At 35.6% G+C, this 72,089-nt stretch overlaps 4 protein-coding genes and 1 pseudogene across 4 annotated transcripts in view; all 5 read left to right on the plus strand.

Moving 5' to 3' along the window:
- The window catches only part of snw1 (SNW domain containing 1), a 7,927-nt gene extending 394 nt beyond the window's left edge, over positions 1 to 7,533 (plus strand). Inside the window, exons 2-14 of the mRNA XM_051138819.1 lie at positions 214 to 367; positions 1,216 to 1,377; positions 1,481 to 1,576; positions 1,812 to 1,918; positions 2,283 to 2,387; positions 2,474 to 2,543; positions 2,691 to 2,756; positions 2,864 to 2,980; positions 3,356 to 3,497; positions 4,477 to 4,579; positions 4,968 to 5,085; positions 6,731 to 6,894; positions 7,102 to 7,533. Of these exons, the coding sequence (XP_050994776.1) occupies positions 214 to 367; positions 1,216 to 1,377; positions 1,481 to 1,576; positions 1,812 to 1,918; positions 2,283 to 2,387; positions 2,474 to 2,543; positions 2,691 to 2,756; positions 2,864 to 2,980; positions 3,356 to 3,497; positions 4,477 to 4,579; positions 4,968 to 5,085; positions 6,731 to 6,894; positions 7,102 to 7,294 (1,597 nt within the window). The 3' untranslated portion in view covers positions 7,295 to 7,533. The remainder of the gene's footprint in view (positions 1 to 213; positions 368 to 1,215; positions 1,378 to 1,480; positions 1,577 to 1,811; positions 1,919 to 2,282; positions 2,388 to 2,473; positions 2,544 to 2,690; positions 2,757 to 2,863; positions 2,981 to 3,355; positions 3,498 to 4,476; positions 4,580 to 4,967; positions 5,086 to 6,730; positions 6,895 to 7,101) is intronic.
- An 11,939-nt stretch (positions 7,534 to 19,472) lies between these two features.
- Positions 19,473 to 37,260, plus strand: sptlc2b (serine palmitoyltransferase, long chain base subunit 2b). The gene is made up of 12 exons (XM_051138817.1): positions 19,473 to 19,710; positions 22,514 to 22,705; positions 23,743 to 23,897; positions 24,593 to 24,741; positions 25,163 to 25,287; positions 26,290 to 26,383; positions 26,775 to 26,880; positions 27,280 to 27,499; positions 28,664 to 28,790; positions 33,829 to 33,964; positions 34,155 to 34,284; positions 34,758 to 37,260. The coding sequence occupies exons 1-12, from the start codon at positions 19,564 to 19,566 to the stop codon at positions 34,872 to 34,874; spliced, it is 1,698 nt and encodes a 565-aa protein (XP_050994774.1). The 5' UTR covers positions 19,473 to 19,563; the 3' UTR covers positions 34,875 to 37,260.
- A 1,995-nt stretch (positions 37,261 to 39,255) lies between these two features.
- Positions 39,256 to 51,461, plus strand: ism2b (isthmin 2b). The gene is made up of 6 exons (XM_051138825.1): positions 39,256 to 39,868; positions 42,708 to 42,890; positions 43,392 to 43,692; positions 48,940 to 49,077; positions 49,177 to 49,245; positions 49,564 to 51,461. Exons 1-6 carry the CDS (start codon positions 39,743 to 39,745, stop codon positions 50,079 to 50,081), a joined length of 1,335 nt encoding a protein of 444 aa, XP_050994782.1. The 5' UTR covers positions 39,256 to 39,742; the 3' UTR covers positions 50,082 to 51,461.
- Positions 51,462 to 57,171: 5,710 nt separating this feature from the next.
- LOC127183027 (cholesterol 24-hydroxylase-like) lies at positions 57,172 to 67,419 on the plus strand. The gene is made up of 15 exons (XM_051138820.1): positions 57,172 to 57,391; positions 57,526 to 57,603; positions 59,711 to 59,792; positions 59,875 to 59,948; positions 62,239 to 62,325; positions 62,405 to 62,543; positions 62,638 to 62,751; positions 62,854 to 63,010; positions 63,577 to 63,648; positions 63,721 to 63,793; positions 63,878 to 63,962; positions 64,061 to 64,171; positions 66,047 to 66,135; positions 66,575 to 66,641; positions 66,818 to 67,419. The coding sequence occupies exons 1-15, from the start codon at positions 57,258 to 57,260 to the stop codon at positions 66,956 to 66,958; spliced, it is 1,503 nt and encodes a 500-aa protein (XP_050994777.1). The 5' UTR covers positions 57,172 to 57,257; the 3' UTR covers positions 66,959 to 67,419.
- A 1,220-nt stretch (positions 67,420 to 68,639) lies between these two features.
- The window catches only part of LOC127183028 (cholesterol 24-hydroxylase-like), a 54,293-nt pseudogene continuing 50,843 nt past the window's right edge, over positions 68,640 to 72,089 (plus strand).

Genomic DNA, 72,089 nt, shown 5'->3' on the forward strand with positions numbered 1-72,089 from the left:
GTCGACATTCCTAGATGTAAAGGTACCTCTTGTACGTTAAAGAGACGTTTGTTGTAGCCTTTGAAATTTAATTTCACTCTGACTGAAATACACGGTGTTTACGATTTCCACATCATACACCTATATGTGTATGGATGTAAGTTCACATCAAATATATAGGTATCATCCGATGATTTACTATGGTTTCTTTTTTTTACACTTGCTTTTTTGTAGTTTTCTCCCTGCACCCACCCAGCTGACCCAGGACCAACTGGAGGCAGAGGAGAGGTCGCGTGTTCAGAGGTCCCAGTCCACTGCTTTGGTCTCCACCCGTAGAGAACCTCCTCCTTACGGCTTTAGAAAATCATGGGTTCCTCGAGCACTAGAGGTACTGCAACAGGAGATATGTATAATACATTAAACATACATGCCATGTGCTACCCGAATACCTGCTTCTGATTGGCTGGAAGGTGTGCATTCAAACCATTGAATGCACAGGTAGTGCCAGTCAGTTTAATCACATTCTGTACTTATGCAATGTCCTCATTGAAGCACACAGAGATCGTAAACGTACAGAAGTTTGTTGTCAACCCTGCCCTGTGATTTTTATTAGTAAAATACTGCTCGTTTCTCAACAACATTGTTATTTTTGAAGTATTTAAACGTGCAGTTTGGAGAAGTGCTGCACAGATGCAAGTAATTAACAGACAGCCAGTCTCTCTCTCTGACTCATTTAGATTGATTTAAATAAATGTAATCTTACTGCACTTCATCTTTGTGTTTGAGAAATGCAAAATTCTATATCTACTAAACTAAATAAGTGACTAGTATTGCATCTGGTGATTCTTGTGCATTCAAATGCACTCCTAGCTGGGGATTATCCTTAATATATACATTTTAAATGTGAGTGCTTTTTAAAAAATTAAACATGAACACAACTGAGCGAAAAAACAGTGTCCTCTTTGCATTCCCATTGTCCGTGGCTTATTGTTGTTTATTTAAGTTTCCTGTCCTGTTCATTTTTAAATATTAGAAACTAATGACTACAACATAATTTTACATCTAAGGCCAATCTGAAGCTGATAATCTACCACAGTGGTAGGGTAGATAAGGCTAAATTATCTGCCACTGTGAAAAAGCACCTGGATTTGGTTGGTGGCAGCTGTTGGTTTTCTACTCTGATTAAATCATACTGTAAATTGCTTTACTAATCTTATGTTCAATTTTGTTTTAAAGGACTTTGGAGATGGAGGAGCTTTTCCAGAGATCCATGTGGCCCAGTATCCTCTAGAAATGGGTAGGAAGAAAAGAACCTCCAATGCTCTGGCAGTGCAAGTGGATGCAGAGGGCAAGATCAAATATGACGCCATTGCTAGACAAGGTCAAAACAAAGACAAGGTGCCTCATCTTCTTGTGTTGCTGATTTGTTCATATTTTCAGTGGTTCATGGCTGAAGAGGATGTGATGTTGTTCTTTATTTTATTTTATTATTTTGCAACAGGTCGTGTTCAGTAAATACACAGACATGCTTCCTAAGGAAGTGCTAAACGAAGATGATCCTGAGCTGCAGAAACCCGATGAAGAGGCAGTTAAAGAGGTGAGGTTACCGAAAAAACAAAACATATATTAAAATAGTGGTTTCCACTGCTTTCCAGCAGTGTCTGCCAGATCCTGGTATGAAATAATTTACTTTAATACAGCGGGTTTTCCTTACTGATGTTAAAACATCATTGGTACTGTTGTTTTAAATCGGGGTTAATGAAGTAATAATCCTCATGAATTTCTCAAGTCAAACCAGCATGATACAATTGTCTTCTTTCCTCTTGCTGTAGCTTACAGAAAAGACCAGAACAGCTCTGGAGAAACAGGTCTCGCAGAAAATTGCAGCAGCCATGCCTGTACGTGCTGCGGACAAACAGGCCCCAGCACAATATATCAGGTAAGAGAAGTTCCATTGACGAATGGTCTTAAAATTTGGAGTATAAATAAACAGTATGATGCTGAATAATAGAATTATTTAAACTGGTCCCTTGATTTAAAAAAAAAAAAAAAAGTGGAGCTTTTGCATGAATTATTCAGTTGTCTGCATTACTATAACGATTTTTGCTTCAAAAATACACTGAACACGGAATCAGTTATTTTCTGTGGTAATTAACATTATGCCACACATACTGTCGACAGAGCTTGTATTGGAATTTTTTTTAAGCCAGTCTGAGATTTTCTGTGCAGTTGTCTTTGCTTTGCAACATGTTGATAGCATTTTGAAATTGAGTGTTCATATTTTTTTTTTTTTTTTTTTTAAGGTACACGCCTTCACAGCAAGGACTTGCATTTAACTCCGGAGCAAAACAGAGAGTCATCCGTATGGTGGAAATGCAGAAGGATCCAATGGAACCTCCGCGATTCAAGTATGTCGTCTTATTCTGAAATTTCAGTTACAGTGAGTGTGATCTGTGTGGGAAACCCACAACTGAATGTTTGTGTTTTCTAACAGAATCAATAAGAAAATTCCACGTGGACCTCCATCCCCTCCTGCTCCAGTCATGCACTCTCCAAGCAGAAAGGTAGGAGTTTGGCTTCCACCGACTATTGATCCCAACATCGATCGACTTTGTTTACAGAATCCACAGAAACCTGTCTGGAGGAAATATTTCTGAAAACATCTCAACTAACCTCAAAGTGTCCTTGTTTTTTCCTCTTTTTTTTCTTAGATGACAGTGAAAGAACAGCAGGAGTGGAAGATTCCACCTTGTATATCCAACTGGAAGAACGCAAAGGTATCACTGAGCCTCCATCAATTATTCATGTTTTTATTCTTGGATAAAAATATTGACAATGGATAGAACCGTGTTGCTTTCTCACATCTATCATTGTTGCTTCTCAGGGTTATACCATTCCACTAGACAAGCGATTGGCCGCTGACGGACGAGGACTTCAAACCGTCCACATCAATGAGAACTTTGCCAAACTGGCTGAGGCTTTGTACATTGCGGACAGAAAGGTAGACCACATTCGCTCAACGCTGTAAATCCCACATTGCTAAGTTTACTGACTTTTAAGAAGTTAAGAAATGTTCAGGACTCTGTCAACATTACAGAACAATTTCTCAGACCAAAATTATGTATGGTGCAGTACATGTCTCCGGGGGATATCTATAAAAGAATAGTCACATGGCTTCTTGGTGATAAATTTGGAGAGTAATTAGTTTACAATTCTAGCTGCTTCCTGGTGGAAATGCTCACTTTTTACAGTGCAAACAGTTCTCAATGAATAACAAATTTAAATAAAAAATTAGTTCTTTCTATGACTAACTCTGGTTTGTTTTACTGATATGTGTGCACGACTGATACTGATGTTGGTTGTGTGATGTGTACAGGCCAGAGAGGCTGTGGAGATGAGAGCTCAAGTGGAAAAGAAGATGGCCCAGAAGGAGAAAGAAAAGAAAGAGGAGAAGCTCAGAGAGCTGGCTAAAATGGCAAGGGACAGGAGAGCTGGTATCAAAGCCCACGGTGACAAAGGTAGAAAAAAAAAAAAGATTTTTTTTTTTTTTTTAGTTTTAATTGAAACCTTAGGCAATTTGTTATCAGACTGGATACAGAGTTATATAAATTTGATTTTAAAGTTTAAGTAGCATGAAATGTAATTAATTTAATATGAACAATCCTTTTACATGTTACCATATACAGTGTATGGGATATTTTCTGAAATAGTTGAGGTCAAAAGTTTACATACATCTTGCAGAATCTGCTAAATGTTATTTTACCAAAATAAGAGGGATCATACAAAATTCTTTTTTTTTATTTAGAACTGATCTAAATAAGATATTTCACATAAAATATGTTTTTATATAGTCCACAAGAGAAAATAATAGTTGAATTTATAAACACAAAAATACTGAAAAACTAAAGAATTTGTGGGAGCTGAAGGATTTTTCTGAAAAACAGCAGGCATTTTATCTGTTCAGGACGAACAAGGGACTCACGAACAGCTATCACTAAACAAAAAACACACAACTGTGGATCATTCAGGTAACAAAACATTAAGAATCAAGCGTATGTAAAATGTTGAACAGGGTTGTTATAACAAATTCAACTATTTTCTCTTGTGGACTATATGTAAAGATCTTTTATGTGAAATGTTTTATGCAGGTCAGTACTAAATAAAAATAACATGCATTTTGTATGATCCCTTTTGTTTTGGTAAAATAATTAACATTTTGCAGATTCTGCAAGGTGTATGTAAACTTTTGACCCCAACTGTATGCATAACAATCAATGAAATGGTTGTTGCTGCCTGCATTTCTACATTTAAAATTCATAATATTTTATATTTATTATATATTATTAACATGTTATTAATAGATTTTCTAATTCAGAAATTGAAAAGTAAGAGAATTTGGTTATGACCCTGGTTTTGACTGACCCTCGTGTCAAGTCATCAGTGTGCTGTCACATCTATTGGTGAAATCACCATCTGTGTCTTTGATTTTTCTCTCAGGTGGTGAGGACACAGAAGTCAGGGAGCGTGACGAGATCCGTCACGAGAGGAGGAAAGAAAGGCAGCATGACAGGAACATCTCCAGAGCCGCCCCTGATAAGAGGTACATGCATTTTTTACACATTTGCCCTGAATCATTCATGGTAGAACCGGTGCACACATTCCACTCTAACCAACATGATTTAGCATTATTTTCTGTCCTCTAATCTCACACAAGTCCCGCAGGTGTTTATTTTTACATCAGGCACCTTTTAGTGAAACAAACTGACACATCCTCTATTCAGACCAAGCTTGTTGTACTACTTTAAATGCATTTAATCTGTACTTGTAATCACTTGAATTATTCATGCTTTTTCCTCAAAATATGTTCATGTGAGAATTCCCAGAACTCCCAGTTTGAGACTTGTGTAATGTAGCGTGATGAGTGTGCCTGTATGTTTGAGGTGTTAATGTAAGTTTAACTGATGTCAGCGTGATTTTGGTCTGTCCAGGTCAAAGTTACAAAGAGATCAGGACAGGGACATTAGTGAACTCATTGCCCTGGGCCAGCCGAACCCCCGTACCTCCAGTGAGGCTCAGTATGATCAGAGACTCTTCAACCAAAGCAAGGTAATCAACCCCCAAGCTTTGCTGATCATTAAGATGGGATGGTGCTTTTTGCCTTTTTGTTTAAATTATTTAGGTGTGCAATTAAACATATGAAATAAAACTGTACTTTTAATTAGGGGTGTGCAATATGACTATTTTTGATCGTGGGCGATAAAAATGTCTCGTGCTATTGTCAACAGCAGTTCTGGCACCTCCGTCTCAATATATTGTACAACGTGACATACGTTCACATCAGTGTTACCTTAGCAGTAGAGTTACACTCAAAAGAAGACTGCACTTATTCACAATCACAAAAGTATGTAATTTGCTTAAGTCTTGCCGGGTAAATATTTCAAATGTGTGCTGTTCTGACATGCACTTTTCCAGTGAGCATACACCACACTAAAAGCCTGTCAAATACCGCCTAATTACTGAACTAAGTTATGTATCCCATCTGATTGTGCTAATACTGTCAAAACACACATGGTTTACATATAAACACAGATGTTTATGTCTAAAGAGAAAGTAAACATTTGAGAGAAAAACAGATGAGTTCCTGTATATTAGATGCGTGTGGCTCTTAAAACGACAGTACTAAACATGCTGCTGCTTGTCATTAAATGGGTAGTTCACCCAAAATTATATTTCTGTCATTATTTCCTCACTTACATGTTGTCCCAAACCTGCATATATTTTTTCTTATGCTAAACATAAAATAAGATATTTTGAAGAATATGGCTAACCAAACAGTGGATGGTCCCCATTGAATTTGATAATAAAAAATTCAACTGAAAAAATAAACTTATTCAAGTTTAAAACTGCTGACTGCTCTTCACTTCTTACATTTAATTCAATTTCTTGAATACTACTGCTATATTCCTACTTAAAAATAAAGCACTGTTTGTTTTATTTGTATTATGTTTATTTGTTATGTGAATCTTTGTTCTTATTTTGTAATATTTTTATCTTCCCTCACTTTGGTCTAAATATCTTCCATTATTTTTATTTTATACTTTGTTACCTTGAAAGGCTTTGTTTTTTTTTTTGTTTGTTTTTTTTTTTGTTGTTGTTGTTGTTTTTTTAAGTGAAATTAATTTGGCCTAGACAACTTGCAAAATAGTAAATCCAACATGCCAAAGAATTGTGATTAAAATTGTGAATCGCAATATTTCTGAAAAAAATCATATGATATTTTTGTCATCTCGCCCACCCCCTACTTTTAGTGGTTTTGTTTGCCTTACTGTGCACGATTTATCTTTGTTTAATCTATTAACTTTCATCAATTTCAGAACTTTATCTGTTGATGAAACTAAGACCTTGGGAGTCAGGAACAGTCAGGAGCCCTTTTATGTCATCTAATCAAATATTGAAATCCTAGAGAAGTTCTGCTCAACATCATTCAATCTTGGTTTCAGTCTGTTGCCAATTAGTGGTCTAAATGGAAATAGAAATAAAACTGTGGTCAAGAGATAATCAAAACAAGATTTTTAGACCGTATGAAGTTGAGTACATATGCATTTTTCCAATTATTCAAAATATTTTGACTGTAAAATTTAAAAAATCCAAGTCCAGGAATTGCAAATGACTGCTAGATGAATATTTTATAACTGTAAGTTTGGTGTATTTTCTATAGGTATGAAACGTACTTTTTCTTTGTGTTTTTCAGGGAATGGACAGTGGTTTTGCTGGTGGAGAAGATGAGGTGTATAATGTTTATGATCAGCCCTTCAGAAGTGGCAGAGACATGGCACAGAATATTTACAGGCCCAGTAAGAATGCAGATAAGGAGATGTATGGAGACAACCTGGACACACTCATGCAAAGCAACAGGTATAGAGACACCTGGACTGATTTTTTGTTTTTTGTTTTTTTTTCTTTCCATGCATAAAAAAAAAACATCAGATCAGAAACATTTTAAAGGTTTAAATGCAATTTTGATAAGCACTCTAGATAGGCCATATTTGTCTCTTTTGTTTGTTTATTGAATTACTTTAAGCTCTGGTGCACACAATTTAACCATCTCCCTTTTCTCTCCAGGTTTGTTCCTGATAGGGAGTTCTCAGGTGCTGACCACGGCCCCCGACGGGATGGCCCTGTGCAGTTTGAGGAGGATCCTTTCGGTTTGGACAAGTTCTTGGAAGAAGCCAAACAGCACGGAGGCTCCAAAAGGGCGTCCACTAGTGGGCGCTCCAAAGACTACGATCATGAGAAGAAACGCAGGAAGGAGTGAGACAGTTCCTCTGTCCACAGCTGCAGGGTCAAATCCCCCCCTCCCCCTAGTTTTTTGTAGCTGTGAAGTGAATGACGAAATATTAGTAATATGGTATATCATCCTTTTTATAATTTTTTTTTTTATCATCTTAAATCTCAATGTCTTTTTTTTCCAGTCATGTTTTCTGTAATTCAGAAGTGTGGACTTAAACATGTTGTACTGCAAAGCCACCCAAATAAATTTCTTGTAGAGTATTACATTGAATGTGAAAGATCATTTATGGCGGGTGTGACATTTGTCCAAAGTAATCTCTTAACAGTGCTCCAACTACTTAGGTGCAAGGTGAAATTCATTTTAAATGACTCTCTCCATTAGTCTTATAAATCCGGTTCACAGCAGTTTCATCTGCTGAGTCTGCTGTTCACACCCTAGAGCAAATTAAGCCTCTCGACCAACGTGTTCTCCTGGAGTTTGTTCAAGGGAGGAAAGATTAATATTGTTTAGTTAGATTTGGAGCTTTGTAGAGAATGTACAGCTTACATTTTATGCAAAAATGAATCTGTTAGTTGGTCCTCTATTAATAAATGGGTTGAATAATTTTCTGTCCACTAGGATGTTTTAAATGTAAAAAAAAAAAAAAAAAATGCAAAGGATATAATACCTACCTTAATTTCTTATATACATTCTTGCTAGTAAATTTAACAAATAATTAGAAAGTATCAGCAAGTTATGCATGGAATTTAGTTACACTCTTAAAAAATAAAGGTTCTTTATTGGCATCAACAGTTCCATGAAAAACCTTGAATGTCCATGGAAACTTTTAATACATAAAAAGGTTCTTTAGATTTTTAAAATGTTCTTCAAAATGGTTCTTTTAAGAACTGTTTATTGAAAGGTTCTTTGGGGAACCAAAATGGATCCTCTATGGCATCACTGCAAAAACACCCTTTTGGAACCTTTATTTTCAAAGGAGAAGTCCAGTTCCAGAACAACAGTTTACAAATAATTTACTCACCCCCTTGTCATCCAAGATGTTCATGTCTTTTTTTTCAGTCATAAAGAAATTGTTTTTTGAGGAATCGTTTACAACTGCATTTGGGATCATTTGAAGCCGCATTTAAACTGCATTTTGGAAGTTCAAAATCGGGGCACCATATCAGTCCATTATATGGAGAAAAATGCTGAAGTGTTTTCCTCCAAAAACATAATTTCTTTACGACAGAAGAAAGAAAGACATGAACATCTTGGATGACAAGGGGTTGAGTACATTATGAATCATTGTTTTGGAAGTGCACTTCTCCTTTAAGAGTGTAGTTGACTGCTATAGCTACAAATACTTATCCAGCCTTTTATCTAAATGGTTAAAAATGATCAAAATTCACTTAAAGGTTGAATAAGACCATGACTGCATAGTTTAAAGAAGATTCCAGATTCCATTTACAACTTTCAAGTAGTAAAACTGCATAATTTCTCTTCATAATACTGAACAATTTCATTATAGGCAGTAACAATATCATCTGCCATTGTGAACAGTGCTATATATCTATGCCAATGATGCAAAAAACGAAAAGTCATGAGGCCAGTCTAACTCAAAGAAGTCATTCTGAAAGATCATCTTTACTTGTGTTACACATTGTAAATATAGAAGTTGCTAATATGATTTAGGTTTCCTAATTGAAACATTTCTATGCGTGAGTAATTTCAAGATGTTTTAAATGGCTAGAGTTGTATGATATTTTTTTCTTACGTTTGAATTATTTCTTGAAAAGTGAGCCTAATTTACATTATGATTAAATGTCCCCAATGAATTTAAGGGGCCAATAAATAACAGCAACTTTTCTGCTCCAAAAACTGTTCTGGGATTTATGTGTTGCTTAAAGAAAATGTCAGTCCCATATATTACCTTTGATTGCTATTAATATATCACTGAAAATTTGCAACCACCAGGTCCACAGTTTAAAAAAAGAGAGGAAGAGAGAGAGTGCAGGTTTTTTTTATTGCACATGTTTTTATATCTACCAATAAGAGCTCAGGTTAACACCTTTTACAAAGACTTTCTTTGTGTGCAGATTCTGTAAATATAGTAATATAATTTCTTTTTTCTTGCTATTTTGTTTGGGGGGGGGGTAACTGAAAAGTTTCTTTTCTACTGCAATTGTCTGTTTATAAACTTATTAAAATTCAGTGGAAAAACAGATATGCTTAAATGGGTGCTATTATGCTTTATCACTTTTTGAACTTTAGGCAGTGTGTGGTGTGTATCTTTGGGCATAAAAAAGATCTACAACGTACAAATCTCAAAGTCCACTCCAAAAGGAGAGGTTTTGTTTTTTAAAAAAATTCCTTTTCAAGAACTACAACGAACAACTCCTTTGGACTACAGCATTTGTTTTCCGCATGCAATGATGTCACAATGCGGTCTATTAGAATATCATTAAAAAAAATCCCGCCCACTGCGTGGCAGTACGGAAATACTGTCTAAGCTAACCACTCACAACACATTTTGTTTTTTGGAAGGCGGGCCTTCATTAAACCCAGAACTAATCGAGCCATTTGTGGCAGGCTGGGAGAAATGTATTGTAATAATGTAAATTATGTTAAAAATAATGCATTTTTCAAACCACCAAGCATGAAAGTATGTTCTAGGACAAAAACAAAATCAAGACTTTGTAACAGAGCATAATAGGACCCCTTTAATACATCAAGGCAGAATCTATATGTCTTTTACAGCCCCTCACTCATTATCAAAATATCCTCATTTTGTTACTCATTTCAATTCAGCATTGTCCAGGTTTTCAGGTGTGTTTAATTCTTCAGGACAGGCAGATAATGAGTCCTCACTCTTCTTGTGTTTGTATTTCTAAATGCATAGAGCAAGAAAAATGAGTTCCTCATTAATGACAGCCCAAGGAAATTGGTTCTTTTGCAAGCTTTTGTATGGTTTGAAGAACAAACAAGCAGCACATTGTTTTGTGTCATAATGGAAACTTTGGCAAGCAGACAAAAGCTAAGATTGATAGGTTCTTATCTGCTGTCCATGGAGAAACAACCAGCAATATTCCAGGCTGGTTGTTTCAGTCCATTGAGCAAAAAGCTTTTTGTTCTTTTAGAGCAGAGACCAAAACAGCATTCAAATAGCATTCAGCTACACGTCTGGAGCTCCAGAGCGCTTCAGAAAAGAAAGTAATGGTTGTGTCAGTCAAACAGAGCCCTGTTTAAAATTAACCAGTAAATAGCCATTTATGTGTTTACGAAAGAGTCTTTACTTCCTGTTTATTGGTGATTCTATGGGCACTTTTTAACCCTGTGGACTTTAAAATTAAATTCCTTTAAAACACACTTGTCCAATGTTTAAGAATGGATATACGTCCTGAGCAAATGTCATTTCCACCAAATATACTGCATAAAGGCATCATTTCAAAACCTTGGACCTTGCAAAATTTGAGACATTTATACAAATTTTCTGTAAACCTGCTTTAAAACAATAACAGTAACACTTTACAATAAGGTTCCATTAATGTTAACTAACATGAACAATACATTTATTAAAGCATTTATTCATCTTTGTTCATGTTACTTAATGAAAATAGTCATTTATTGTTAGTTCATGTTGCATTAACTAATGTTAACAACTACAACTTTTGATTTTAATAATGCATTAGTAAACGTAATTAAGGCTAACTAAGATTAATAAATGCTGTAAAAGTATTCATTCTCAGTTCTTAGTAACTAATGTTAACTAATGAACCTTATTGTAAAGTGTTACCAAAACATCTATTGTGAAAATCTAAATATAATTATCTTGATTTCACAAATCCTTAGTCATTTTGTAAAAAGTACACTGCACTGGAAATTATTTTTGAGACATTTTTGGAATAAAATCTTACAAAAGCTAAGTTAGTTAGTATTTTATGTATCATGAATACACACAATTAAATTATATACACTTTTTGCAGTTGGTTGGTTGAGGTGGAAATGACACCACAGCTTTGGGACTGTTACGTATAGATTGATATAAATAACTTTCACTTAAATATTGAAATCGTTTTGGGGTTTTTTTTTTTTTTTTCCACTGTTTGTTAGGATTATTATAATGTAGCAATTCAAATGTTAACCATTTAACAATTACTATATATTATGTTTTTCATACTTGAGATTAAATGTCTCAGTCTAAGAAGGATAAAACATATCTAAACCCTAAGGGTAAAACAAATCTGTATATATAAATTGAAAATAATAATTAATTTATTCATTAATTAAGGTTTTGATATGACATTTTTATGAAGGCAAAAAAATGTTTTTAATAAACTATGAAACATGTTAGGACCCAAAGTAGACAAAACAGCCTTGTATGCAATGTATAAAAACTGTTTGAGAGATCCAATATAAATACCACCATAAATTCCCAAACACTACATTAGTGATGTCTACCAATATTGTGACAACTTCAGGATGAAGGATAGTGTAACATTTGTCACAACACTGCTTGTTATTTTATTTAGTGTCTGAAAAAAATCCATGTCTCAGAAAGAATTACAGTATATTTTCTTTTTTTTTTTTTTTTTTAGCTTTAAATCAGAGCCTGTTCTCTTGGTTTAGGCTGTAAAAACATGCAAATGTAAGATGAAACCATTAATCTTTGCATTGATAAAGAAGGGAATTCAGACTGCAAATAGACTGATATGGACAAAATCAGTTGGTACACGCTGCTTTTATTGTTGGCTTATTGCATCATTTGTCATGGTGTCTGTGTGCCGGGTGTTCAGCCATGATGAACGCAATGCTGTATAAAAATATGCTTTCACAGAAATTTATGTTCACTGAGCTCTTTCCTAGAAAGGAGTAGGTGGGTTGACCAAATATTCTCATTAGGAAATCTTACAAAAGGAAACAAAAGGAAACAATCACATCTGATTAAAAATCTTAAATGCCTCAAAATGATTCATTGAGGGGCATTAATGCAAGCTTGACAGAAGTGTATTGAGAGCACATAGCTGCAGGGGATCCATGTGAACATCCTTCTGTAAGATCTGTGGTTGAAACAAGCTCAAGATATTTTGACATTTTATTCTACAACATAAATTACATCAATAATACCACTTATGTGTTTTTTTAAATGACTTCTGCTTGTCTTGAAAAACATGGATGCTAACAAATGGCTAAACTGGACTAGAGGTTGTCAGGAAATCATCCTGCCATACAGGTAACTCATCTACTCACTAGACCAGTTTTCACACTCTTGCAAACTATAAACTTAAACTTTCAATGATAATGTTTTTAAGAGTTGCCAGAATCTTAAAGGAGAAGTCCAATTCCAGAACAAAAATTTACAGATAATGTACTCACCCCCTTGTCATCCAAGATGTTCATGTCTTTCTTTCTTCAGTCATAAAGAAATTGTGTTTTTTAAGGAAAACATTTCAGCATTTTTCTTCATATAATGGACTTCTATGGTGCCTCGAGTTTGAGCTTCCAAAATGCAGTTTAAATGCGGCTTCAAACAATCCCAAATGTGGTTGTAAACGATCCCAGCCGAGAAAGAAGGGTCTCATCTAGCATAATGATAAAATAATACAATTTATATATGTTTTAATGCCAAACGCTTGTCTTGTCTTACTCTGCCTGGGCTGTTTTTGTTCCAGTTCATGACAGTTAGGGTATGTCGAAAAACTCCCATCTCATGTTCTCCCTCAACTTCAAAATCGTCCTATATCACTGTTTTACCTTTTTTGTTAAAGAATGTTTGATCTTCTTTGCATGTTCACTTTGCAAAGACTGGGTCGGTACTTCTGCAGCTGTCACGTATCGTGCGAGGAAGGGGCGAACAAAGACGAAGGTCAAAGAATAAGTCTTTATTATATTCCACAGGTAATTCCAAAACAGGTAAATCCACAGGAGGCGGGTAGATACACGCATACATTGACGAAACCGGACCCCAACCACAGAAAAGAATGCAACTTATAAAGACACGCGATAATGATGAACTTAATTAAGGCACGGGTGAAACAAGGTAAACTAATGATGATTAAACGAAGACAGGAAACAGGTGCAACCAAATATGGGCACGAGAGGGAGAAAACAACATAAACAGTCCACAGGGGTGTGACAGCAGCGATGTAGGATCATTTTGAAATTATTTTTAAAGTTGAGGGAGAAAATACGGTTTTTCGACATACGCTAACTGTCCTGAGTCAGAATACACAGATTTCTGGCAGAGCAAGACAAAACTCTGTGTTCAAATCCTTTTTTTTTTTTTTCAAATCCTATTTTTTACGAAATAGTTCTGGAAGTGGACTTTTCCTTTAATGGTGGTGATGTTGCAGTCATGCAACTGTGGTTTAGTTTGTTTATAGGCTATGTCTGCTTTTTTGCTTTTGGTGATGGTAGTTTGTGTTCATTTTTGAAGATTTTTATAATGAACAAAACATCTAATAGTCATAAAATGTCGTTGGAGAAATAGTTTCTTTTCTGCATTAATCCAAGTGGCAGTGGGAAAATCCTATTTGTTTTATTGTTGAGGGAACCAGGGTGATGCTAATTTCTGGGTTGACCTACAAAAATACATCACTGTAGCACTCTATTGGCACATAATTTGTACAAGCAGAACCATGTATTAAAACAGTAGCGGGCCTAGAATTGATCCCTGGGGAACAACCCAACTTAAAAATTGATTTGTGGATTTGTTTCTATAAAAATAAGCAAACTTCTTTCTTCATTCAGATCAAATGAACATGAATGTCTGAACATGAGCAGAAGAGAGGACATTACTGGCTCATAAAATCAACTGAAAGGAAATGCTATACTGGTACTATTAGAACTATTCAAAGAAATAAATTAAAGCTTATATAGCTACTTGAAAGTACATAGAACTGTAGCTAAGGGGCAATGTCTGCATTTATTTATTAGGATTTAGACACAAGTCTCTTGAGGATTGGGGTGAAGCAGTAGTTCTGCTACAACAGTGCTGGAGGCAAAGATATCTGTTAATCACAAGGGATATTATCGTATACTACACAGACAGACAAATTTTAAAAGGGGGGTGGGGTGTGTAGATGTTTGGTTGAGTAGATGATTTAATATCATTTTTAATTAAACAGGATGGGTGGGTAGGAGTAAACACATAAAAGGGAGATTCAAATTATAGGATGGACAAATTCAATATTAAATTAAAAGTGAAAGTGAACTGAAGAAATTATATATAGCCTTTCACAGTCAGAACAAGTTAGCAATGGGAATATGCTAGTCAGAAAGCAGGAAAGGGTAAAATTTAAAATGTAAGAATTGTCTCTATTGCCCGGCTGCACAGGATGCTTAACTGGAACTGGTATGATTGAAAGAAATGATAGTATAGTTAATTACATAATTAATTATAGGCTAATTACGCCCGATGTATGTAAACTGGTTTATTTATTTATTTATTTAGAATAGACAAATTTAAGTTATTCAAATTCAATGTAATCAAAGCAATTAACACACAAAAAAAATTTAAACAGATTTTACAATACATTCTATTTTTTCTTTATAATTAAAATGGCATTCGGTGAAGTGTTCTTCCACGACCGGGTTGTAAACTGGAAGTCTATGAAAAAATATACTTCTTTCAAATGAATAAAAACTGCATAAAAGCTACTCTTAAAGCAGTTTCATTACTTTAATTCATTCATATTTTATTTCTGCTTCCGCTTACAGTTTTGTTTGATAACTTGGAAATTGAACTGCAATACATTCATTAATTTCTGAATGGCACACAACCCTGAAGGACACAAGACAAGCTTTCTTGTAAAACTGCTTGTCGCGTTTATAGCCTGGAGCTCTGCTGTGTTTCAAGGAAAGGAATGAGAGGGTATTGGGAGGGTAGTCTTACAGAAGGCGTGTAAAGATTTAGAAACAGTTCAGTTATATAAGGAGAAAATCTCATCACGACAGGGAAGGTCAAAAAAAGGAAGAGATAAAAGATAGACAAGTTAGCATAATGTTAATCTGTGGAGACAACTAAAAGTCAGTTAATTGATTTCTTCAAAATGTGTAAACAACACTCACTGATTCTTGAGACATGTGACAAAACATGTCCAGCATTTGTAACTGCTATTAGGCTTAAAAATGAAAATATTTTCAATTATAAATGTTAAGAGGGATTCATAACAGAGTATATTTAACACAATTATCCCCTTCAATTTAATTTATTTCATGATTATATCAAATCTATGACTAATTGTCTTCTCACTACATGTAAAACAGTGTATCCAAAGAGAAGGGTTCAATCATTCATATGCTATAAAATGGATTTTTTTTTTTTTAATGATGAAAAGAGCTTGTTTTAGCAAAAGCATCACTTACTAATATCTCATATCAAAGCAAGTTTGTTTTTCAAGGACATATGCGTGTTTCACAAGGTTAAGTTGTGTCCCCACTTTTTGTCAGCAACGTAAGACATGCATTAAAACGTAATAACATCAGGGAATATCGGGGCACCTGTCAATCTAATGGACCCCCTTGCCACATTCCACCTCTGCAGAGTACATGTTTTATAGTATTAGAATATTTTAATATTTCCTGCGTCACAACCATGATATGTCAACACCATCTTCCAATTTCTGAGGACGTTATTTGAAATGTTTGGATCTTTTGGTTCTTCTGAAACAGGTTCTATTGGCATCTAGCATCAACAGAGAAAACAAAATGGCTACTATATGAATTCCATTTATTTTGTGACAGAAATGCCAAATTTGTCAACACCATCAGATGTCATCACTGTGAGATTTTCTGTCTGACGATGGTGACAGGCCAATGACATTGACATGAGTTCAACATGAAGTCATTATTTTTTGTGGTTTTCAAGTAATCTTTAATTATATTAAAAATAAATAGTGTTTAATTTTTCTATTAATGTATAAATATTAAATATACAGCATATATTGCTTTTGATAGTCATCACTTCTAGCAGAGTTAGGGTTGAGGGAACATAAGGCTGAGGGAACACAAAAACAATAGATAAAACATGTTTATACATAATACAGTTTGTATTCTGATCATATGTGTTCTGATCATTTTTAGATCACTAAGGTGTTTAAATGTGAATATTAAGATCCTGGTGAAACTGAGATGAGGTGCAATGTAAATGGATAGAGGTAACAACTAATCATTTTATTTGTTCATATAACTGTTTTTAAAAGTTACCTTGTTACCACTGCAGATGCACAGCAGACACTGTTCTGCGATGACAGAAAATAGATAATTTGTGTTTGCAAGATTATAAAAAACTTCGGTGTGATTCATGCTCACTGTTTGTTGTGTTTGTTTTAATAATTGATTGATTCAATGCATTTGATAGTTAAAATGACTACAAATTCAGGTTTGCATCACACCCGTTAAATGTGTCAGCTCTGTCATGTCTGTGTTCCCTCCGTCAGATGAATATTTTGATCATATTTGATTATGACATTAAATATTTGTTTAGGAATTGTTGGTCACGTGAAAATGTAATGTGTCTGCTAACATGAGAATGTGTTTTGAAAGGTTAAAAACATCTTGATAGCTTCATTGCAGTATAAGTGTTGGCATGGTAAAAAGCACATTTTGATTTAAAAAAAAAAAGTTTGGAGGTTGAATCGAAGCATAGCTCAGTAGCTTAGTAAGATTCAAAAAAGTAGTTTCATTTGTCTGAGTACAAGGTTTTAATTTTTCAATATTGCAGCCTGTTTTGCCCCACTACTCAAGAATCAGTGCACTGCCAAAAAATGTCATAATATTAAGAAAAAATGGAAAAAGTTGTACAGAAGAACAAAAAATGTAATTTGCATGCAAGAATGAAAAGTAGAGGTTTATGATACTAGAGATAATCTACTGTATATAATACAAGAATCCTCAGGTCTGAGAAAACCTACATAATGAAATTGCACATAAACAGCTGATGGTGGGTTGGGAACATATCTTTACTTTACAGGTAGAGCACTGCTGTACAACATGCACTATACTACACCTACAGGCAATGGGCCTGCATCATAATGATGCCAAATTCTCATCATACAATCTGTGAATATGACAGTGATGAAAAACAAGGTGGAGGTTCCTTAAGTAATTTTTCGTTAGATAAAGTACACATTAACATAATGGCATAAACTAGTTGACTTTGTGCTGTTGGAATATGTCCCTTGGAACATTTCCTTCACTTTACTGCCTATAGTTTTTAAAATAGTTTTTAGTTTTTAAACCTATTTCTTATCAGTGAATCAGCCAAGGTAATGTGTGTTTATGTAAAAGGAAACAAACCCTACTAAGCCTTCTGATATAGCTTTAGAAGCATCACCCTGGAATTATTATGATTAACTATTATTTGGATGCTATACAAAAGTATGTGACAGTATTTAAGAATATATTGAGGTATTTCTAGTTTTAGAGTGTCAATAAGGTAAAAAATGTATTTATAGTCATAAAAGCCAAAATCCCACTGTTTTTGGAGTGAGAACTGATGTGTTATATAAGCTAATATCTAACATAAAATTAATAACGCATGAGAAGTATCTACTTTATAACACATCAAAGTTTTTTCTTTAATTTTTGAGAAATACAATTTTGTCAACAACTACAAACCAGCGTTTGGTGTCAAAGCTAGACTGAGGAGGTCTATATTACATGAAGAAAGCTGTTAGCATTCCCATTCATCTCAATGGAAACTTCTCTGCTGATGTAAGATGTGTGTGACGTAAAACGTATCTGATCTTTCCCTCAGTTCTGGACATACTTGTTTATGAGCCATGCCACCTAAGTCATAAAGGTGTGTATGACTAATCAGCGAACAGGAAATTGTCATATCAGTGCTGATTGGTTGATGGCACCTTATGGTCCATAAGAATACAAAGTCCCAAGCCCTTTAATTGCAGCTGTCGTGAGTAATTACAACAAAGGCAGCAGATACACTTTAGATACACAATACCCATCCATAAATGGCACTGGAGAGAGTTGTCCTTAAAAGGTGTAGTTATGGCTATGGTTTTCACCAGAAAGAGCTAAAAGGGCCATCGTAACCCCATGAGCCATCCTCTACAGACAGCATAAAGTGTATTTAGTTAGTTAGTTAGTTAGTGCTGGCTAATATGGCAGTCATCTTGGATTTATACTGGATGCAGAAATATGAAATAATTTCCTTTGCAGAAGCCATTGTAGAAACATTGTAGAAATTACCGTCAGCATAAATAGATATTTGTGAGCACTGTTTGCTCATATTACACATTTGAGCTAAAAAAAAATAAAATAAAAAAATCACTATAGTTTCCATGCTCACGGCATCTTAGACACTAGTATTTTAATGATTCATAAAAGACATATTACTGTCTGACCATCTGAGATTTCAGTATGAATATAAAAGTTATGTTTTGGGTAGTATCACAGCACAGTGAATGTATTTTAGCATTCTTTGTTGTTTGGTTGTGAAACTCAGAAACTGTGATGGGTGACGTCAGACTTAATAAGCAATTAGCAATGTTCAGTTGGTTATGTGATCTTAATATAGCCCCCATTAGACAACCCATTCCATGTAAAATAACACAGGTTTTATTAAATGAAGATAAATGATGATAACGGGTCACTCTTAAATCTGACACTATCAATTCTGACATGTTTGTACTTTTTAGACTTTAACCTACAGGAGTGATTGATCTTATTTTATTTTTATTAAGGTTTATTGCTAGAATCTAACGAATTCACACAAATCCAGGTTTTAAACTTTAATCAGACATGTCCCAAATTGTGTTAAGGTTAAATAAAGGAACATACAATGTTTAGGTTCACCTCCCGAGGATCATTTTCCCAAGGTAAAGGCCCTTCTTTTACTGAAAGAACTATTTAGTTTCTTAAATTTGTATTTAGCACATGCGCTTATTTTTGCCTTTGACATGAAAAACGTTTTTTCTCACAACAGATCTCACAAATGTTTACATTTAGGTGGATATTTCCCGTATATGTCACAGTTTCCATGACTCTGGGGCTTATCTAGCATCCAATAATAAAAAGCGTTATGTGTGACGTACAGACAGAAGGTTGGGTGGTTTACGCCCTAAAGGGTTACTATAGGTTAATGACGTCAGTTGGTGATAAATATGTATGATTAAACCACGCCCACACGACGTTGCTCATTGGCTCATTGGCTGTGAGTTCGTGTGGAAGGCGAGGTCTTTCCTGTAATCTAGGAGTGGGCGTAGTTTTGTCATTCGACGGTTTGGGAGGATACGGAAAATCTAGTGAGATTACACAAGTGAAGCCGGAGACTCAGCACACATCACTGGCCTGCAATGACGCAAAACTCCGCTAGTAAGCTTCTGAATGGGGATTCCTTACACCGGACAAAACAAGACAAGAAAGCGGGTAGAAATGGGTTCGTGAAGAACCACTGCTTGTTCCAGCAGCAGCAGAAGCGATACCGCCGCCCGGCGGAGAAGGTGAGGCCGCCTCCTGCGCTACATACACCCGGAAACACGCTCCAGTGTACACACAGGGGCCGCCGCATATGCAGTTACTAGGAGTTAAATTAGAATATTAATATTTCTGTTTCATATCGGTATTATATTGCACTTACGAGTGTGATGTAGGAAAGGAACGTTCATCTGGTTTATATTCGTGTGTTGGGAGGGGGTGCTTGGGTGTGTATCATGGTTTCAGTTTTCTGTTAAGTTTTCATGTGTTCAAACATTTAACCGTTATATATAGCATCTTCGACATACAATTTAAATTTACGAAATGCTATTAAATGGTTTTTAATTTAAAAAAAAAAAATTCTTATAGACTTTATTTATTAAAAATGTCCTTGTCTTTGATAGTTTTACCCTTTAGTTGAAATGTTTTTATTACTTGCTTGCTTAGTTATTTATTTTACACAGCAGCAATTAAATTATAATGGCAAAAATATGAATAATATACCATTTTAGTTCATCAGATACATAAAATGATGCTAATTAAAAATGCAACATTTAACACCGCTTCTGGGGAACATTTCTCTTGTTGGACTTTTGAACCAAGCATTACAGTTACTGAAATATAGCCCTTGTGGCAACAAGCCCATGGTCTCCTCATTAAAATGCCTGAAGCCCCTTCAGTTGTGACCAAATGTGCTATAGCAAATTTACCATAACCCAAAGTGCCTTATTGCTTTTACTTAACAGCTAGTGTACTAAAACATTAATAAAATAAAACTAAACAATTAAGGACAGAATATTGTTCATTTTTAAGCAAATTCATTAGTTGTCATCCTTCAGCTAAAAGAAACAGCCCCTGGCCCAAACTGAAGTTAGTGTTTGTTTTCTATGGGTGTTGTGAACATATGGTGAACTGCTGTTTCTTGTCATGGCTACTACTGTATTGTGAATTTGGAGCTCTATGACCAATCAGCATCCATAACTACTGCTTTATAAGACAAGTCATTAGTTAATGTTTATTAAGGTACAAGTAGTTGGATGTGTACTGAAATGTTGAATTAATATCTCCAGGTCTTCCAGTATTTTCACATTATATATTATATAATATTTCATGATTTAATAATGAAAGTTGATATTATATAATGCCCACTTTTATTGCTCAATGAAAAGCATGAGCTACCCATTGCATTGAGATGAATGGTTATAGGATCAAATGAATTGTTTGCGCTTAGTGTTTGGTTGTGTCTGTTTGTATTGACACAAGCATGGAAAATAACAGTGTAGTGTTCTGTCATGTAACTGGAGAGTAGTGCTTTGTTCTTTGCAACCTGAGGATGTTTGCCTAGAGCACTTCTGAGCTCCATGGGAGCAACAACTTTTCCAAGAGCATTGTTGTCAAGCTAGTTTTTCTTGTTCTAGGTCCTTAATATCAAAATGGACCTAATGGGTCAGGTGTGCAGTATTTTTTTTTCCAAAGCTTACAGTAAACGTAACGTCGCTAAATGTGCAAGCACGCACGCAAACCATGTAAGTCAGGTCTTGTCAGTATGTTGGTTATTTATATAAAATATAGCATTAAATATATATTACATTTCAGTAGCGACAATTTGTTAAAAAGCTAATAAGATTATTTTACATAGATCAGGTCTAACAGTCTGTTTCAGTGAATCGATTCACTGAACGATTTGTTTGTGTAATAGCTCAAAAATGGGATTTCTCATTTATTAAATTCTAAATATTGCTGTTAATTAAAATTTATTTATTTATTTTTTTGGCTGTTCATATTTTTAAAAAATGTGGCCATTTTTAGATTTAAATATACATATTTAAAAGATCAGATTCTGTGTAGTTTGTGGTGTTTACACTGTTATAAAAATAAAAAGAAAGAAAGAAAGAAACAGGCCACACTTTTGCCTATATTCTGAATGTAGCCTATGTCTAAGGGAAAATGACTCTTAAGACTTTTCAAAAGAAGTACACAAATATAGGAATATATCATCAAAAAAACTTCTCCAGCTCTACTCTAAGTAGTTTCAGTAGATTGAGTTAACATTTCCAATCCTTATTAAAAGAAGGTCTGTCTGCCTTGTTGCGGAAAGGAACATTGACTGAACAAATATAAGACTTTCCTGTATTTAGCAATGCAGGTTTTTCCGCAAAGGCTTTGGCATTCAGCTCTGTCACAAACTGAGTTAACCCTGACTTAACTGAGCTTTACGTAAGAAGGCTGATTCAGGGATCTGAAACAGTGGGAACAAACCATTCCATACCGGAAAGGCAGGTTATAGAGTGGATGAAGTTAAGAAAAGCATGAGTTTGATCACATGCTGTTGTAAAGGAGTGTGAGTATAAAAGTTAACTATGGTTCATTTGCTTGGCCGGAGTGATAAATCAAGTTCTTCTGCTCTTCTAGTCATCTCTGGTGTCTGTAACCTCATGTTTAAAGCTGTAAGCAGTTTCAGTCTCAACTACAGTTTTTATTTTCATGGAGATTGTGAGAATGGGTGGCTACCAATTTATTGTTATCCAATGACTAAAAAGTTAAGGGTGTTGTTAGATGGTTGCTTACTAACCAAACTTAAAAGAGCCCATCCCTAAATTTCAGCATTATTCTGGTCTCTATGTTTATTCTTTCAGTGCTCCACCTGTACTGATCTGTCTTTAATCTATTGTGGACATAAATCTACTGTAATCTGATTTTATAATACTAGCTGTACATTAATGCTGTTTTATGCTGTTCATGTTTACTTGGTTTTGATTATGAGGTGCATTTTGTAATGTTTAGATGTCCATTTTCAATGTAGATTCACTTCACATTATTCCCCCACAGAACCATCATGCTTCATCCACTTCACTTTATAAAAAGCCATTTGTGGAGTCGTTTGAGGAGACACCGCTGCTGGTGGCTGTCCTCACTTACATGGGCTATGGCATCCTTACCATTTTTGGCTATCTTCGAGATTTCCTGAGGGACTGGAAGTTTGAGAAGTGTCATCTGGCCAGAGAGAGAGAAGAACAGAAGGTACGGTTACACATTTGTAGTTATATGTACATATAACCCCTAAGACAGAATAACTAAATTTACACTAAATAACTGTTTACAAGTTTAAATATGATTCATAAGGCTACGCATTGTCACCTGGATGGTCAGCAAGCATTTACTACTGTTTTGTGTTTAAAGAAGCTTCACAGTAATAAAAAATACCAGAACCGGTGATACAAACTTAATTAGATATGAGACAAATTAAAATTCTGCTGCAAACCAGCTCTAAAAAGACAATAGTTTTATGTTATTATTCAGTTCCAGTCGGTTCAGTGTAGCTTCACTTCAATTCATTAACTGTGTACAGTCCATCAATTATAAATTCAGTTCAGCTATAAGTAGCTGTACAGAAGCCAATTGTGTTTTATTGTTAAAAGTGCTATATAAATAAAGTTGACTTGACTTATTTAGCTCAAGTCAGTTCAGTGTTGATTCAATTCAGTTCAATAACAGTGATGTTGCAAAATTTGTGAAATCAGTAAGTTGATTTAGCTGTAAAGCATTTTTTACAGAAGCTGATAGTGCCATCATCTAGCTTAAGCCAGTTTTTTTCTCATCCGATACAGTCTGTGCAGTCAAATTGATAATGCAGTGTTATTGAATATTAAGTGTCTTTTAAACCCCAACTAACCTAGCCAAAGGCAGTGGTAAGGAATCCAAACTCTATCTAATAATTATAATTAGAATACTTTTTCTTTATAATGCGCTTTTCTAAAAACCAAAGCGCTACAAACAATAGCAAATAAAAACTAATAAAATACAGAAGTGCAAAAAAAATACAATACAGAAAGACAGAGAAACAATTTAAAAAAGATGAAGATGATGATGATGATAGAAATGGAGAAAAAAAAAAACCTTGGGAGGAACCAGGCTCAGTCAGGGAGCCAGTTCTCCTTTGGCAAAATAAGCGAAGACAAAGTGATTTATGATTCCAGGCTGTATCACAAGTCATATCTGTGGCTTAATATTATTTAAAATTGTTGTGTAAAATGTTAATGTTAATTCTCTGTTTCCAGGATTTTGTTCCACTGTACCAGGACTTTGAGAACTTCTACACCAGGAATCTGTACATGAGGATCAGAGACAACTGGAATAGGCCCATATGCAGCGTCCCTGGAGCCAAGATGGACCTTGTGGAGCGGGTCACACCTGACTACAACTGGACCTTTGAGTAAGTGTTAGATTATGCAGACACACCAGGATGTTGGATCTAGCTCACAAGATCCCATCAAAAGATGTCTGTTTTGACTGCTATCCAAACTAATCAACAGATTGCTGCTTCACAACATCGCCCTGTGACTTAAAAAAACATTGAGATTGAGACATTGGCATATTACTTAATTGTGAAGGCAACGCAGAAACCCACATAAGATTTTATCGTTTTTGTTTTGTTTTTTTTTAACAGTATGTTAATATTTTATTTTTTTAAATTATAATATGGCTGCTGAAAACAGAAACAGAAAGTTATTTTAGATAAATTAATAGTTCACAATATTGATGTTTGTACTCTATTTTTGATTAAATAAATGCAGCCTTGGTGCAAATAAGAGACTTCTTTTCAAAAACTTTAAAAAATATTAACTATTCCAAGCTTTTGACCAGTAATGTAGAAAGTTAATGATAAAATTAACCAAATGATAAAAGACAATGATAAAATGACAATAAGAAAGTACAGCACTGATGTGTTACCACATACACACAAACACATTTCTATTTTCATGATCCTTCACTAGTCTTCAGGCTTGGACTCTGTTGTACACATACATATGTTCTCTGTTTTAAAAGTAGTGTGTGTCATTTTTATTTTAGTATTATTTTCTATACGTTCAGGTCATTTCATGTATTTTCCTGTTTTTTTTCCTGCAGACACACAGGGAATGTTCTGAAAGATGTTATTAATATGGGCTCATATAACTACCTCGGCTTTGCTGAGAATACCGGCACATGCGCTGATGCTGCCTCTGAGTGCACTGTGAAATATGGCGTGGGGGTGAGCAGCACCAGGCAAGAGATAGGTAATGAATACTTACTCTCTCAGGCTTTACCGCCACTACTTCTCTGGTATAATAGGGGCCAAATAATGACATGACACTTTTTGGGTAGATTTTAATAGATTTTTAAAGGACTTGGTCTTCATAAGTCCTCTTATAATATTAATCAAAATTTTGACCTTGTCATGATAATTTTTCACCCTCTCTCTGACACAGAATACGTATTCATATATTCAGTTTTTGTTGAGTCATTCATCCCACTGGGTGAGGATTCGCTTTTATGGTGGAAAAGAAATGAGCAGCGCTATGAAAGAACTCTTCTTATCTAACCTTTTATCATTGGAGTCTGACATTTTTATAATGGCAAAACAAAAAGAAGGAACAGTTCTATTATTAGACAAATCTATTGTTAAACATATCATTGAGATATTTGTTCTCTCTGCAGGAAATCTTGACAAGCATGAGGAGCTGGAGAAGCTGGTGGCCAGGTTTTTAGGGGTTGAGTCATCCATGGTGTTTGGAATGGGCTTTGCTACAAATTCCATGAATATTCCTGCACTCACGGGAAAAGTAAGGGTTTTACTATAAACAAACATTAAGTAAAATGGAATGCTACGAATTTTCTTTTTAAATCAAGGCCTTGTAGAGTGGGAAAGAAAATTGTGGATCAGAAGGTTTGTTTTTGTTCTTTATTGAAATACTTTCAGTGATCATATCTGTTCCTTCACAGATTGCTTTGGCTCACACAGGAAATTTGTCATAACTGAGTCATATATCACGTTATTGCAAGACATTAGGCTTACAATGTGTACACACATTTCTGGTTTCATTCACAACAGATTTGATTACTTTTGGGGAATTCCAACTTGTCCCCCGACATACAAAATTAAATATCCCCACCTGGAAATCCTGGTCAATTCAGGGAAAGAGATGCTTTTATGGCCTTCAAAGGTCCACACTGATATTGAATCTAATGTTAAAAATGTAATTTAATAATAGAAATAAAGTAGATTTTGAAAAATGTAAAACATAGAAACTTTATGATGTAAAAAAAAGATTTAACTAAAGGGTTTCTAAATGTAAATAAAGGAATGTAAATAAAAATTTGAAAGGGCTTGTTGCTCACTGAAAACTGTAATTTCAAAAGGAGCATTTACTGAAACTGAGCAATTTTTTTTCTGAATTTCTGGAATTCTTTTTTAGAATTCCAGTACATTAACACATGAATGATACTGTTTACGTGTTGATGCTTATTTTGTGTGCAGAAACTTGAATGATCTTGTCACAGTATGGTCATGAGGAAGTATGAATACCATTATTCAAAAACCCCATAAGAAATAATGGTACGATTAAATATGTCAGACCTTGTTCTCTTACTGTTTGTGTGTAGCACCTACAATTCTGCATATCCTTCTGTTTTTGGAAACACTGGGATATATTTTAAATATCTGTTTATTTACATTTGAAATGTGGCTTTGTATCTTATCAACTCTTTAGCCAACATGTTTAGAATTATTTTATGTACTTTTTTTTGCTTTTGATTAAATTAATGCATGTGTGCGTTTCACTTAGGGCTGTCTGATTTTAAGTGATGAGCTCAATCATGCATCTCTGGTCCTGGGTGCCCGTCTCTCTGGCTCTACCATCCGTGTATTCAAACACAACAGTAAGTTTATGCTATTTATTCATTTATTTTTATTTTTTTGGCCTACACTGAAAACACAAATTCTGGACAAAAAAAACAATCACAACCAGTTAGACAATATTTGATGTTTAGTATTTAGGATTGTGGACCAAAATGAGTTCACATTGTATGGCTCAGACATAGAAATTCCCTTATACCAAACGCTTTTCTTTGCAGAATAAATTAATCTTGTGTGATCAGTGCACCTGTATTGGCTTTTTGCCACAAAAAATCTAATATAAGTGAACCTCAGAGAAAAAAATGCAATAAAAAAATCGTATGCCATAGTTTTTATAACCTGCTCATTAACATCCGCAATAACAAATATTAAGATGCCTGCTCATAAATTCTACTTTCTAACCATTACTCTCAGATATGCAAAGTCTAGAGAAGTTGCTCCGGGATGCTATTGTGCATGGCCAACCTAGAACCCACCGGCCCTGGAAGAAGATCCTTATCGTCGTTGAGGGAATTTACAGGTATAGCAGAAATGTTTTTCTGTCTTCACTCTCTATAGTCAATCTTTTCTAGACTTCAACAGAAACCTGATGTGTTTTGTGCAAAGCATATACAAATAGAGGTTGGTTTGCATAGCTTACTTTTTTTTTTTTTTTTAGTTTGAATGAAGGTCATTTTATTCTTTATGTCAGGGCATAAAGAGGCCAGCAGTATTAATAATTATATAATATTTTATATTTACTACATGTGCATTCATTATAATGCCAGAGGAGGACAGGATTAAATGTTTTTTTATTATTATTATTATTATTATTATTAAAGTTTTAAATAAAAGGATTTTTTTTTTTTTTTAAAGAAAAGCACTATCTAGTCTTCAATGGGAATGCATTAATAGTACACCTGCATTCTTCTTCTTTTAGCATGGAGGGCTCAATAGTGCGACTTCCTGAGGTCATTGCCCTAAAGAAAAAATACAAAGCCTTCCTGTATCTGGATGAGGCCCACAGTATTGGGGCACTAGGACCAAGAGGCAGAGGTGTGGTGGACTATTTTGGCCTGGATCCATCTGACGTTGACATCATGATGGGCACTTTCACCAAGAGCTTTGGTGCTGCTGGAGGATACATTGGAGGAAAGAAGGTTTGTGGCCAATTTCACTGTCGATGTTGTTTCACTTTAGATTACTAGACACTCAGGAATCACACACCAGCATATTATTTCAGCAGCAAACTCTCTTTCCCCAGATTCCAATTGTTAATAATAAGACAGAGCAACTCTCCTCAAAATGTGCTTCTCACTTATATATTACATATGCTTGTAAATCAGGAATGCAGTTTACATTTAGCTCAAGTTGCAATTCTTGCGTAATGATTAGGGGTGTAACGATACATGTATACCATACCGTCACGCTACGGGCATCCCGGTTCGGTGCATGAGGCCCTACAACGAATACAGGCAATTCACCCTCAATCCAGAAGGGGGCACCCGCAGTAATGCAACGGTGTTTGCTAACCGACAGCAGAAGAACAGGGAATGCCAGGAGTTGCGCTCTTGAAAACAAAGGCCACTAGACAGTGACCATGTGCTGATTCTGAACGCGTCTCTCACTCACAAAGGAGTATATTTTAAAGGCCTGCGCACTCAGCTGTTTGAGAAATGGAGCTTTGTGCTCTTGTATCCTACCTCTCTCATTTGGCACAAATCCAAATATTCCATAATATTTTCATATTTATAATGTATCCAAATGCTAAACTATTATTTATTGTGTTAATTATAGGCTTTGTACTTCAGTCGCGTTCTAATGGTGACACAGTGAGGCGGGTGTGCTGATGTTTGGTTCACTGTGTTTTATTTTGATAAAGTACCAACTGCGCTGTCAAGTTAGTAATGCTAGAAACATGGAACTGATATGTTTTGGGTTTGTGTGTGCCGGCGCGATTACTGAAACTGTCCTCATGCCAGCAAAATCAACTTAAACAAAAACCAAATAGTCGCTTTCTGCCATTTGAGTTTCCTTTCTGTCACAAAACTGAACTGAAACTCAGAAAATATAGGCTACGTTACGTGTCGCACTGTTTTTTCCCCCCTTGTCTATCAGTTAACTAAATTAAATATATGTCAAGTATTTATTCCTTGTATGTATATATGTACTGTATTTTTTAGCGCATATATGACACTATAATTTGATATAATATTTAGTATTTTCACATGTAGGTTGAAATTTTTTTAATTTGTACTACTGTCTGTTTAAAATAAATGAAAAGAAATGTAATGATTTTTTTTTTGTTTTTGTTTTTTTTGTAGGAGCTGATTGATTACCTCCGCTTACATTCTCACAGTGCAGTTTATGCTACCTCAATGTCCCCACCCATCACCCAGCAGATTATCACTTCTATGAAGTCCATTATGGGAGAAGATGGCACCACATTAGGTGAGTTTACTTGGGTATAATAATCTTTGTGTGACTTTTATTTAAACTGATATTTGTACAATAATACCTAATACAGAAGAAATATAATAATATTGTATTTGTACATTTAAAAAATGTGGAATGTAAAAAAGAGCCACAAGATGGCAGCATTAACTAATAGAATACTGTTTAGAAATGGAGAGCTTTGGTTGTTATTTATAATATTGCAGATGTCGTTGCATAATGTAAACTGTACTTTGACTTCCATGCTGTTCCCCTGTGTACTTGCTTGTGTGATTTAGTGTATATTACACAAAACTTTGACCTGGCGTGCAGTTGGATACGTGAGAAAAACATAGAATGCAGTGGATATGTTGCATATTGATTTCGGAACGCAGCGGAATCTGACATCAAGCTTGTATAGCTATTAGCTGTAGGCATTTGCTTCAATCCACTTAAATTGCTAGAAGTGCAAGAATATTTCCAGTGTTGAAAATTGTTAATTATCAGCAGAAACACAATCTTTTTGAGTTTGTTTAGGAAAAGTAAACTCAATGACTCAGCGATTGGTTACACATGGTAACTCCATCTCTGCTGACAGTTTGAGGCATCAAACCCAGTTTCACCCCTGATTGATTTAGCAGGGCGTTCGTTTGGAAAACCACATCTATACTCCAAACACGTGCACACATTGCATCTGGAACTCTTCATGCACTTGTGAGGCTTTAGCATGAGAGAAAGAAGGCCGTACATTACTCTGTTGGGTAATGGATGCTAACTGACCTTGAAGACTAGATTCTCAGATGTATAGGAGAGGACTTATGTAATATTTATGATATGGAAGTTTGAAGAAGCCTCTCACCTTCAGCTGATTTCTGTAGCTTAACTTTTAGATCATAGCACTAGCAACAGCAAAAGTCATAGGTTCAGTTCCCAGGGAACTCACATACAGATAAAATGTGTTAGTTTGAATCAAAGAACTCATGTCTGATACCTAGGTTGGATGCCATATTGAATTTAACACACTGAACAGTCAATATGTTGTTTAACAACAATACAATCCAATACAGCCTTGTTTTCATTTGTATCAAAAATGAAAAAAGCCGCTACCCTAAAGTCAATTACTGCTCTTAGCAGCATGAAAAGAACAACTTTTATTCAAATTGTGAATTGATTATAAACAAAAAGCAAGCAAATTGTGCTTAATAGCTGTCAGTCACTGTCCTAGTGACCCTAGTTGCAACCCTAGAGGATCTTCCTAGTACATGCACAGTGTAGTAAAACCGTAGCAAACCTGTTCATCATATCACTGCACAGCAACTACAGAGAGCAACTATGAAAGTCGGCATGAAACAGTACTTGTAATTGTGATTTCTGGCCTCTTCTGACACGTCAGAGTAAAACAGCTGTTAGATCGAGAAAAAACGATGTAGGGCAGGACTTACCCATCAGGCACTGATTGTGAGCTGGGGCCCAAACTCACACTTCATTCATCTTTATTTATTTATATAGTGCTTCATACGATACAGATTGTTTCAAGGAAAAAATGATTCAAACAGAATTCGATTCTGCTGTTAAGCAGGTCCGAAAAGACAATACTAAACAGTCATTATTCATACACTCTTTTTATTTAATGTAGAAAACATTGCAGAATCACAAAAGTTTAAAATGAACTAAGGGCAATGTCTAAAGGACCACAAATCTGATCCAACTTGCAATTTTCAAGATTATTAGATGATTTCGGGAATGGAACAAACAAAACTTAATTAACTCGCCAAAAGAAAAAAGGGTCCAACAGTGTGGTAGGCTTTAAAGCTTGACAGTCAAAATATCAGATGGCAACAAATTCTCAGCAGAATGATTTGGCTGTTTTTTGGGCTGTCGTTTATTTATCTGTCATAAGGTCAATTGCTGTGATTGTTTGATCTGAGTGACAAGTTACTGCAGGGCAGGGACTGGAAATGTAAATGCAACTTTATTACCCATCCCTCATCAGAGAAAAACTGGTGTTATAAGGGGCCAGGCAAATTAACATTTTTGATTAATTTAATATCAGTATTATATACAATAAGTAAAGAAGTTACAGTTTACATGTCAGGGACTATATGTGACCCTGGACCACAAATCCAGTCTTAAGTCGCTGGGGTATATTTGTAGCCAAAAATACATTGTGTGGGTCAAAATTATTGATTTTTATTTTATGCCAAAAATCATTAGGAAATTATGTAAAGATAATTTTCCATGAAGATATTTTGTAAATTTCCTACTGTAAATATATCAAAACTTAATTTTTGATTAGTAATATGCATTGCAAAGAACTTAATTTGGACAACTTTAAAGGTGATTTTCTCAATATTTAGATTTTTTTTGCACTCTCAAATTCCATATATTCAAATAGTTGTATCTCGACCAAATATTGTCCTATACTAACAAACCATACATCAGTGGAAAGCCTATTTATTCAGCTTTCAGATGATGTATTAATCTTAATTTTGAAAAATTGACCCTTATGACTGGTTTTGTGGTCCAGGGTCACATATTATCTAGTGGAAGATCACTTAATTAATCTGCTAATAGACGACATGTTTGATACAGTTTAGAGCAGTTGTGCCGTTTTGGTTTTGTACTAAGACGAGGCACGTTTCTGATACTTGCAGGCAACACAATCCGTTTTATGATGTTTAGTTTAACCCTCTGGTATTGTTCATTTGGGAGTCACACTTGTTCACAGTCCAAAGTGACTAAACACCTGAAAATTATCCTTCTTTTATTTTCAGTAAAATCAATGTGATATATTTTTGTTCCATAATATTTTTTTCTTTTTTATTTTGTATTTTGAGAGAATTTCACGGTACTAATTAATATTTATGCAATAATTATGATAAATTTTTCCCCACTGACAATAATAAAAAAACATTTCTAAGATTTTTCTATTACTTACCGTATATTACAATTATGGCAGTATTTCATGTGAAAATAGAGGCAATGCCTTTAAAGTCAAATTTTTAAAGTCAGATTGGTGCCATCTGGTGGAAGTGGAAAAAATAGAATGGTTTAGCCACTAGATTCTTATATAGCTCAATACAAAATGCTAATAAATGTGTAGTTGTTTTTAGACGTAAAGATTTGTTTTTAAGTTAGATAGATATTTAGACATTCTCAAAGACAAGTTTTTGTAAAGGTTTAGATTTTTTTGGTTTGAAATTTCAGTTTTTGCATTAATTTTACTACAGTCAAACGTGAACACAGAGAAAGACACATAATACCAAAATGTTACACATAATATCAAAATTTTACAAAAATGAACAGGAAGGCTTTATCAAAGCTACAACCATTACAACCATTTCACTTTTTTCAGTCCACAATTTTTTTTTTGTGGTCACATAGTGACCATAAAAGTCATCGAGTTTCCGATGAAGTAGTGATATTTTAATATTTTTAAATTTTAGAACGCTTTTTTTTCAGTCTAAAATGACCAAACAATACCAGAGGGTTAAGCTTAATTTATGAAGCACCAGACTAAGTTGCATTTCCTCATAGCTGTTGTAGGTTGGGTTAGACTGTTTTCTCTTCAAGACATTACCAATATTCTCAATCCTGAATATTGTGAGGAAAGAGCTTTCCTTTCTAAGGAGCCCCTCACTATGAATGGAATGTCAAACAAGTGAAAACTAATACTGGAGAGTATATCTCTACCTCTCCCCAAAGGATCATTCTGCACTGTTCAAAGTGGATTTGAATTCCTTTGGCTTCAGATAAAACAGCCTCCCGATTTTCATTTGCCATGTGCTGGCGTGGAACTTGTGGAGATGTTTGCAATTTAGCTTTTCGCCATTCCTGTTGGATATAAAGAACATACGATTGACACAACAAAATGACAAAAACCCTACTTTGGTTTATGTGGGCTTTAAACATTCATGTTAACTATTTGGTTAGACCATTGGTGTTCAGGGTGTTTTTACAGTGTTGACATGTAGGTTCAGGTGTGCTCTTAACAAGCAAAACAATTTGAGATATGATTAATGTCCACACCACAAACAGTGTGGGATGAGTTACACACCGAAACTATGAGGAATTGTAAGCATTAAAGGATTACTCCACTTCAAGAATTAAAATTTCCTGATAATGTACTCACCCCTATGTCATCTAAGATATTCATGTCTTTCTTTCTTCAGTTGCAAAGGTTTGTTGTTTTTTATTTGTTTGTTTTTAGAAAAACATTCCAGGATTTTCTCCATATAGTGGACTTCAATGGTGCTTAACAGATTGAAGGTTAAAAATGCAGTTTCAGTGCAGCTTCAAAGGGCTCTAAACAATCCTAGCCAAGGAATAAGGGTGTGATCTAGAAAAACGATATATGTTTATATATGGTTTAACCTCAAATGCTTGTATTGTCTAGCTCTGCGATGCACATGCCTACTCTGTGCACTCCGGTTCAAGACAGTTAGGGTATATCAAACTCCTTTTCTCCTCCAACTTCAAAATTGTATCACTTCACTGTTTTCCCTTTTTTTTTTTTTGGTAAAGGTTTGACCTTCTTCACGTGTTCACTTTGTACACACTAGGTTGGTACTTGCATGTGGCAACAGAGCCCACATGCACATTGTAGAGCTAGACAAGATGAGCATTTGAGGTTAAAAAGTATATAAATAGTATTTTTTTTTTTTTTTTTTTTTTTTTTTTAGAAAATAACCGATCGCTTCGCTAGATAAGACCCTTATTCCTCGGCTGGGATTGTGTAGAGCTCTGTGAAGCTGCACTGAAACTGCATTTTTAACCTTCAATTCGTTGAGCACCATTAAAGTCCACTATATGGGAAAAATCCTGGAATGTTTTCCTCAAAAAACGTAATTTCTTTGCGACTAAAGAAAGAAAGACATGAACATCTTGAATGACATGGGGGAGAGTAAATGATCAGGAAATGTTTATTTTGGAAGTGAAGTAATCCTGTAAACCAAGCAAGCACCATTAATGAATAAACGGCGAGGGCACAATATCTTGGAAAGGGTCAGAAGCTGGTTTGCAAGGATGACAATGATTTGTATTTTCTTTTATGCAGGTCAGGAAAGACTCTGTCAGCTGTCAGAAAACACAACCTACTTTCGCAGGAGATTACATGAGATGGGCTTTATCATCTATGGGAACAATGACTCCCCTGTTGTACCCTTGATGCTCTACATGCCAGCTAAAATCGGGTCAGTCTCACTTTTTGTTTAACTGAATTGTGGCTATTGTATTTGATGATATGCTAGTGAAAGGATGAAATATGGATTTCTTTTTTCTCAGATGAATAAAAGAAATCAGCTTGATTCTGATTTTGCAGGAAGCAATTTCATGTTTTGCCCTTTTTTATGATTTAATTTATTTTGTATACTTGCTGTTTAGAGCATTTGGGCGGGAGATGGTGAAGAGGAACATTGGGACAGTGGTGGTTGGGTTCCCCGCCACACCCATCATTGAGTCCCGAGCACGTTTTTGTGTTTCTGCCGCCCACACCAGAGAGATGCTCGACACAGTGAGTATCACATGAACACTTGTAAAAAATGACAAAATGTTTTTTTTAATTTTGAATTTGGGGTTAGATAGTAGTAGTTTTATGAAAACAAAATAGCTTTTACAAAATAGCTTCTTATGTTTTTTACTTTTTCATCTTCCAAACTAGTTCTAAACTTTACCTGTTAGCTCTCGTAGGTACTTTTAGGCAAGATCTGTCCCTACTTAACCTCACAGCTAAAGTTTTCAAACCACATGAAGCGGCAGAGAACAAAAAATCATTGTTCCTGCGCTTCAGTCATTTCTCTATAAATCTCTGACTCACCTCGCAGTCAACTAGAGTATGTAAACATTAAAGGAGTAATTTTCTCCAAAAATAAACATCCTGTCATCATTTAGCAATTACTCAGCATCATGTTTTACCAAGCCCACCATATTATTCCTCAACCTAACATTTATTTAAGTGTTAATAATGTTTCTTCTTGACTCTCTCAGGCTTTAAACGCCATCAGTGAAGTTGGAGATCTACTTCAGCTGAAATATTCAAGAAAAAAACGACATGGGAGTGAAGCAACTGACTGTTTTTCATATCTGGAGAGCCACCAGGACTAGCACTTTCTCATGATGGACTGACTGTGTCTTTGTTCCACCCCAGAGTTATTTATGTGTAACTTAAGCATCATTTTCATGTTGATTCATTTCAGTGGACGCTTCATTGAAGCCCACCGACTGACCAAATTTCAAGTCTTACCTCTGGGTTCGGTAAACAATATTTATTTCATCGTGCAATATCAACTGTAGTAAACACTTCATATCACTGTGTTCAGCTTCAGAAATGACACAGGATAAAAGTTAAGTGTCAGGGCTAATTTATCCAACCTTCTACAGAGTCTAAAACAAATTACAGTACGCAAAATTATTTTCTGTTATTTTATACAAATATTATCAGTGTTTTTGTCTTGTTTTCCATTAAAAAATCTTAAATAAGATTAATTTACTCAGGGCTAAGGTTAGATAACAGTCTTTTTACTCAGTTTGCACAAGCTTTTAATAAAGTAAAATTCTTACAAAATATAGTAAGATTTATGCTTTAAAAAAAACAATACACCAATGGAGGACAATAAACTTGAAGACATATATTGTCTGAGAAGTCTTATTATATTATAGTTTTACTTTCAAACTTGTCAAACTTTAAATAAAATTGAAGGATATTTAGATTTTTATTAGAAAACAAGACCGAAATCCTGATTTTAAAAATTATTTATTTCAGTGTACATGAAGACAGTAACCCACACACTGGTATCTTTATGTGCACTTCTACAGCAATTCTCATCTTTTAATAAGAAATAAGCTTGAAAAAAAAAATAAATAAATAAATAAATATATATATATATATATATATATATATATATATATATATAAATATAAATATATATATATAAAGAGAAATCTACTTATGAAGGAGAAAATTTATTATAGTTAAACAGTAAATAAGAATGTGACTTCATATCCATATAAATGTATCTATAAAAATATTGGCGCATATTTATTAATGCACATCGCAGTGTGTCTGCATTTACCTTATCACATACTAGCTTTAGTGGGTCCGCAAATCTTCAAATATCAGATTTTTAATCTTTTCACAGTGCAAATATCACTACATAAGTAAATTAGTAATGTCTTAGTGAACTTGTACAGAGGAATACTGACAACATTCTCTGTTTTATTTCATCAGAGCTTATGGAAATGTATGATGTTTTCTGTATTTTAATTTCTGTTGTGGTACTTTCCATGAATAGGGTACAGTTTTGTTTTGTTTTGTTTTTTTTAAGCAAGCACTAGAGGAACAACGCCCGTATTTCTTGCAAAGAGACATTTCAGGACAGTTTTTTACTCAAATTACAATTGCATTACCCAAGATATTTTTTTTCTTCTTCTTCTGTGTATTTTAGAGTTTATTTAATATTTATTGCAAGAAAATAACATAAAACAAATAACACTTGGGTGTTAAATTGTATGTAGACATGTTTTACAAAACCTAAAAAAAATAGAACATGATAAAACTAAATATAATATAGAGTTTGATATCCCTAGGTTCATAATAAACATTTTCATTTTCGAATTGCCTTAGCACTGAGCAGCTGTTTAAAAATGCATTTTTTAAGAGTTTCGGGACATAATATGTACTCTATTTGTGGAAGGTGCCTTTATGTCTTACTTGAATATCGGTTGATGTGCTGACGGTTTGCATATTTCACAACTAAGTACACTTAAGTGTATGATGTTCTAGCCAGGGCATTTCACAAAGGCAGAAATCTTTCATTGAGCCAACAGAAGGAGACTGATATTGTTCATTCAGCGTTTCATTCTTCATATCTGCTGTTAATAGACAGCAGTGAAAAATGTTTGTGTTGTCTTTTGTATTGTTATATAGTTGCTTTTGATTTGCTCTTTTTAAGTTAAATTGTTTTTAAGAGCTTGTGTTCTTCTAACAAAAGTGCTAATACGGGTCACTGATATGGTATGAAGAGCTCTTGTCTGTATGTATGTATGATGATGTGGCTTATGGATGCCTGTCGGATGTACTTTATTTTTTCACCTTAATGTTTTTGTTTTCCATTCCCTTTTGTGTTCTTAAGTCTTGTTCTTAATCGGAAAGGCAGCTCTGAATATGCCTCTGAATGGAGACATATGTAAATGGGACTATATGACCTTAGAGCTACTAATGACTGTTAAGAGATGCAGATATGACGTCGGCTCATGGGCTTTAAGCAGCCTGTATAAATGCAAGTAATGCCACCGAGCTGCATTTGACTGTGATACCAAAGGGCATTCCACAATTTTTGTTTGTTTTTGTCTTATACATTTTGAGTTGCAATTGTCATCAGATATACATGCTATCAGTTTTGTCACATTTCTCCATGCAAGAAACTGAAAATCATTGAATGTCACTGATCATTTGTTTCTGAAGATAATTAAATAACTTATCTTGAACATTTTTTCTCCAGAATCCAGGTCATTGTAATCAACAGATCTCAGAATAAGCAGAGCAATATTTACTTGTATTGTTTTTATATACAAAGACCAATCCTTTGCTCAGTATTCATATACAGACTGTATAATAAACATTTATGTAAGATGTAATGTATATGCAGTGAAAAGTTTAAAGTTAAATTTCAATCATTTCATTATTGAAGACAAATGAGACAATAGAGACAGAGAGACATGCGTTGTAATCTGAAAACCACACCCACTGGGGGGAAAAACAATTCAACCCATTAACTTTGTATTGCAGGAAGCTGCCTCTTTTTTATTTCGGACTTATAACAAAAAAACAGAACGATGTCTAAAAGCTGCTATGTGACAAGGTGTACAGTAAACAAGCTAAAAAAAATGCTGAAACTACATTTTTATAAGTTGTCGACCCAAAAAAAAAACGACCGTTTAAGGACACAAAAGTAGACTGCAACATGTCTCTGAGAACTACACTCACTGGAGGGAAACGTAATCGAAGACAGAAACCATTCATTATTTTTACCATGTCAATGGATTATTTCACCACCCTATGTGAACCTGAGAGGAGGAGATATATTGAGAAACAAAATTTTATTGGTCTATGTCAGTTTTCTTTACCTTCCTTTTGTTGGAGAAATGATCCAACTGAATGGCCTAACGTGAAATACCCTGACATCTACTGTCTGTGTCCTTAAAAGCTTGTTTTGTTTTTCTGGGGGGGGGGGGTCGACAGCTATTAAAAACGTAGTTCTGGGTTTTTTAGCTTGTTTACTGTACAGCTTGTCACACAGCAACTTTTAGGCATTGTTCTGTTTTTAGTTATGAGTCATAAATGACAAGGAGGCAGGTTCCTGCAATAAAAAGTCAATGGAGAGGGTTGGACCCCAATTCATTAGCTGAATTTCTATAATCAAACTGGCAAGTCATTTCGACTTCATTTATATTGAACAGCTTATAAAAATCTGATATTTTAGAAAATAAAATTTAAATGTAATTATTTTAATGAGTTAAAGTAATAGAAAAAATAGTACCATGACTTATTGATTATATAATTTTGACACAGTGTGTGAAGAATGACATTAAAATTAAACTAGAAAAGCTAGAAAGCTGCCTGAATGTTTCATATGCACTAGAAAAGAAATGTACTCTTTTCTAGCAAATGGCTTTGCATCTGATTATTTCACTGATTTTAAATAAATTTATTAGTGCTGGGCAACGATTAATCAATTAATCGCATCCAAAATAAACCTTTTTGGGCACATAATATATATGTGTGTACTGTGTATATAAATACACGCACACATGTATATATTTAAGAAAAATATGTTTATATACTATGTTTATATATAATATTAATTCTAATATAAATATATATATATATATACATGTAAATACTTTCAAAATACATACTGTATGTGTGTGTCTTTATACATACATAATAAATATACACACACATAGAATTAAAAAAAATATTTTGGATGCGATTAATCGCGATTATGTGTGTGTGTGTGTGTGTGTGTGCAGATGTATTTAAAATAAAAAAGCAAAATACTGCGTGGAAAATGTATTTAAATACAAATATATTTAAATACAGTATTTTGTACTTTGAAAATACTGATCTTAGATGTATTTAAATACAAAATACATTAGATTTTGTTTTTTTCAAATGATTTAGAATACACAATAGTCTTTTGTATTTCAAATACGTATTTTAAATACACGTATTTGAAATACTGCCCATCCCTGTATGTATGCAAATTCTACTTTAATTAGGCTATTTGTTATGTTGTCCTATATCCTCTTTGCTAACTTGATTCAAGTTCATTTCAGACTTAAAACAGTTAAAAAGGCTCTCTAAATGAACTTCTGAATGGAGCACAAACACTCGCCTGAGCGGAAATAAGTCCTTGCACACACCTGTCAGATACATAAGCATCACTAGCTGTGGAAAATGCTTCTCCTCCCATGCTTAGAGATCAGACCATCCTGCGCTCTCAGCTTTACTTCTCAAGTCAAGTGTGTATCTTTCGTTTCCTTATGGTAGCTGAGATAAATCCTATCACCATAGTAACGTGTCACCAATGATTCGGCGACATCCTGTAGGAGAGAAGAGAAAGTTTTGTAAAAGTTGAATAAGGCTGCGTTGGTGCGGACTGAGGAGCAGCGCGCAAGTGAGACCTGCGGTAGCTACTTAAACTGATCAGTCCACATGGACAGACACAGTGCAGCAAGACGTTCCCAGTCACATTTACTGTATTTGTGAATAGAATGAACGGGTGAGGACTGTCTGTACTAAATTTCTAAAATGTTCATACCTGTGCGAGTTTTAAGGAAGTTTGGATGAAGATGAAGAACAGCGCACTAAAGATCTTCGCCAGGGAGGAAACCCACAGAGCTTCCTAAACAACTACTGCACATTTAATATTTTAGCGGTATTTAAGTGGACAGATACGCAACTGTGCAAAATGCTTACAGCGCGTAGAAGTTTATGGGTACTTTTACCTGTGCTGCTGCTGGCTGTTTGGATAGAACGAGCGATCAGCTTCCCGGTGAGGCATCACAAGACATCCAGACACAGCGACTCGACAGAGGTGAGTACAAGTAGATCAAAATCCTTTTCATTTTTTTCTTCAGACATTTTATGTCACAGAGATTGATTAAAAAAAAACATAATTTCATCATTTATTTGTATTACTTTTCAAATGCTTTATGGGTCAGTTTGAGTTTAAATAGTCTTCCCCCTAAGCCCTTATGTAATTTTTGAGAGATCCACTCTCCACTTCACAGATCCACCAGAGCGGCTTCTAGTGGAAATTATAAAATTCTATTTTGTAAAACATCTTTTGCTCAGACTGCCCACTCACGGAAATTTTCAAATTCATAACCTGATTATTTAAAATCTGCTGCAAGTTTTAATATATATATATATATATATATATATATATATATATATATATATATATATATATATATTATATATAATTAGCTATAGCTATAATCACTATGATACATGCATTGGACAGATGTTGTTCCAGTTTGATCTATCTTTATTGTATTTGTCTCTATATAAATAAAACATTAAATAAAATAAATGATATTTTTTTTTATTTTGGAGCCAGACCCAGATTTCAGGCTTTAAATAGCATGTAATGTTAAGTAACATAAAATAACATGATGTGTAAATATCGTTTTGAACTGAGTACTGTTATTGTGCGTAATTTCCAAACAATCTCTACTAGAATGTGTGAATATGTTATTTTGTGTATGTGGCTCTATAACTATAGCATGACAAATGCGCTCAGGCCACTTTAATTGAAAAATGTTTAAAAAATGATTTACACTACACATTTCTAAATGCAATACATCATGTGAGATTGATTCAGAAAAACATTTGTGAAACTGACTGTTGTCTAGCTAAAGAAACTGTTATGCATCATGGAACACTGCCATTATTCTGGAAGACCCTAAAGCACAAACCAACTGAACAGTGCAAGTTCATTTCAAGTCTTTGAGCATTAATAATGTATATTGTGTGACTTCAGCTAAATGAATACAACTTAATATATGCTGAGGATTTAACTATGCCTTTAGAAAAATAAGAGTATGAGGTAAACTGGTTGACAGTGTTACATTTATTACTTCTAATAATAATGATCATGAAGTGTATTCGAATTTAATGCTGATATTCATATAACCATTTTTCATATAACCAATAATCACTTTACTCCACAAACTGTTAAAAGGGTTGACAATTTAAAATGTGCCTTGTGTACATTAATGAGTCTTAATAATGAACTGTTTACATTAATGAGTGCTCATTAGCCATGATCCGTTGTATAAACGTGGCAGATGTCATGAATACTTTGGTTGGAATAACAGGAACTTTACTCATAACCACCCTACAGATGAGAGCTGCATCTTGCTTTATTAAAACAAATCTTAAGTGGTTTTGAGGTAGTGACACTATCTTACGAACCAATTCTCTAACCCTGTTTTTATTATTTAACCATGCAAAAGGGACCAGAACAGAAAGAGACATCATACAGTAGAGCAGTACAATAGCGAGGCCTAATACTGGTCAAAAAACATTTAGTTTCACTCTCTCTCACAGGGTCATAGTTCAGCTCCTAAATTGTTTTTTTAGCCCCTCTTCTGTGTTAATGTGGAATTTCCTGCATTCTGGTCTCCTTGATCCTGTGTTTGTGCACAAGGGGGCCACGTCTAACCTCTCCAAGAAAGGTCCTGCTACTCAGCTTTGTATTACTAAATGTCTCTTTTGTTTTTACATGTGGGGCAGGGGTCGTCAAAAAGAAAGGGAATGGGGGGTCTTAGATTATTGTTTTTCTTCACTGGTTTGGAAATGGCGTGGTCCTGGGACTTTGATATTAGAGGTCACATAAATCTAGGCTGCACTGCAGACTGCTTTCCCAAATGCCCCAACATAAAGTGTGTGAGCTGATTGTGTCCATGTGTCTCACCAGAGAGCTCAATAGAGGCTGTGTGTGTATCGCATGGTCTTTCGCTAGCGCATACGGCTTTGTTTCGGGTTCTGGAATTCATGCCATATGTTTGTGATGGTGAGAAAGTCCACTGGCAGGACAGGCCGCATTCCACCGGTAGGAAAGATGATTTTACAATGAATTAACAATACAGAAGAAGACAAGAGATGGCCTCTGGGAGACAAAGGATGTAAGGAGATATTTAGTTTCTATGCTTAGGAAATCAAACTCGCTCTGCAAGTCCATGTAAGGGTCTTCGCTGAGTGAAAGCAACTAGTCTTTCAGCCTCTCTTGTTGAGACTTCCAGGAAGAAAATACCAATTAATATTGAGAATAAATCTTAGAGAAGCTCACACACCCTGGAGTGTCTTATCTTCAGATCAAGTACAATTTGGGGCGTTAAAACACCTCTAAATCACAATTGAATTAATTCAATATTTAACTGATTGTTTACAGTGCTCTACTGTTGCAAAAACATGTTGTAAACAGAACATTTGATCATGACCATGGTACCTGCTAAGTATGAGTTTAATAAAACAAGTCAGTAGAAACTGCTGTTCTGAGACCGGTTTTTACAGGTTCCTCAAGCGAACAAGAATATCAGTACAATCAGAAAATAGGCACAAGTTGACCTATTCTAAGCTTTTCATTAGAGAACATCCCATCTTTTTCACTTGAGGGTTACTTTATATCTCTAATATGGCAAAGTCATTATCAACTGTGTCACCGTATGCAGGAAATTTCACAATACAGGTTTTAGTGACGTCAGAACCCAAAAAACGAATTCACTGCTGGATCATCAAGATTTTCCTATGACGTTCTGAAGTCAGGGTAACACTTATTGTTGCATTTTATGTTTCTTTTTCATCAGACACATCCTCAGACATCTTTAAGAGGCATTAGCAATGACCATAATCTCTTGTACCACCAGAACCGAGTCCAGAATGATTTGGCAGACCTACGTCCCCACCAACACAGATGGCTCCAGCATCGCTCAACAAGTGTCCTACCACAGCCTGAGCCTGAGGAGGAATCAAAACCTTTTGTCCTAGACCTCAAAAACTTTCCAGACCTGGCAAATGCTGACATTGGCTCCCAAAACCCAAACATTCAGGTGAGCGCATGCAAAAGCACACATCTCAAGTGAGCAGCCATCTCTGTGAAATGCTTTGTGATGTGATGTTAGAGAGTTCTTCTTCCAGTACTTTTGATGATTGAGCGGGGCAAGTCATAATATGCCATTCCGGATCTAATAAGCCATTACTGTGTTTCTCTACTCTGAGGCTAATGTCTAATCCTGTCTAATCCAAAGTGAATTTATCAGCATCCATAGTGAGTCATCACTCCGGATAGGATGTAATTAAGTGTAATAAGTAATCTGATCATGGGATGAGAAGAAAGTAATTCTGCTTGATTTGATATTGAGCCTGAGCTCAAATCAAAAACCTTGATCAGTGACTCACCGCTGAAACTTACTGTCACTGACTTTTCTCCAGACTTACTACAGGATGATTTGTCTTCATGGCCCTTATTAGCTGCGAGTTGTAAGTTCTTAAAATAACACCCAGTGTTCCATCCGATTAAATCCCTGTGCACTTTGCATCCCTGGTTGTAGGTGACCATCGAGGTATTGGATGACCCCCCCATGGAGGTTGACATGGACCTGGTTAAGGAATGGAGCAATGACTGGCCCACATCTTCTCCCTCCTCTACTGTAGAATGGCTGGGTGGAAAAAAGCTTTTCTGGCCTTTATTTTGGGGTTACACAGATGTAGATTCAGGCGAGGATGGTACTGGCCAAGCAGTGGAGGAAGAGGATGATTATGTCCTGGAGTATGACAGTGGGGAGCCCCTTCCTAGTGGGCTGGACAAAACAGGTGGCAATTGGGAAAGCCCATGGACTCATGGCCATTATGGTGAGTGCTTTCTTATTGGCTGTTTTTATATACAAGTCTTGAGAATTTAGAAATAAGCGTATTTGAACTTTCAAGCTGTGCAATAAACAAAATGCCTTGGAATGAAGAAAGTTGTCTTCAAGCAAGATCAGAATTGGTAAAATCAGAACATTGTGAAGAAAAAGATGTGTCCAGCTGAAGAAATGGGGATGATTGGGGATGAAGGGTAGAGCAAACTGGTAAAGGCTGCTTCACAGCATTGATTCGGACTGAATTGTCAGTTGGCGGCGCGGTATTTGATGTAGACACTGGTTCCACTCGGCAGAGAAGACCGCTGTTTGAAGATGAGCCCGATCCGCTCACTAATGGCAGCGTGAGTACGTTCTCTTGAACAAATAAGCCCATGCTTGTGTTCAATTAGAGCGCAGATCGGGAACACAGAGTGAGAGGGGTCATTCGTTTACTTTTTATGTCCCGGGGGTTGGGCCCCAGACCCTGCATCCCCCCAACACCCCCTCCAGCCCAGAGCGGCTGGGTCTTTTAAGCTTGTTCAAGAATCCTAGGCTTTTCAAGGCCATGCATAACATTACGCCTCTTTTGCTTTTTTGTTTTTCTCTTCTGGCCATGTCTGTTTTATGGTGGGAATTGTGCATTTTGCATTTTAGCTGTGCAGTCTTTCATTGGAGACAAGGATGAAATGGGATGTGGGCTTAATTGGAGTGGTCAAGGAAAGACACAGTGATCAAGTGCTAAATTTAGAGATTAAGGATGGCCCCAATGTAAGCCAGAAGTTTATGTCTATTACAGGATGGTTTCTTTTTTTGTGTGTGTGCTTAACAGGACAGGAAAATAACTTTTTATTAAAACAATGCTTTATTGTTTTGTACTAACAATTTCAGTCCTCTTTTTTTTTGAACCTTTGAAATTATTTTAGCCAAAGGGATCACTTTAGGGTCCCAAACAGATTTAAAAGCCTGTCTTAAATGTTCTTGAAACCAGCATTTTTAGCATGGGTAACTGCTAATGCTAAACACTCAAATCTTGACCCTCTGGATTCAGTACCCCATTCCTGCTTTGATTAACCTCTGCTATAAGACAAGCCCTGTGGCTGTTGTGGTTTTCACAGTTTGGCAGTTCTACAAAGCCAGCAAGAGTAGTCGCTGAGCCAACGCCTCTTTTTCATCATTCACTAGTCTGTCTGTAATCAGGGCACCATCACTGTGTGTGCAATGTCATTGGCACCCCACCCAAATTCAAGTTAAATATTTAAACATGCTAGTCTGTAATCTATACTCTGTATTACAGAAGAAAGAAGAAGACATCTGTTGTCTTTGTTTAATTCGGCAGTTTGTTTTTGGTAAAGAGTTTTGAAGTATTCCCCAAATGCTAAAAGCTACTCAGCCTTTTGAAGACTGTTTTTTTTTTTTTTTTGGAGGCTATAAGGCCTGGCAAAAGGTTACTCTTTCAGCTTACCCTTGTTTTCTTGTGCAGAAGTTAAGGTTTAGAGTGTTGTGGTGGTTTCCAAGGTGCTACCATGCTTTTGCAAGGTTTTCCTGGGCTGGCGTCTTTGAGTGATGAGTTGTTGTTGTTATGTTTCTATGCATTTTCTGGGTTTATTGCTAAGACAGGGCAAGATAAGGGTCTTTAGTCTTGGTGTTAAAGAACGAGCCACTGGATGTGGCAAATCTGACAGCGCCACTCCCAAGCCTGGATAAACGCTGATGATTGGCTCATTCATCAACACTAAGACTAAGAACCACATTGGCATGAGGAACGTCCAGTCACTTCATCAAACTGGCTACCTTACCCAATTCCTCCAGACCTTTGATGATTACCGCCTCAACATGGCTTTGCCGTGATCCAATGTACTAGCTCTAGCCACATCGTCAGCGCCAAAAAATCTTATATGCCAGCCATGACACTGAGCATATACAAGTCAGCTGCTGTGGCACTGATCGTATGGAAGCCCTCCTCGGATCGAATAAACACTGCCCAGTTCCACACTCGTCACACCAAGCTCAGGGTCATACAAGCCTGAAAAGAAGACACAGATGATACAGCGAGGGATGCTTTCTACAACCTACTCCAAGAGGAACTCGCTAACGTCCCTTGTCACATTGTCCTCCTTTTTATCAGTGACCATAACGGCCTGCTCGATGGCAATAGCACCTGCTTCAAGGCAGCTGTCGGCACTCATGGATCAAGCCTCCAAACGAATGACAACGGCGACTGACTACGTTTACTACGTGTATGCATTGGAAATACATATTTCAAACATAAATAGAGACACAAGATGACGTGGCAATCGCCTGGTAGACTGTATGAGAACGAAATCGACTGTTTCTGTATCGGTAAATGCTGGTGGTCATCTCTCCGTGATGTCAGAAGCCAACGCAATGTGAATGTGGGATCAGATCAACATTTGCTTTCCACTAAATGCCAGCTACGACTTTTGTGCCCCCCACCTATGGCCCATCGTTTGTGGCCATTTGACATTGCTAAGTCTCGACAATTTCAACTTGAACTGCAGAACCGATTCAAATTATTGGCAGGAATAGAAGACAACAAGATTGAGAAAGTGTGGTCAGGAAAAAATGTGGCTTGTATCCAAACTGATGGATTAAAACGATGAATTACAAATGATACTTGGGACCTCATTGATGCCTGGAGACAACAAAAGCACCTGCAAGACCAGGCCCTTTCAGGATCCGATCAGGTTGCCACTGAAGAGCGGAATAGCCAAAAAGTTGGTCAAAAAATTCTCACTGCGATAAGAACTGAATTGAACAGAAACACCAAGAAACACAGGAAATTGCTGATAGAAATGACATATAAATATTATACTGAATAGTCAGAGAGCTTAGGTGGAACACTTTGAAAAAACCATGGTTGATCTACTTGTAGAAAATGGACCAATCCCAGCAATGGAGACTGAAACAGAAGTTATGGCCTTCTGGAGTGGTTGTGCACCCAGATGTTTAAGAGCAGTGTCCAAGCCGTAATCGACAAGATGACCACCTTAATGAACCGATGTTGGAATTTGTCATCAGTCCCAGCAGATTAGAGACGAGTCATTATTGTTAAATTTAAAAAGAAGAGAAACCTTGCCAATTGCAACAACCGCTGAGGTATCATGGTCCTCGGCAAGGTTTGTGCTGGTTCTCCGTTGACACCTCAGACGAGCGTCTAATGCACTATTGCAAGAGGAGCAGGCAGGTTCCCAAAGTGGAGTTTCAACAGGAGCTATCAATTAATTTTGTAAATTCCGCAAAGGCATTCGATAGCGTTCACTGAGAAACACTGAGAAAAATACACCGAAGCTACAGTATTCTAGCAAAGTTTGTCGACATTTTAAGGAACATCTACTCTGAAACCAGCTGATGTGTTCACATGGATCGAGGAACTTCTGACTAGTTTCGGATTAATACAGGCATCCTCTAGGGATGGGTGATCTCACTGTTCCTCTTCATCCCCACCCTAGATTTCATCATGTGACATGTCACAGAATCAGGGGACTACGGCTTGTTTGGGAGAGATGGTAGATGAATTGCGGATTTGGATTTTGCAGACGATATCGCCCTGCTTGCAGCTACCCAGTGATCCCTTAGTGACCTTAGCGGCACATTGGAGTGGCAGGTGGTGGAGTTTGGTCTTTGAATCAGTGCCTCCAAGTGTAAAATCCTTCGTGTCAGCTATGCCTGTGCCTATACACCTGTGAAAGTTATCTGCAGCGATCACTACAGTTGAATGTTTTTCAACAAAGATGCTTATGTTGGATCTTAAAAATGTACTATTATGACCGAATCTCCAACAAAGAAGTTTAGCACCCCACCACTACGTGGCCTTTGGCCGACATGATCACTGAACGCCACTTCCGGTTTGCAGGTCACATACTACGTCAATCACCAGACAGCTTACTGAAGGCCATCATATTATGGACGCCTGCCCAGAGGAAACAGAAGCAAGGCCAGCCAAGGCAAACCTGGCACCACTCATTCATTGATGGTTTACCTGCTGTAGGCCTGTCAAGGGATGAAGCGGAAGCTGCAGCTGGAGATCGCTTGGTGCCCAATGAGCCAGCCGGTGCAGGAGGAACTAAGTGCCAAGTGTTAAGTTAGTTTTAACAACACAGATGGTCACAGGCAATGCATTTGAATGTTATCATTCTAATACCAAGTGTAAATGGTAATGTGTCTCAGAGGACCACTTGTAATTAGATCACTGAAAAGTACTTAAGGTTAAGGATTTTGTTCAAAATTTGGTAACACTTTAGAATACAGATCCGTCATTAGTGAATAATTACATAGGAACAAATGACTAATGCACTATTAACATTCTAGTAACTACTATTGACTAACAAGAAACTCTGATTAACGAATCAGTAAGTAATAGTGCTCAGTGGAACATGATAGTTCACTATTGGCTAATCAGTAACTACTATTTTTTCATATCTCCCAGAGAACTACTAAGAACTACTATATACATGTTCATAATTAATGTGAATAATGCAAAATGTATAGTAAAGATCATGGTAACCCTACTAGTAATGACTCAGGTAATACCTATTTTTTTGGATCCGTATTCTAAAGTGAAGATCATGATAACTCTCTAGTAATGACTGAAATCATGGTAAGCTATTGAGGTATATGTAAGGTTTTGGATAGTAATGACTCAAGTGTTACTACATACTTCAGAAGGAATTACTAATTATTCTAAAGTGAAGATCATGGTAACCCACTAGTAACGACTTACCAAAGCCATTGGAAGTATAACTATCCTCAATAGTTTTTAATGTCTTCAGTCATTACTAAGGAGTTATCATGATCTTTACTTTAGAATACTGATCCAAATAATTAGCAATTCCTTCTGAAGTATTTCGTAATACCTGAGTCATTACTAGTGGGCTACCATGATCTTCACTTTAGAATTAATTATACATTTTGCACTATTTACATTAATTATGAACATGTATATAGTAGTTCTTAGTAGTCCTCTGGGAGATAAAAAAAAAATTGTAGTTACTGATTAGCTAATAGTGAACTGCTATGAGCACTATTACTTACTGATTCGTTAATCAGAATTTCTTGTTAGTTAATAGCAGTTACTAGAATGTTAATAGTACATTAGTCATTTGTTCCTGTGTAGTTATTCATTAATGACAGATCTGTATTCTAAAGTGTTACCCAAAATTTATATGAGGAATAGAGATGTGTGCTTTGGACAAAAACAAGAAATAAATGTCTTATCTAATTATTCCTGTGCTCTTAGGAGAGAAAGAGGAAGAATGGGGTGCATGGAGTCCCTGTAGTGTCACTTGTGGCCATGGCAACCAGACCCGTTCACGTTCATGTGGAGATTTCTGCATCTCTACCGAATCACGAAGCTGTGACCTCGTACCGTGCCCAGGTTGCTTCAGTACTCAAAAATGTGTCCTTTTTTTCTAAAATTAAAAATTACTTTATGTAATTTTATGTAACACTTTTTTTTTTTTTTTTTTTTTTTAAGATGATTGGAACAGTGTGGCTCACATCTTTCCATTTGAGATGGAAAATGGTACAGAACCCTTTGGCACTGGTAAGTGCTTTAATTTTATTGTTAAAGTAAACAATAAAGTTAAGCAATATTAAAATCAAATAATCATGATTCTCATATTGTAAAAATAAAATTGTTATATTGTCTGAAATTGAATTAAAAAAAAACATAATTCAGACACTGATTGTTAGTAGAATGTACACCTATGGAGTGACTCTATACATCCATAAAAAATCACTTTGAAACTAAGTGGTTAAGAATTAACAGTGTATTTTGTTTTTCAATCCACTACTAGGAAAGGTTGGTAACTATAGCTGATTCAGCTAATGTGTAATCTGTTTGGGTTTGGTTGTTCTGCAGATGTTGACAGCTGTGAGAAGTGGCTGAATTGTAAGAGTGAGTTTCTCCAGCGTTACCTGCAGCAGGTTTTGACTGAATTACCAAGCTGTCCGTGCACCTATCCTTCAGAAGCCTCCAACAATATAGTCAGTCTGCTGGATGCGGGACGTGACCGGACCTTCCAATGGAGGGATGCTAGTGGCCCAAAAGAACGGCTGGACATCTACAAGCCGTCTGCACACTCTTGCTTACGTTCTGGCCTCTCAAGAGACGGCACCACCCTGGCTGCCCAACATTGTTGCTATGATGACAACAATCATCTAATTACAAGGGGCAAGGGGGCAGGCACCCCCAACCTAATAAGCACAGAGTTCTCTCCAGAGCTTCATTTTAAGGTGGATGTAATGCCCTGGATACTGTGTAAAGGAGACTGGAGCAGGTTTCACGCTGTTCGCCCACCCAATAATGGTCTGCACTGCACAGAGAACCCCCAACAGGACATTTTCATGAATGAATTGGAGGAGGCCAGAGAATATTAAGTCACCAAATTACGGTTCCTTCTCTGACACACCATCCTGCTGTGGTGCTTAACCCAACACAAAAAATACCCGCTAGCCGCATAAGTGTGCAGTATAGAGCCTGTCGCAAATGTGTTCGCAAAGCATGGCCTCTGCCTTTGAAATATTGTGGAAAATTTAAGAAATGGTTAAAAATGGGTTATAATCTATATGTTGATAATCTCTCTTTTGATATGTGAATCTTGTAACGTTTGTACTTGTGTAAATGACCAATACAGCCTTTTGTTGTTGTTGTTGCTACTGCTGCAGTCACATACAGTGGGATACAAAGGACTGACACCACAAACTGTAAATTGTCAGCAGTATCCGAATGAAAAGTTGTATTAAAAATGTACATGTATTTCAGTCATGAATGCCTCTCTTTTGCTTGACAGACAGCAAAACTGGATCTAACATAAGTTCCACATTCATTCAAAACCTGATGATCATGTTATCCAGCATGATTTGAGAATGTTCCAAAGAGCATCTTATGTGCTTCAGTGACCCTTTTTGCCCACATGGTCAATGTAATTAACTTATTTGATCTTTTTTTCCCTCTTATTAATTTTAATTAATCCTCAAAATATTTTTTATTTGTTTTAACATTAATATTTAAAGCTAATAGATTTTCTAGCCCATATATTTAGTGTGGTATCAGACCTTTGGGCCCAACTGTATTATTTTAATATTAGTGCCGTCCAATGTAAAATCTGGGTCCTGAAGCAAAATGAGTCTAACAGGGATGTTTAAGAGTCAATGGGCACACTTTCACTGCAAACTCAGGGGAAACCTTTCCATAACAATTTTCATTACTTCTTTAACAGTGTCAGAATTTCAGAAAGGGAATGAGCTGACAGACGTAAAGAGAATATTATAATGTGTATATTGTTGAAACGTGATACTTTATATAATGCTTATATAATGCTTATCAAATGTGCGTTTGCTGTGTTATTTTTGCTGTTGCTTTTCATGTGTTGCAGGGGAACTACTTAATATTGCTCCAGACCTCTAATTTGACATATTGCTCTTAAGAATATTCAGACTGTGTATGCACATGCTACGGCTGGCACTTTATGTAACATTTATTGATATGTGTATTTGCATGATTAAGCATTGTTATCCATGTTCCTGGTGTTTGTGTTGCTTCCTGTGGTCATTGTTACATTAATGGCAAGAACAGTATTTCTGTGTTGGCATGTGTTGTACAGTATTTATTGTATTTTTATCGCACATTTGCTGATGCTTTGAAATGATCATCCATTCACATGGTGCACTACCAGAGTCCTCCAGGACACACACTGACGTAAAAAGGGAAATCATGTTCTCAAACACCTCTTTAACGACAAAACAAGTTCGCTGTTTATTATCATGTGTACTTCATTATGATTGTGCAAGTTGCAAGTTCTATTAAAACAAATACAAAGATGAGTTTGAAGAAACTCTTGCTTGTTTCTTTCGATACAATACATCAGAGCTAATTTAGGTTGTTTAGTTATGAACCTTTACATCTGGACTGACTGATGCTAAGCAAGAATACTCCATGCAGACATTTTTGGCACTGCAGTGCAAATACCTGTCATCCTTTCATATGAACAACCATCAATACCCATAGATCAGTGAAAGACTCATCAGGGCTCATGCCTTTGATTACTCTGTTTTTCCAATTGTTCGGCTTTAACTAGAAACATCCAACAACTGGAAACTCATCTCCCCTGGCTATCTGCTTTTTGCATTTGTGGAAATCTGTTTTTAGTTAGAAGATGTTGTTTCCTGAGTGATGAGTGGGTGTGTGTGCGGTTCAGATTTGAATTGAGAATGCCTTTTAAATTCCTGAATTTGAAGTGGATTTAAAGTATGGTGGCAAGCACAGTGTATAATTGCAATTTGAATTTAGAACAGGACTGACCATTAAGTAAAGATGCTGATTTTTGTTCCTTGCACTTTCGCTGGCTTGCCTACTGGGGGGTTAAAACATTATGTGTTGACTGTTAGCAGCGTCCTGTTTAAACTATATCATTTTCAACCACAATAAGGAACGGCATCAAAATATACTAATTCTGCCTGAAATCAGAGACGTTAAAGGAGAAGTCCACTTTCAGAACAAAAATTTACAGATAATTTACTCACCCTCTTGTCATCCAAGATGTTTGTCTCTTTCTTTCTTGAGTTGATAAGAAATTATGTTTCCTGAGAAAAAGATTTCAAAACAAATTGACAGTTTATATAGGGTTAGGGTATGTCGAAAAACTCCCATCTCATTTTCTTTCCCAACTTCAAAATCGTCCAAAATCGCTGCAGAAATACCGACCCAGTGTATACCGACCAAGTGAACATGCAAAGTAGATCAAACGCCCTTTACAAAAAAACAGGTAAAACAGTGATGTAGGATGATTTTGATGTTGAAGACGAAAACGAGATAGGAGTTTTTCGACATAGCCTAACGGTACTGACCATATTGAACCGAAAAAAACAGTTAACGCTACTTAGACAAGATGAGCGTTTGAGGTTAAAAAGTATATAAATAGTCAATTTGTTTCGAAAATTACCGATCGTTTCGCTAGATAAGACTCTTCTTCATCGGCTGGGATTAGAGCCATTTGAAGCTGCATTTAAACTGCATTTTGGAAGTTCAAACTTGGGGGCACCATTGAAATCCATTATATGGAGATAATTCCTGATTTTTTTTAATAAATAAATATAATTTATTATCGACTGAAGAAAGAAAGACATGAACATCTTGGATGACATGGGGGTGAGTACATTATCTATAAATTTTTGTTTTGGAAGTGGGCTTCTCCTTTAATAGTTATTAGAAATTAAAGACACACCCTATATATTCTCAGTATAATCAGTTTAAAGATAATTTCTGGTCCCCATTGACTTCCATAGTATTTTTTTCCTCAATTGGGACCAACAACTGTTTAGTTACCCACATTCTTTAACATATCAATATATAGAAATAGCAATTAGCTTTGAACACTCACTGGTATTTATCTGAGCATCAGATTTTTTTATCAGTGACAATCTCTCATATTTTTATTAATGCTTCTTAAGAATCGTTTACTTTCGTTTAAAAAAATACCAACCAATATTTAAATCTTTCAGTTACTATTGAATGCTTAGACGTGTGCCCAGCACTACAGTTTTTCTCAATCGCTTAAGCTCAAGGTTTTTTCTCTCTCAAAACAATAAGTTCAGACGTCTACACAATTAGATTCTTGTTCACATCAAATTTGAATTCCTTATTAATTTAACCAAATTGCATATGTTTTGGCACATATGTGAAAAAGAGTAAGTACAATTGTCTACAATTTGCACAATACTGTAACTAAATGCACATGGCTTGTTGATCAAAACTGATGAGCTGATTCTCACTGAGATTGTCAAACTCTTCACAACTTCTAAACATTCTTTCACTCATGTGGGCCATTACCTGCAAAATGATCCATTCAGTTATCAAAATCTGTCAGATATGCATGTGAGACTCCTACATTTCTCACATTATCACAATTTATTTGCCACAGTTTAGAAAATGGTAATAAAATATGACAAGAACTCAGAGTTCATTTGTGTCAGAACAAATTAATCTTGATAATGTCAGATATAGAAAGGTATGTAATGGATTACAATCAACCAAATATTCAAACTAGTATGACAATATTTACACAACTGTCAGTACTTTGTTGACCAGTTACCAAGCAATGCTTAATTTTGTTCAGTCTGAGGTATAAAAAAGTTGCATTAGCAAATAAAGAAAAAAACACTTAAGCAAAACATGGTCAGGTCAAAGTGTCTGAATAATATTTGGTCCCAAATTTTATCAGTTTTACCAGTAGTCCACTCTATGAAGAATTTGTGGGTGTAAAATGTCACAGTTTACTTTATTTTCACTTACAGTACATAAATGAATTAGTGTCCTGCACCCACTAGTAAAAAAAAAATTCTATCTGGTGTCTGAATAATTTTTGGTTTGACTGTATATTCCATAAATATCTGACACATAATGGTTGTAATGTCTGCTAAGTTGGCCTGCCATTAGGGTTGCAAAAGGGCAGAACATTTCCAGAAACTTTTCAGAAGTTTTAGAAATGTTCCAGGATTGATCCAGGAAACAAAGTAACAAAAACACTTTTGAAGGCTTTGGCCAAGTCACTGACACACTAGGTTTTAAAGCATGACTTAAATGTTTTGGGCGAGTTACTACATTGCAATAGAGTTGCAATAGAGTTCTGATATTCCATCAAACAGTTGTGACAATTCTATTTACAGTTTAGACAATGTTATGAATATAATATGTTACAGGTTTTCCTCAATTGCTTTGATTTAATTCTCGAATGAGAGCTTGCTTTTTTTTTCTCAAAACAATAAGTTCAGATGTCTGAACAATTAGCTTCTTATTCACATCGGGTTTGAATTTCTCTTTGATTTAAGCAAATTGCATGTTTGTTGGCAAAAGAGTAAGTACAATTGTTTATAGTTTGCACAATAACTAAAACTTGATTTTCACTGAAATTGCCGAAGTCTTCACAACTTCTGAACATTGTTTCATTGTTTGAGCCATCACATACAAAATGATCCATTCAATTATTAAAATCTGACATGTGGGTATTCGTAAATATCTGGCGTGGAATGGTTGTAATGCCTGCTAAGCTGGCAAATAGCTTGCCATTGAGGTTGCCCCTTTGCAACCGTACTTGTCATTGTAATGAAACAGGAATCACAATTTTGCCAATCAACCAAGTTTGGAAAAATATATATGGAGTTTGCCCAGCACAACCACTACTGTTTCTGTAGGTGGAACTTCACAACCATAAACAGCAGCAGCTACAGCAGTACTGCATACATACATTTTATGTGTACAGTACGTTTATCCATAGAATTGTGTTACATGTAAACTGAACTTCTGTGGAAGAGCATAGGAAGATATGTATAAGAATGTGTGGTGGTGGTGTTAGAGGAAGACAATAGAGTGTGTAAAAAAATTTAACAAGCAATGATAACACATTTATACAAAAAAATAAATGTACTGTATAAAAAAAATGTTCTTTTTGTGTGCTAAAGTATTGGCTTTTTACAATACATTTTTACCTTCTGCTGAAACCTGTACCTAAAATGCTCTGTGTTATACACAGACAAAATTGACATTCTTGTATAGTATAGAAAGCAGTCTGTCAACAAAAAGTAGAAAGATTTGCATATAACAAATATGAAATGAAACTGCATATAACAAAATATAATTTGCATATGACAAATATTTCCATGGTGAAAAAAACATCTAAACATTTTGACCAGTGTGGCTCATACGATGACACTTTTGGTGATTGATTTCGGTGGCATTGGCCAAGTCATTGACACAATAACTAGGTTTTGAAGCAGGAATTAATGTTTTGGGTGAGTTAGTACATTTTACAGACATGCAAAAGAGTTCTGATGTTCCAACAAACAGTTGTGACATTTGAGCTTACTGTTCAATGTTAAGACCGTTTCAAAAATGTGCCAAAGTGATTGAGAAAAACTGTAAGAATCAAAAAATGTGCCAAAGCGAAAAAAAACTGTAATATATGTGCTAGACAACACTACATTATAGCAAGATCTAAGTATAACTTTCAATAAAGCTTCTTTGAAATTATGTGTTAATAAAGTAATATAAAAGTAATTAAGCATTCTGCTTAGCATACAGATGGTTGGACCAAGATAGATAGATAGACAGATAAAACAAGTCAGGCTGTTTGTGCATATTGTCATGTCTGTCAGTATGTTCTTAGGCAGGGATTAAATAACGGCGATTAGGAGGTCAAAGTGCAAGGTAACAAAAATCCATAGGATTAAGACTGCAGTGAACTCTTAAGGATTCAGCTTGTCCTTGTATATATACAGAGCTTAAAAATGCATTGACATTGGCTAATGCAAATCGGCCATCAAAGGATACTACAAAGGTTTCTAGCATGTCAAGAGTGAAAATGACACTCTTAGCAGAAATCTGCAATAACAGCTTTAGGAGTTGGCCTGACATGGACCCTAAAATAAAAACGATTCTAAATCAAGAAAACAAAATAATGTACACAGAGGTCATTTTTTGAAAGGCTACTCTTAAAATGAACCTGTATATCAGATCCACATCAGAAGTCCGGACTCCCCAGGCAGTCTGCCAGTGCTTGGTGACTATACAGTGCTGTTTGCTCTCTTAGAGCTACAGAAATCTAAAATTTCCTCTGTTTGTGTGGCTGCGGAGCGCCTTCAGTACTCCCGTGCTGTCCGCCACCCACTGAGACCACAGATGTAAGTGATACAGGCCACACATGCTATAAACCCTGAGTGGAGGCCTGATTATAGCATTCATCAGCTTTTTTTTCTTTTCAATTAACTGGTTGTTTGAAGACTGAGAACTGTGCTGATCTTTTCTAACATTGATAGATGCTGAGTTCTACTTTAAACACATTAGAGGGCATCTTGTGGTGTAGGATAAATCCAACCAAAATTTAAAAACCAGTCAATTAGGTTTTTCAATTCATACCAGTACATCAATAACCATTTAATTTTGATCTTTGCTGCTGATGACATGTAAAATCTTAATTAAATGCTGAACAAAATGAGAAACCATTAGGCTGTAAGTCAAAAGTTGGCACTGAATGATCATGCACACAGTCATGTGACAAAACAAGATAGCGCCAGTTTCAAACAAGTGAGTCTGTGGGAGTAGATCAAACAAAAGTGCATATGCTTAGAAACCTGAAATTGGGTTTATTTTATTCTGATATATATGAAGTAGCCTAGCACTGGCAAATGAGCTATTACGCATAGCTTTTACACATCTGTTGTTTGATTGATTGTAAACTGTGTACTGCTTTGTGTATTGTAAGATCTCACTTCTTTCTGAAGTAAACTATTGAGCTTTATGTCCTATAAAATATGAACAATTCATGTATATAAAAATCCTACTAGAAAATATATTAACATTCTTTAAAATGCTTATCTCAGTACACTGGGTTTCCTTTGTAATGTGGGAATAGAAAAAAGATTAATACTGCCCTCTATCGTCCAAAAACCTTCAAAACAAGTCAGAAAACCCGGAACTAAAGACGTGAAAGCGTCATATATTTTGATAGCTGCAAAGCAGAGAGATTTTCAGTATACAGTGAGCTACAGTACAGCACCATCATGATCTCAGAGTGGGTCTCATATATGATATTTTACCTGCTAATCACTGTTTTCTGTGCATTTCTTGCATATTGTCTGTATGTTCATCATGTTCATCAGAAATATGACCATATACCTGGACCTCCAAGAGACAGGTAAGAAACTTTAAAAATGTATTCCCTTTATGAATGTGTTTGATACAACTACGTAAAAGATATTTTAACAATACCATCTTTGTTATTATGATCAAAGCTGAGATAAATTAACATGAAAACGAATGTCGTGACAGTTTTCTGCTGGGACATTCAGCAACTTTTGCCAGAGGGACGAAATCGGATAACTATATACAGGACTTATTTCTTAAGTGGTAAGAACAAAACCTTTGTAGAAATCCAACAGAATAGCTATAATTTATTTATTTGTCTTGTCTTGTCTGTTTTTTTTTTCTTTGACTGACCTAAGACTATAATGACGTATTGATTTTCCCCTTTCACCTGAAATATTGTCATTGTTGTCATAGGTCTCTCTCTCTCTCTCTCTGTGTTACTCACGTACTCACACATTAAAGGGCATCTTGTGGTGTAGGATCAATCTAACCAAAATTTTAAAACCAGTCCATACTAGTTTCCTACCAGTACATCAATAACCGTTTAATTATCTTTATTGCTGATGACATGTCAAATGTTAATTAAATGCTAAGCAAAATGACTAACCATTAGGTTAGCAAAAAACTTGTAGAAATCCAACAGAATAGTTTTATTTATTTATTTATTCATTTATTCATTTATTCATTCATTCATTCATTCATCTTGTCATTTTTTCCCTGACTAATGACCAAAGACTTTAATGACGTGTTGTATTTCCCCTTTCACCTAAAATGTTGTCATTATTACATGACATCGTATCACATGTAGTGATATTGCATAGGTCTCTCCCTTTCTCTTTCTCTCTCTCTCTCTCTCTCTCTCGCTCTTACTCACTTACTCACACATTAGAGGGCATCTTGTGGTGTAGGATAAATCTAAGCAAAATTTTAAAACCAGTCCATTAGGTCTTTCAATTCATACCAGTACATCAATAACAATTTGTGACTCTGGATCACAAAACCAGTCATAAGGGTCAATTTTTCAAAACTGAGATTTATACATCATCTGAAAGCTGAATAAATAAGCTTTCCAATGTTCCATTTGTTAGGATATGACAATATTTGGTTGAGATACAACTATTTGAAAATCTGGAATCTGAAATCAAAATATTGAGAAAATCACCTTTAAAGTTGGCCAAATAAAGTTCTTAACAATGTATATTACTAATCAAAAATTAAGTTTTCATGTATTTACAGTAGGAATTTTACAAAATATCTTCATGGAAAATGATCTTTACTTAATTTCCTAGTGATTTTTGCCATAAAAAAATATATAATTTTGACACATACAATGTATTTTTGGCTATTGCTACAAATATACCCCAGCGGTTCTGTGGTCCAGGGTCACATTTAATTTTGATCTTTGTTGCTGATGACATGTTAACTGTTAATTAAATGCTGTACAAAATGAATAACCATTAGGTTAGCAAAACACTTCCAACAGAAGTGTTTTAGAAATCCAACAGAATTGTTATAATTTGTATTATATATATGTTTATTTGTTTATTTATTTATTCTTTATTTGTCTTGTCTTGTTTTTTTCCTTGGCTAATGACCAAAGACTATAATGATGTGTTGATTTTCTCCTTTCACCTAAAATATTGTCATTATTACATGACATCGTATCACAGCTAGTGATATTGCATCTCTCTCTCTCTCTCTCTCTCTCTCTCTCTCTCTCTCTCTCTCTCTCTCTCACTCACACATTAAAGGGCATTTTGTGGTGTAGGATAAATCTAACCAACAGGTCTTTCATTTCATCCTAGTACATCAGTAACCATTTAATTTTGATATTTGTTGCTGATGACATGTGAAATATTAATTAAATGCTGAACAAAATGACTAACCATTAGATTAGCAAAACACTTGTAGAAATCCAACAGAATAGTTACAATTTATTATTAATTTATTTATTTGTTTGTTCGTTCGTTCATTTATTTATTGACCAAGGACTACAATGACGTGTGGATTTTCCCCTTTCACCTAAAATATTGTCATTGTTAGGTAACATCATATATCACATGTGGTGTCTCTCTCTTTCTCTCTCTCTCTATATTTTATGGGTACATTCCATAGGCCATAATGTAGGAAGTACTACACACACACACACACACACACACACACACACACACTCACACAAACACACACAGTGTACACAAATGCTTTTTTCACTTTTAATGTTTACTATTACTTTTATTATGAAAAGTCAAATGATTTCATGCAATTTAAATAACATCATAAAACCACACTGTTGTTTCACTCATTTCCTCACTTAGATACAGAGTTATAGATGCATTCTCAGTAAAGTTACCATGTTCTTGTTTTTAAGGGCAGAAAAATATGGCCCTGTCTACAGGCTGAACAGTTTTCATTATGTTGTGTTAATTGTCTATTGCCCTGAGGCTACAAAGGTAAATATTTTAAATTTTATTAATCTTGATTATCAGATGCCACATAATCTAATAAATACAATTCTCTGCTCTGTTATTGTAGACACTCCTGATGTCACCTAAGTATCTCAAAGATCACTTTGTCTACAAACGCCTCTTTAACTTGTTTGGAAAAAGGTAAGCTTTAACCCTTTTAACTGTCACCCCCAGACGTGAAAGTACACTATCCAAACCTAAATGATTATAATTTATGAACAAATACATTTTGTACTATGATTTTAAAGTACCATTTCCATGGTATTGCAATGTCTTAAGCTTTTAGTTGCTATATAATTTATGATGATCATTAAAACATAAAGGAGAAAGGCAACAAAAAAAAAGACTTTTTGTGACATAGGTCAGAACTCTTGTTATGATATAGATTTTATCTATATCTATTTAGAAGTCTTAGACCTTTCAAACTATATATAGTTTGTCATGATTACATTAGGATTTAATTATAATACAGTAAAGTAACCTTAGCCGTCCCACTGAGGGAACAGGTGAAAGGCTCATTTGTTCTTGATACGTCTTTGCATTTGCTAGGTGTAGTCTAGTTTCATTATCTCTACAATGATAACAGTGGGCTGCACCAAGACACATAACCACCCTTATCGTCATCTAGAAGTTTGTATGGTAGAGGCCTAATGTTTGATGCTTAAATCCATTTTTTAGGGGCCAAGTTGGTGTTCTTATTCTTCTTCTTCCGTTTCCGTTTCTTCTTCTGCTCTTCAGTCAATGGCAGCCCATAGAACCACTTGGGGGAAAGATGTAAAATTTGGCACACTGATAGAGGACAGGCCCATCATTAACCACAGCAAGTTTGGAGTCTCTAACTCAAACTCTGTAGCGGCACCACTTGTCCAAAATTTCACTCATGTTTATACTAATAAGTTTTGAACCGTAAGGCACAGAAGGAAAATTCTTTCTTTTTCTTCTGAATCCTTGGCTCATGCCAAGTCAAATGAATTTAATCCAAAATTTAAGGTCTATCATAAGGTTTTAAGGTAATCGTAAGGTTTTAGTTTTTTAGCTATTTTTTAATGTTCAAAAAATTGTACTCGTCTTAGATGGTTTGTCTGATTTTCACCAAAATTGGCTCAGATCATATTCAGACCATGCTGGCAAAAAGTTATGGAATTCAGGTTAAGTAATCAAACCGTTCTTGAATAACGTGCAAACGAATTCTGCGAAAAGCGCACAAAAATTGATGTGAGGTTAACTCCGCAACCGTTTGGCATGAGTATTATGTTATAACAAGAATGACCTGAGGCTACCTGCAGTGTTTTGGCACAGTGCCACCTAGTGGTCAGGAGACATGAAAAATGGCTTTTTTTGCTTATAATAGTTTGGCCAAAAATCACATGCCGAGTCAAACCGTACCCATTTTGGGTGTCGCCCATTTTTAATTATGTTGTAAAGTTCTATATTTTATGAACGCATTGACGTATTGTTATGAAACTCGGTATGTGTCTTTGGCACCATGCCTTGACAGTACTCAAAAGTTTGGAGACAGCGCCACCTTTTGGTCAAAGGTTATAATGAAATTTTGAAAAATGCTAATAACTTTGAACTCCTCCTAGACTGTTGGTCTGATTTTCACCAAAATGGACCATCTTCAGACCATCCTGGCAAAATTTATGGATTTTGAGGCTGTATCTCTGCAAAGCTCTGACATATTGACACCAAACGTTGTGTGTGCCGCTGTCACGTCAGACAGAACACACCACATCAATTTGAAAACAGCACCACCTATTGGTAAAAAAAGATAAGCCATTAAATAATATTATTAGTGGTTGTATTTATGATTTTTCAGCCTTTTCAAGTGCTAAAATATCTTTAATTACTCTTTGTTGTAGCTGTTCTGTTGCTCCATGCCATGCTTAGCTCCTCATTTTGCCTCTGTTGTACCTGGCCCCTTAATTGTAGAAATGAACCAAGTGGATCCAACAATTGGAAATTCGTTACATCTACACAAATATTGGACAGACTGTTTATATAGTAGGGCCGTCAAACAATTCAAATGTAAATTTCATTTTTGGTAAAGTCTGACCTGCAAATTTTTACCACAACATCTAGACATTTGACCAAACACGGTGTAACTTCAACTGAGTAATTTAGCTAAATTAAAAGAACACAAACTTCGCATTTTCAGGTTTACAGCATTGGTGGAAGGTGGAGTAGATTATATATTTTTAGACTTTGAATTTTTTTAATTATTTGTCATGTTAAAGTTGATGTTTTTAAAAAAGACACTGCAAAGCTTGATGTCATGTCACAACCATTCAAAGAAAATTTGCATTGCTCTAGTCTAGTGCCAATGCTCTAGTGTAACTGCGACTTAATGCACATTTGGTTTTGGTTTAATTAAATTTTTTTATGGGATTTGCTTTGCCAGTGGTGTGAAAGTCTGAATCAATCTTTTCAGGTTCCTTGGAAATGGGTTAGTGACGGCTGTAGACCATAACATCTGGTACAGGCAACGTCGCATCATGGATCCTGCATTTAGCAGCACGTGAGTCAAGTACAGGATTTCTCTGATATACTGAAATGTGATAGAGATGCACCTCAACTGATGCTGTCTTGTCTCTTAGATACTTACGAAGCTTGATGGGCACTTTCAACGAGATGTCTGAGCGCCTCATGGACAAGCTGGCGGAAATGGCCGACACGAAAGCACCTGCCGTCATGCATGAACTGGTCAACTGTGTCACACTTGATGTCATTTGCAAGGTTTCACTCTTCTTCCTGCTTATTCAAATAAGGGGCTAATTCATGGAAGGTGAAATGAACTGTTGATCAATATTTTGATTTTTTTTATCCACAGACAGCCTTTGGTGTTGATTTAAATTTGTTAAAGCAAACTGACAGCCCCTTCCAGAAGGCAGTAGAACAGTGTTTAAAAGGCATGGTGTTCTATCTCAGAGACCCATTCTTTACAGTAAGAGAACTGATTCATAGATTCTTATGTCACCCAAAATGAGTAGGGTTAATGCTATATAATAATTTTTGTGCATGTGTGTTTTCATTTGCGGGTCCACAGCTTTTACCAAAGAATTGGAAGACTGTACAAGAAACTAAAGATGCAGCTGAACTCCTGCGTAAAACGGGAGAGAAATGGATACAAAACAGAAAGACAGCAATAGAAAGTGGAGAAGACGTTCCCAAAGACATTCTCACACAAATCCTCAAAACGGCAGGTGTGTGGCTCTCAAATCTCTTAATGAGATATTAAATGGTTAAGTGTATTTTCCCTTTTCCCACTGGTAAAATGTGGTGAAAATTTAAGCAATTAAACTATTAAAGTTCAAATACAACTTTGCAAAAGTGCAACCAGAAGGAACACAAAAAGCTAAACTGTTTGCAACAAGTGTGAAAAAGAAGAATTTACTTTGGAGCAATACAAGTTTGGGAAAGAATATTGATATGGACAGATTACAGAAGTCTTAAGACACATTTTCATTTAAGTTAAACTCTTGAACAGAATGGCTAAAGGCATTTATCTAACATGTTTGCATTGATCAACAATTATAAAACAGCACAAACGTGATCACAGAATGTTATAAAGGCTTATGTTTCATGATATGGAAATAAAAGAAACAGTATATTGACTTCTGAAGTCACTTTGAAAATGTGTTCTTTACATTATTAATGTTCCACAACATTGGAATGTCTTTGAATGATCTTAGTTTGTGTTCTCAGCAAATATCAACATGTGCTTTTTAGAGATCCTTTTACCGTTAACACTTTCCATTTTTTGCTGCAGAGGAGGAAAACGTTACTAACAAAGAAGATCATGAGCTGATGTTGGACAATTTTGTGACTTTCTTCATTGCTGGTGAGTTGCGGCTTTGTTTGATTTTTGTTCATAAACTCTTGCAGTTATAAACAGCGCTTGATTCTGTTCCAGGGCAAGAGACAACAGCCAATCAGCTTTCATTTGCAATTATGGAATTAGGGAGAAATCCTGAGATATATAAACGGTAAAACACTTATTGAAAATGTGGACCTATTCCATCCGTCTTGCATTACAATGCTTTATAGTTTGAATTTCTTCTCCTTTCCAGGGCTAAAGCAGAGGTAGATGAAATACTTGGGACAAAAAGAGAAATTTCATATGATGACCTTGGAAAATTCACTTATTTGTCTCAGGTTGGACTGCAAAGATGTTGTTTGACATGATGCTACAAACACAAATGGTTTTATAGCAATTTCTTTAAATGGTATTTGTTGTTTACTCAACGCTGCAGGTTTTGAAAGAAACCCTGCGTCTGTACCCAACTGCTCCAGGTACCAGTCGTTGGATACATGAGGACATGGTTATAAATGGACTGAAAATCCCAGGGGGCTGTGCAGTTATTGTGAGTATCGCCAGATTACCAGTAAGGCTGGTCTTTTCATTATGTAGCTATCATGGCACGTGTGAAATCAGTCCAGTAGATTAGTGAGACATCACAGATGTGATGATACAGAGACCAGGAATCTTAAAAGCGCATCTGGAACAAAACAGTGTTAGCTTCTGAAAGGTCGAAGCAAGACACTCACAGGGATGCAGGAAGTGCAGCAAGTTGACGCAGCATCTCATTCCCTCTCGTCATTCTGTGTCAGAATGCTGTGGGAATGTCACAAACATCCAGCAGGGACACCCCTGACAGAAAAGCTTTAGATGCCTCCATACAGTCGTAGCATAATGGTTAGAGAGTCGGACTTGTAACCCAAAGGTCGGCATATACAGGTGCATCTCAATAAATTAGAATGTTGTGGAAAAGTTCATTTATTTCAGTAATTCAACTCAAACTGTGGTTTCCTGAGCCTTCAAAATGGTCTCTCAGTTTGGTTCACTAGGCTACACAATCATGGGGAAGACTGCTGATCTGACAGTTGACCAGAAGACAATCATTGACACCCTTCACAAGGAGGGTAAGCCACAAACATTTATTGCTGAAGAAGCTGGCAGTTGTCGTATTCCTCTTGTTAAGCCACTCCTAAACTACAGACAACATCAGAGGTGTCTTACCTGGGCTAAGGAGAAGAAGAAATGGACTGTTGCCCAGTGGTCCAAAGTCCTCTTTTTAGATGAGAGCAAGTTTTGTATTTCATTTGGAAACCAAGGTCCTAGAGTCTGGAGGAAGGGTGGAGCTCATAGCCCAAGTTGCTTGAAGTCCAGTGTTAAGTTTCCACCTCCATGCCACGCCGAATTGAGGCAGTAATAAAAGCAAAAGGAGCCCCTACCATGTATTGAGTACATATAAAGTAAATGAACATACTTTCCAGAAGGCCAACAATTCACTAAAAATGTTTTTTTTTATTGGTCTTATGAAGTATTCTGATTTGATGAGTGAATTGGTGGGTTTTTGTTAAATGTGAGCCAAAATCATCATAATTAAAGACTTAAATTACTTCAGTCTGTGTGCACTGAATTTATTTAATACACAAGTTTCACAATTTAAGTTGAATTACTGAAATAAATGAACTTTTCCATGACATTCTAATTTATTGAGATGCACCTGTATACCTTACCCACCAAGGGACGATGTTGTTTCAGGAGACAGATAACCTGCAAGCATCCGCTCCACTGTAGGCATCGCCCCATTGCTCTGTTCATTCAACCCATTGATGTTTGCATTTGTTATGGACTGGGGTTGAAGAGGCGGGCTGAATATGGCTTATTCCATGACCTCGACACATCAGTGTTAAGATTGGGAAAGAATGGCAGGCTCCGATGTGAAGGTTGTGGTTTAGCAGGTGAGGGCAGAGGTTTTTGCTGCAGGTTTTTGGAAATGTAAGCTGTTCTTGCAGCTTGCTATTCTGAATTAAAGGATTTGGATGATGACTGGTGATCTTTTATATGTTAATGACATTAATTAGGAATTGTTTACCAGGCAGAGAGTTGAAACCATTCAGTTGCGCGCAACTTCAAGTCCATTTGCGATTCATAGATTTCACATCTGAAAGAGAGGCGTACATGTGTTTTCTGTGCGCATATTTGAGAGATGATCGTAAGATCAATTTCAGGATGGTTTCTGCGCAAAATTTTATTGCAACATTTTGAGATCTCTAATTCACCTGCCCGTAATGTCTCGCCACTCCATTGGACTGATTTCACATGTGCTTCAAGATGTGATCACACATAGGTGTTTTACAGCGTTTCTATGCAGCGTAAGTTCCCTTGAAGGTGAACTAATTTTATATGAATATATGAGTATTTTAAATAATCTTCATATCTTTCCATACAGTTGAGTTCGTTTGTTTCCCAAAGACTGGAAAAGTTTTTTAAAGATCCGTTGAAGTTTGATCCAGAGAGATTTGATGTGAATGCTGCAAAGTAAGTCATTATCACAGTCTCCTTTTACCCTCTATTTTATTATTTTAGTATGCTACATTCATGCCATTACAAGATTATAATTTCTGACATCCTACTTTAAGATGTTCACTCGATTGGATGTGGAATTATGCATTTTCATGGCAATTCTATTAATGATGTCTGTGTAATTTATAATTTTTAACTGTGTACTAGCTACTGTATTGTGTGTGGGTTTTTTTTTACATTATTCCTTATTAATACATTAACAAAAGCCAATTAAAGGCATTATTAAACAAAGATTATGAAATACAAGTACTGTACAAGTTCAACATGGAAGTGAGTGATTTTAACAAGTCAGATTCTTGTAATTACAATATTTACATATGTCATGAACACTTCTTTATATTGTGGCATTACAGCATGAAATCTGCTGGTTTCTAATTTTGTTCTTATCTGTAAGGCCGTATTACACCTACTACCCATTTGCACTTGGTCCGCGAATCTGTCTGGGGCAGGTCTTCTCACAGGTAATGAAATGCTTACATACACACACACATTTGTGCCTCCCTTTCTCCTTCAGAATTTGTAGACTTTTAGAACACACAGGCTTATTTGTTGAATTCCGTTAGATGTTTAATTGATACTTGTTTTCAAAGTGCCAAATTTGCTGTGGTTGACCACTCTGTCATGTTTCTGCATTCAGATGGAGGCAAAAGTTGTGCTTGCCAAACTGCTTCAGAGATATGAGTTCAGTCTGGTTCCTGGACAGTCTTTCGACATTAAAGACACAGGAACTCTGCGGCCCAAGAGTGGAGTGATCTGCCACATTAAACACTGTTCATAGGATGTGTTTAAGGCCCTTGTTTTGTAGCAACTCTATTCTAATCAGCTTTTTTTTGCTTCCTCTCATTTCCTCCTTATACATTTGCAATGATGATACATGGTTTCAGGGTTAACTGCAAATTTTATAGCTGATCAAAGTCTAAAGAAGTCTAAACTTTTATGCTATGACTGCTAATTACTACTTCTGTTTTTTAACCATTTGCAATCAGTTTTACTAACACTAAGTTTAAAAGTCTGACATAGTGACATTTAAGCTTTTTCGGTTAGGAGGAAGCTTGTAAGTTTGACTATGTTTTTATGATTTCCACCTGTGTTTTTTGGTTGCATTCTTCACATCCTTAAATCACCAACAGTCATTTGCTCATATTCCAGTTGATTTAAATTGATTTAAAATGTTTGAAAACAGTTCCACACTGAGGTCATCTGAGTTTATGAAATAAAGAAAAATGTTTTCATTTTTCATTTAAGGTGTTCATGTTTTTTTTTCTTTTAATGAATACATTTCTTGAATTAATTAATTGATTAATTAACAAATGCTTTTCAGTCCCTTTCAGTCATCAATGGCCACACAAAGAACTGACATACACAAAGCACTCTGAGTCTTCAAAGTTTATTGGGCAGATACAGTGTGTATACTTTTATTCCATATCATGCATATTTAATCATCATTGAACAAAGACGTTCAACACTGATAAACAAATGAACAGATTTTAATAAGGTCTCCTACCTCTGTTTACCAAAAATGTACATTTTTCATCTTCATCCACTTCCTCAGAATCACATTTCTTGCAGGAATATTCCAGCACGTCTTACTTGAAAAACAATTAATTATTGAACTGATACAATGAGAACAGTTGTGGTTTGCGTTACACAATATGTCTTACATTTGAAATAGTTTAAGTTTATTCAAGTGCGCTATTAGTATACTTCTTTTAAACCAAAAATACGTTCAGTATACTTTTATGTACTTCCCAGATATGTGCTTTATTTACTTTTAGTATACTTGCAGTACAAACTGAAAACATAGATGTAAACTATTTGTGTACTCAAAGTTTACTACTGTTATGCTTAAAATTATACTTTTATATACCAGAAAGTGGGCCAGTTTAGTCCCACGAAGTACTGAAATAGTACATTTAAAAGTATACTACTAGTACACTGATATTTGTATACTTGCTACATAAAGTATACTTAAAAATATACTTTAACTTTACTTAAGTATACTTAATAAAATAAACTTGAAGTATACTTCTTTTTGTTAAGGGCGCCTTGGTGAAAAAAAAACAGCATATGCTGGTAGGTATGTTTTGATGCTGGGTTGGTGGTTAGGTAGGTTTTGATGCTGGTTTAAGCTGGTCCTTTGCTGGTTTTTGCTGGTCATGTTGCTGGTCAAGGACCAGCATGAACCAGCAAAGGACCATCTTAAACCAGCATCAAAACTAACCTAACCAGCATATTTTCACCAGGGCGAGCAAGACAGAAATAATTTTTGTCTAATATCTTAATACCCTCTCAGTTTTTAAACAGTTTTTGCTTCATATCCCTTACACTATTAACTAGCCCAATGCATACAAATATGTTTATATTTAACATTTACAAAATACTAATCTCAAGTGTTCTTGCTTATTGTAAGGATGGAAGAAGACTAGTACTGCCCTCTATTGTCAAAAACCCTTCAAAGCAAGATCCAGAAACCCGGAAATAAAGCGCTTGATATCTGACAGCAGTAAGGCAGACAGACGTACATTACAGTGAGTTACTCTGCAGCACCATCATGATCTTAGAATGGGTCTCGTTTATTTTGTTTTACCTGCTTGCCGCTGTTTTCGGTGCATTTCTTGCATATTGTCTGTATGTTCACCATGTTCATCAGAAATATGATCATATACCTGGACCTCCAAGAGACAAGTAAGAAACTTTAAGAATTTATTCTCTTTTTTCTTGTGTTTGATACTACTGCATAAATATATATTGCAACAAAACACAATCTCAGAAAAATTAACAAAACTGATATCCTGACAGTTTTCTGCTGGGACATACACCAACTTTTTCTAGAGCAATGAACTCGGACGACATTATATATGACTTGTTTGTTAAGTGGTAAGAGCAAAACACTCTCATACAATGAATCCATTTTTTCCATTCCATTATTTTTGTTGTTTGTTTGGGTTTTGTTTTTATGACTAATGTCTTATTGATCTGACCCTGCACCTACAAAATGTGTCACTGTTACCTAACAGTATGTTATCTTATCACATGAGTTTGCATTAAATAGAAAACCAATCAAACCAAAAAAAAAAAAAAAAAATTATTTATTTTGAAGTCAACACTTATTCAATAAAATATTCATTTTATTGAACTATAAATGTGCACTGTTGTTCAACTCAATAGCAAGAATTTCTTTACTTTAGCTAAGTTATATAGATGTAGTGATACTTTATTGATCTACTGTATAAAGAGAATTTAGTAAAGCGTTCTAACCGTGTCTTTGTTTTAAGGGGAGAAAAATATGGCCCTGTCTACAGAATGAACAGTTTTCACTATGTCGTGATTGCAGTTCATTGCCCTGAGGCTACAAAGGTAAATATTTACACTCAGTTAGGTTGGTAATCAGAAGCCACAAAATCGAAATAAATACAAACTAAAAGGAAAAAAAAATTGTCCTTTATTGCAGACAATCCTGATGTCACCTAAGTATCTCAAAGATCCCTTAGTCTACAAACGCCTCTTTAACTTGTTTGGGAAACGGTAAGCTGTATTTTGTTCCGGATATGTCATAGCTTTGCTGGTGTAGTCTAGTCTCAGTATCTGTACATTGATAGCAGTGGCCTAAACTAAGACACATTACTACCTTTATCATCATCTAGATGTATGTTAGAGGCCCTATGAACTCAAAATATGAGCATGTGGACTTTGTGGCACTGAGTTCCTGATTAATAGCTGTAAAACCATATATGCCCTCATATGTGTATTTGACTGGAGGAGACAGTACTGATGTGAGGGGAGGTGTGTCTTTTTGACAATAGGAAATATGAAAATATAGAAGAAAAATTTAATTTTCATAAATCATTTTACAGGGTTTTCAAATATAACCTTTTGTGATCAAAATGAATACTAAAAAAAAAAGAATTAAAACAAGGTTTATAAAACAAATAAAGGAAACCAAATTTTCTAGCTGTATTTAGCTGTTGAAGTTCAGCTAAAAGTTGAAGTATCTTTTCATCACAAATTAATTAGTACTGTGTTAAATTACATGACATACTGATTAATTCATCAAATTAAAACTCTTAGGTGGTTTTCCGAATGTGTGTTATGGGTGTGATTAACATAGTTTAACACATTATTAAAGAGGGTGCTATGTTGCACTTTTTTTTACACTGACTTTAATTCATATGCATATAAATGCAGGACCACACATAAGCAAAATTTGCAAAACTCAATTTGTATCAGGTGTAGATGTGTCACCACTAGCTGTATAAAATTAAGATCAAGCTCAATCACCTCAGGTTCATGGGAAACGGGCTAATAACAGCCGCGGACCATGATGTCTGGTACCGGCAGCGTCGCATCATGGATCCTGCATTTAGCAGCACGTGAGTCAAGTACAAAACATCTCTGATACTGAAATGAGATAGAGCTGCCCCTCAGCTGATGCTGTTTTATCCGTCAGATACTTACGAGGCTTGATGGGCACTTTTAATGAGATGTCTGAGCGCCTTATGGACCACCTGGGGGAAATAGCCGGCACGAAAACACCTGTCATCATGCATGACCTGGTCAACTGTGTCACACTCGACGTCATTTGCAAGGTTTCACAAGGTTTCTTCCCGCTAATTCTAAGGAAGGTCTAATACAAAGAAGATCAAATTAGCTGTAAATCAATACCTAGTATGTTTTCATCCACAGGTGGCTTTTGGTGTTGATTTAAATTGTTTAAAGCAAACTGAAAGCCCCTTCCAGAATGCAGTTGAGCTGTGTTTAAAGGGCATGGTATTTGATCTCAGAGACCCATTCTTTGCGGTAAGATAATTTATCTCAAGATACTCCAAAGTAGTAAGGCTAATTCAATTCAATTAAAATTTATTTGTATAATGCCTTTCACGATACATATCATTGCAAAGCAACTTTACAGCAATTTAAAGTTTTTACAATATATTTAGTAGTAGCTTACGAGTTGTGACTATGTCAAGTTGTATGGCAATGTACATATGGCAGAGATGTATGGTAAAGATCAATTAATGATGTAATCAAACAGACAAAGAACACTATAAATTAGTAGCAAAATTCGGTAGTGTTGTGTGTTGTTTCAGGGTTGGCATCATCTGAAGTCCTCTGAGGGGTTGACATCATCTCTTCTTAGGTGTTTTGGATCCAGACTGAAGCTTGCGAATTCCTAGTTACCACAGGATGTCAATCCCATAGCAGAAACAGAGAATAAATAGGAACATAATTAGCGAAGCTGCTGTTCAAACCAAGCAAAGAAAGATTTGTTCAACCAGAGCTAAAATATTAATAATGTGCATCAGATATAACTGCAGTAAAAGTTTATGAGATGCATTATTCGAATGCTTGGCTAAAAAGATGAGTCTTTAATCTAGATTTAAACAGAGAGAGCGAGTCCGATCTCCGAACATAATCAGGAAGACTATTCCAGAGTTTGGGAGCCAAATGCGAAAAAGCTCTACCTCCTTTAGTGAACTTTGCTATCCTAGGAACTACCAAAAGTCCAGAGTTTTGCTAACTTAGGGAGCGTGATGGATTGTAGCGTGATAGAAGACTAGTTAGGTACGCAGGAGCTAAACCGTTAAGGGCCTTGTAGGTAAGAAGTAATATTTTGTAGCTGATGCGGAACCTAATAGGTAGCCAGTGCAGAGACTTTAATGCTATATAATCTTTTTGGTAACACTTTACTTGAAGGGGTGTGCATAAGACTGACATAACACCTTCATAACCGTGACATGACACGTCATGAATATGGAGGAGGTTTTATGCATGTTTATGACAACTGTCATTAAGTGTCATTCGCTCAGTTATGTCATTTTTAATGCAAAGATAACATTGTTCGAGATGCCTTTGTTATGACAACTTGACATAAACCAATACATCATAACCTGTTGGTGTCTGTGTCATGA

This window comes from Labeo rohita, chromosome 20 (genome assembly GCF_022985175.1).
Source record: "Labeo rohita strain BAU-BD-2019 chromosome 20, IGBB_LRoh.1.0, whole genome shotgun sequence".
NCBI classification, from domain to species: Eukaryota; Metazoa; Chordata; class Actinopteri; order Cypriniformes; family Cyprinidae; genus Labeo; species Labeo rohita.

Bases quoted from the DNA above. Each gene is read 5' to 3' on its own strand.
- sptlc2b (XM_051138817.1), top strand. From the start codon at position 19,564: ATGACGCAAAACTCCGCTAGTAAGCTTCTGAATGGGGATTCCTTACAC. The intron at 26,384-26,774 runs GTAAGTTTATGC...CATTACTCTCAG, and splicing joins CCGTGTATTCAAACACAACA to ATATGCAAAGTCTAGAGAAG. The intron at 33,965-34,154 runs GTCAGTCTCACT...CTTGCTGTTTAG, and splicing joins TACATGCCAGCTAAAATCGG to AGCATTTGGGCGGGAGATGG.
- ism2b (XM_051138825.1), top strand. From the start codon at position 39,743: ATGCTTACAGCGCGTAGAAGTTTATGGGTACTTTTACCTGTGCTGCTG. The intron at 42,891-43,391 runs GTGAGCGCATGC...CCCTGGTTGTAG, and splicing joins CCCAAAACCCAAACATTCAG to GTGACCATCGAGGTATTGGA. The intron at 43,693-48,939 runs GTGAGTGCTTTC...CTGTGCTCTTAG, and splicing joins ATGGACTCATGGCCATTATG to GAGAGAAAGAGGAAGAATGG.
- LOC127183027 (XM_051138820.1), top strand. From the start codon at position 57,258: ATGATCTCAGAGTGGGTCTCATATATGATATTTTACCTGCTAATCACT. The intron at 59,793-59,874 runs GTAAATATTTTA...CTGTTATTGTAG, and splicing joins ATTGCCCTGAGGCTACAAAG to ACACTCCTGATGTCACCTAA. The intron at 63,649-63,720 runs GTGAGTTGCGGC...ATTCTGTTCCAG, and splicing joins TGTGACTTTCTTCATTGCTG to GGCAAGAGACAACAGCCAAT.